Source organism: Medicago truncatula, chromosome 8 (genome assembly GCF_003473485.1).
Source record: "Medicago truncatula cultivar Jemalong A17 chromosome 8, MtrunA17r5.0-ANR, whole genome shotgun sequence".
Taxonomy (NCBI): domain Eukaryota; kingdom Viridiplantae; phylum Streptophyta; class Magnoliopsida; order Fabales; family Fabaceae; genus Medicago; species Medicago truncatula.
Window position 1 is genome coordinate 5802188 of NC_053049.1, and position 72089 is coordinate 5874276.

Here is a 72089-nt window from a genome sequence, read left to right on the forward strand (position 1 = left end):
TCTTTCTCTCTTTATTTTTGTCACATGATGAAGAACTTAATTCAGACACTTTTGATAAAGATAGAAACTAAATTAAAATATTAATAGAGTCAAAAACTATTTTGAAAGTGACATACAAAGACTGAGATTAATTTAATAGTTTACTCGATAATAAAGGTAACATTTAAGTTACTTTAGTCTCCATGGTGTTGTCTGTATACGGCTTTTGACTTTTATGTGGCTTTTGTCAGATAAATAGGGGTGTGAGGGGTGGGGGGAGGCAAATAGATACTTTTAGGTGACAAACGTACATGCATGCATGTCAATTAAATGAACATAAACGTACATTACATGGTATTTTATTGAACTTCAACAAACATCACTTAATTCAGTCAACAAAAAAAGAAACATTACTTCACGAAAAAAAAAATGACTTTATGAAATCTACACCCTCTAGAGAAATAAAATAAAATAAGATAATTAAATGCATATAACAAATAAAATAAAAGATCTACATACTCTTGACATAACTATGGCTGCCATCCTAAAGGAATACTAGGGTTTGTATTGTAATTAACTGTTTGGCTGCTTGATGATGGCAATGATAACCTGAGGGCATCAATGTAATTATCCAATTGGTTAGCTTCCATATTTTGACCTTGTGGATAAATAATACTAAGAGCTTCATGTTCCTTGGAATCAAATGAATCTAGGATGCAACAATCATGGTCCTCAAGGCTTTGATCATTGACTAATTGAGGCAAAATATTGGGTTCAGTTTCAACCAAGTGATGATCATGACATTGATCATATTGTTGTGCCATTGATGCAATTGGGTTGACTAAATTGTGATGTTGGGTAGTATCACTTGGATTTTCTTTATTTCTATTGATATGAAGAGCCACACACTCTAATGACCATGTATCTTCATCAGGGAAAGGATTAGATGGTATTTGATTCTCAATGTCAAGGAAATTGGGATTATAATGGTTATTGATCATGTCTACATTTGTATCAATTTGGTAAAAATTTCCTTGTAGATTTGGAGATGAGGTTGGAAGGTAGAACTGATCTTGATGATGATGATTGGAGTTTAGGATCACTTGTTCCTTGGAATCAGATGAATAATCTAGGATGCTACATGCATAATTTTCAAGGCTTTGATCATCGAGTAATTTAGGCACAATGGCTTCATGTTCAACCAAGTTATGATCATGATATTGATCATATTGCTGCATTAATGAACTTTGGTTGATTGATGTGTCACCAATATTAAATGGAGTGGTGCCACTTTTTGAAATTTGATTTTCCAATTGACTTGGATTGAGATCAAGAGCTACACAATCCAATGACCATGTATCTTCACAAGAGGAAGGATTAGATGGTAGTACTATTTCAGGTATAATTGGATTTTGATTGGGTAGGAATCTGGCATTGAAATGGTTATTGATGTCTACCATTGTACCAGTTTGGTGAAAACATTGCATATTTGGAGACGAGTTTGAAAGGTATAGGTGATCTTGATGGTGAGGATTGAAGTTTAGCATCACATTAGGGTTTGCATTTAAAGGAAAAAAAGTTTCCTTAAAACCATCACTGTAGGAGAGGTGAATATCATCATAAAATGGGGTGAAGGATGGAACAATATCATCAGAAAGGAGTTTTTTCTTTATGCTTGAATTCCAAAAGTTTTTCACCTCATTATCGGTTCTTCCTGGCAAGTACTTGGCAATTTGTGCCCATCTGTCCAAACAAGTTTAAACCTTGTTGAGGGAAAATGAATACACAACACCTTCCGTTTTAAAATAAGTGTCATTCTAGGTTTTCTTATACATATTAAAGATTAGAGAAATGTTATTCGAACAACCTGAAAACTTGTTGGACAACCAAAATATATAAAGAAGTTTAAGCATTGACACAAAAACCAAAACACTAGAGAGAAAATAAAAATATAATATGAGTATGAAATATAAAGCTGTCACAAATATCATTTCTCTAAAAATTATAGGAAAAAAAATTTAGGGTTCCAATTGAAAAAGAAAGACACTTATTTGAAAAAGAAAGATCCTTTTGAACTTTGAGAATAATAAATGGTAATGATTGACATGAAAATAACATTGGAGGAAAAGAAGAAGAGCTATTGTAATGGATATACCTATTGCCTAGAATGCTGTGTAGTTCTATAATGATTGCTACTTCTTCATAAGAGAAACTTCCACGTTTTAAATCAGGTCTTAGATAATTTATCCATCTTAATCTACAACTTTTTCCACATCTCTGCAGACCTAGACACATCATGATATAAATAAATGAACCATATAATAAGATATATTTTTTAGGGAACTATATACTTAATGAAATAGTAAAGTGCACTTAAAAAAAAAAGTAAAGTGGTTAAGAATTTTTTTAGTACCAGCAAGTTTTGGGACAGAACTCCAGCAGCAATCTTGTCCATAAGTTGTGATGTATTTGATGAGTTTTTCATCTTCTTCAGGTGACCATAGTCCTCTGTTGACCTTCTCCTTGCTACAGCAAGAGTGATGTGCCATGATTGATGTCTTGTTTTCTTTTCTCCTTAGTTTGATCAATAAGTCTCAAAATTACAAATATATATCTAATGGACAAAAAAGGTGAAACTCTATATTATATCTTTGGCTTTAGCTTTAGAATAGAACAGGTTGCATTAAATTATGAAATGAATGGATTGAGAAGAGTAACAGAAAAAAGGGTGATTTATAAGCAGATGAAACTGGGAGTACAGTGAGATGGTCGGAGAAAAAGCCATAGTTCAGTAAAGAGCTACCACATATTCTTCTTGTTTTTTTTTTTATTTTCTTATTCGTTTTTACATATGTTGGCATACTTTTATATTTAGTTAACCTAATAATGTTTATCTAGCTACCCCAATCAAGTTTATTTGCAAGAAAAATAAAATAAAAATCACTTAATTGATAAATTTATTCATCTTATTTTGACACTTTAACTTTTTTTTGTGTGTGGTAACTCTCTGGCAGCCAAGGGGAGGGAGACCCTGATAATTAATCTAAAGTTTGTTCGTGAGGTCAGTATAATCTGACAAAATATTGTTCCACCTATGGATCAAACTTCGGTTTCCCGAACAATTTATCTTTTGTCGGAGCACAATAAGCACTTGAGCCCAATTGCTTGATTTGACACTTCAATTTTTTTTAGAGACAACTTTATCAGTACCAAAAATGATCAAAACAAGACTTGAAAAAATATATGGACGATGAATTACTTACAAATAACTTTATTATTGATGGTTGGATTAGTCAAGTGTACCTAATCGTTTACCAAGTAATTAAGTGATAAGTAGAGTATCATATCCACATAGATTGTCGTTTCAACCAAACAATCCGCGTTACTTATTTGAGAACAAAATAAATAAAACAGATAATGGTTAAGAGTTTTGCAATTTAATATGTTTGCAACGGAGCAAAATTTACCTGTTTTGATTGCAGAATGTTAGCGGCGGTTAGGATTCTTCGAATCCCCTCTGTCTAGTTGTTGGAATTACTTAACAGTCAAGTCTTATTCATGTTATTAATCATTATCTTTCTAAGTGATGAGTTCGTGGGGTTTTACTACCTATCAACATTCAAGTTGCATTGCTGATCACACAGTGATCTTTACGTATGGGGCCTTATTCTCTCAAATATATAGGCTTATTTCCCTTCAACTGTCTATTTGCACCTGCTGATTACACTAAGGTTATACGCGCACTACGGTATAGGTTTATCAATCATATAGGACCCGGCCATCTATGAATCTTATGTTGGAACAAAATGTGTTTCACAATGAACCTTATTAAGTTTTGATGATAACAAGGTATTAAAAATTGTCAATTGGTTATTACTAATAATTGTTCAAGTGTACAGGACCAAAGGCTACTCAAGTTATTTCAATAGGTCTTGGAAGAACAATGGAAAGAAAAAGAAATTCTGAGCATCTGAAGAAAACTGCTCCTGAAGCTGAAGTGCTTCTGAAGTGATGACGTCATCAGAAGCAGAAGGTCATCAGAAGCAAAAGTTTTCATCAGAAGCAATATCTTCACCAGAAGCTACGTTTGATCCTTTAATCAAACTGAAGATTCAAAGTAGCTGATTCTCAATTCAGTCTTATCCAAGAAGAACGAAGAATTGAAAGGGAGGTATCAACGGATATATGGATAGCACTGAGCACTTGTCTCTCGTTAATAGAGTTGACAAAGTACAAGTGTACAACCACTACCTCCACTACTCTGTTTTCTGTCTACGCTACAAGACAAAACAACAGCCATGCCTGCAGAAGTTGTACGTTCAAGATGGGAATGAATTTGAAGCTTATTCTTCAAAGGACTACACCCAAATCAGGCAAAGGATTACTGGTGGATAATCAAAGGATTTCAAACGACTCTTTAGACGTGCTGATTATCTCAACGTCTCTTTCACGCCTCTATATAAAGGAGTGAAGACTTGAAGATTGTAGATAGAGATACATAAGTTCAAAAGCGCCAAAACTCTGTCAATTTGATTCTACAAAGCACACTGAATTTCTGCACTGATTTGATACATCTTAGAAATTCAAAGTCTAGAGTCTTTACTGTATTGTATTGTGAACACCACTGATTGTATATCAAGTGTTCAAGTCAAACTCAATTCTCTGTATTTTTGTTTGATTAGAAGTCTCTTGCCTGCGTGCTTGAGCATTAGAAGTCTCTTGCTTAGTGCTTGAGCATTGGAAGACTCTTGCGTGTGTGCTTGAGCATTTTTGTGAAGTCTCATACTTAGAAAGTATTGAGCAGTTGTAATCTTTGTGATTATAGTGAAATCTCCTTGGAAGTGCAAGGGGGACTGGACTACTTCCGTGTTGTGGAAGGAACCAGGATAACTGCTTGTGTCTTTGTCTTTCTTTTCTCTGCTCTGTTCTTTTCCGCTGCAATCTGACTCTGATCATTTCATCAGAAGCAATCAAACTGCTTCTGAAGTTTTATCAGAAGAAGTATTTTTTTAAGAGAAAAAGTATTTTTTAAGAGAAAAAGAAAACACAATTCAACCCCCCCTTCTTGTGTTTTTCACCTTCAATTGGTATCAGAGCTTGCTCTGTTATCACAGCACTTAACCGTGTTACAGTTCAAGATCTATTAGAAAAACATGTCTGGAGATGAGGAATCAGTTACTACAAAATACACAAGTGTCAAGCATGACTATGATACTGCTGACAAGAAAACAGACTCTGGAAAAGCTCCAAAGTTTAATGGAGATCCAGAAGAGTTTTCATGGTGGAAAACAAATATGTACAGCTTTATCATGGGATTGGATGAAGAGTTATGGGACATACTGGAAAATGGAGTTGATGATCTGGATTTAGATGAAGAAGGAGCTGCTATAGACAGAAGAATACATACTCCTGCTCAGAAGAAGCTTTATAAGAAACACCACAAGATAAGAGGAATCATTGTGGCTTCTATACCTCGCACCGAATACATGAAGATGAGTGACAAATCTACTGCTAAGGCTATGTTTGCTTCACTATGTGCAAACTTTGAAGGCAGCAAGAAGGTGAAAGAGGCTAAAGCTTTGATGCTAGTTCATCAGTATGAACTTTTCAGAATGAAGGATGATGAGAGTATAGAAGAAATGTACTCAAGATTTCAAACTTTAGTTTCTGGATTGCAAATACTGAAGAAAAGCTATGTTGCTTCTGATCATGTTAGTAAGATTTTGAGAAGCTTACCTTCAAGATGGAGACCCAAAGTAACTGCTATTGAGGAAGCTAAGGATCTAAATACTTTAAGTGTTGAAGATCTTGTTAGCTCACTCAAAGTGCATGAAATGAGTTTAAATGAGCATGAAACCTCTAAGAAGAGTAAATCCATTGCTCTACCATCTAAAGGAAAGACTTCAAAATCTTCCAAAGCCTACAAAGCTAGTGAATCTGAAGAAGAATCACCTGATGGAGATTCTGATGAAGATCAATCTGTAAAGATGGCTATGCTGTCCAACAAGCTTGAGTATCTGGCAAGGAAGCAGAAGAAATTTTTGAGCAAGAGAGGTAGCTACAAGAATTCCAAGAAAGAAGATCAGAAGGGATGCTTCAATTGTAAGAAGCCTGGTCATTTCATTGCTGATTGCCCTGATCTTCAGAAGGAGAAGTTTAAAGGCAAATCCAAGAAATCAAGCTTCAGCTCCAGTAAATTCAGAAAGCAAATCAAAAAGAGCTTGATGGCAACCTGGGAAGATTTGGATAGTGAATCTGGTTCTGATCAAGAAGAAGCTGATGATGATGCTAAGGCAGCCATGGGGTTAGTGGCAACAGTATCATCAGAAGCAGTATCAGAAGTTGAATCAGATTCAGAAGATGAAAATGAGGTATATTTCAAAATTCCTAGACAAGAACTTGTTGATTCTCTAAAAGAACTTTTATCACTGTTTGAACACAGAACCAATGAGTTGACAGATTTAAAAGAAAAATATGTTGATTTGATGAAACAACAAAAGACAACTCTATTGGAACTGAAAGCTTCTGAAGAAGAACTCAAAGGGTTTAACCTCATATCAACAACATATGAAGATAGACTCAAGATTCTTTATCAGAAGCTACAAGAAAAATGTGATAAAAGTTCAGGCAATAAACATGAGATTGCCTTGGATGATTTTATTATGGCTGGAATAGACAGAAGCAAAGTTGCTTCTATGATCTACAGCACATACAAGAACAAAGGCAAAGGGATTGGATATTCTGAGGAGAAATCCAAAGAATACAGTCTCAAGAGCTACTGTGATTGTATCAAGGATGGATTGAAATCCACCTTTGTGCCTGAAGGTACAAATGCTGTAACTGCTGTTCAGTCAGAACCTGAAGCTTCTGGTTCACAGGCTAAGATCACATCAAAGCCAGAAAACCTCAAGACCAAGGTTATGACAAAATCTGATCCTAAGAGTCAAAAGATTAAAATTCTGAAAAGATCAGAACCTGTTCATCAGAATCTGATTAAACCAGAATCTAAAATCCCAAAACAAAAGGATCAGAAGAATAAAGCAGTTACTGCTTCTGAGAAAACAATACCAAAAGGTGTGAAACCTAAAGTATTGAATGATCAGAAGCCTTTCAGCATTCACTCTAAGGTACAAGGGAGGAAAAGTAAAACCTCCAAAACTAACCCAAAAGGACCCATGAAGATATGGGTACCTAAATCTGAATTGGCTAAAAATGCAGGTGTGCCTAAGGGCAAGAGAGAAACAAAGGTCATGGTACCTAGACAGCGGATGTTCAAGGCACATGACTGGAGAGAAAGCTTTGTTCCTTACCCTTACAATGAAAGATGGAGGAGAAGTGAAGTTTGGTGGCAACCAAACTGGAAAGATCATTGGTACAGGTACTATTGGTAATTCCTCCATCTCAATTAATAATGTGTGGCTAGTAGATGGTCTGAAGCATAACCTATTGAGCATTAGTCAATTTTGTGACAATGGGTATGATGTAATGTTCAGTAAGACCAACTGCACACTAGTCAACAAGGATGACAAATCCATTACATTCAAGGGAAAGAGAGTTGAGAATGTCTATAAAATAAATTTCTCTGATCTGGCTGATCAGAAGGTTGTTTGCCTTCTGTCAATGAATGATAAAAAATGGGTATGGCATAAAAGGTTGGGACATGCTAATTGGAGATTAATTTCTAAAATTAGCAAGTTACAACTGGTCAAAGGATTGCCTAACATTGATTATCATTCAGATGCACTTTGTGGTGCATGTGAGAAGGGGAAAATTGTGAAAAGTTCTTTCAAATCTAAAGACATTGTATCAACCTCCAGACCCTTAGAATTACTCCATATTGATCCTTTTGGTCCAGTTAACACTGCATCTTTATATGGAAGTAAATATGGATTAGTCATTGTTGATGATTACAGCAGATGGACTTGGGTAAAATTCATTAAAAGTAAAGACTATGCATGTGAAGTGTTTAGCAGCTTCTGCACTCAAATACAATCTGAAAAAGAATTGAAAATTTTGAAAGTCAGAAGTGATCATGGTGGAGAATTTGAAAATGAGCCATTTGAACTTTTTTGTGAAAAACATGGGATTCTCCATGAATTTTCTTCTCCTAGAACTCCACAACAAAATGGGGTTGTAGAGAGAAAGAACAGAACCTTACAAGAAATGGCCAGAACCATGATCCATGAAAACAACTTAGCTAAACATTTCTGGGCAGAAGCAGTTAATACTTCATGTTATATTCAAAATAGGATCTATATCAGACCTATGTTGGAGAAAACAGCATATGAACTCTTTAAAGGAAGAAGACCCAATATCTCTTACTTTCATCAGTTTGGATGTACTTGTTACATCTTAAACACTAAAGACTATCTGAAGAAATTTGATGTCAAAGCTCAAAGAGGAATCTTTTTAGGTTACTCTGAAAGGTCAAAGGCGTACAGAGTGTATAATTCAGAAACACATTGTGTTGAAGAATCTATGCACGTAAAATTTGATGATAGAGAGCCTGGAAGTAAAACTCCAGAGCAAAGTGAAAGTAATGCAGGTACAACTGATTCTGAAGATGCATCAGAATCTGATCAACCTTCTGATTCTGAAAAGTATTCAGAAGTTAAATCTAGTCCAGAAGCTGAAATCACTCCAGAAGCTGAGTCTAATTCAGAAGCAGAACCTAGTCCAATAGTACAGAATGAAAGTGCTTCTGAGGATTTTCAAGATAACACTCAGCAGGTTATTCAACCTAAATTCAAGCACAAATCTTCACATCCTGAGGAGCTAATCATTGGAAGCAAAGATAGTCCTAGAAGAACAAGATCACATTTCAGACAAGAAGAGTCATTAATAGGATTGCTTTCAATAATTGAGCCTAAAACTGTTGAAGAAGCTCTCTCAGATGATGGATGGATATTAGCTATGCAAGAAGAGCTAAATCAATTCCAAAGGAATGATGTGTGGGATCTGGTACCCAAACCTTTTCAGAAGAACATTATTGGAACAAAATGGGTTTTCAGAAACAAGCTGAATGAACAAGGAGAAGTAACCAGAAACAAAGCCAGACTTGTTGCTCAAGGCTACAGTCAACAAGAAGGCATTGATTACACTGAAACATTTGCTCCAGTTGCAAGATTGGAAGCAATCAGGTTACTTCTATCCTACGCAATTAATCATGGCATAATATTATATCAAATGGATGTTAAAAGTGTTTTTCTTAATGGTGTCATTGAAGAAGAAGTGTATGTTAAACAACCTCCTGGGTTTGAGGATCTTAAGCATCCTGACCATGTTTATAAACTTAAGAAATCACTATATGGCTTGAAACAAGCTCCCAGAGCTTGGTATGATAGACTAAGTAATTTCTTAATTAAAAATGATTTTGAAAGAGGACAAGTTGACACAACACTCTTCAAAAGGACTCTTAAGAAAGATATTTTAATTGTGCAAATATATGTTGATGATATAATATTTGGTTCTACTAATGCATCTCTTTGCAAAGAATTTTCTAAGTTAATGCAGGATGAATTTGAAATGAGTATGATGGGAGAATTGAAGTTCTTTCTTGGAATTCAAATCAACCAAAGTAAAGAAGGAGTATATGTTCATCAAACAAAATATACAAAGGAGCTTCTGAAGAAGTTCAAGCTAGAAGATTGTAAAGTGATGAACACTCCAATGCATCCAACCTGCACCTTAAGCAAAGAAGATACTGGAACAGTAGTAGACCAGAAGCTATACAGAGGTATGATTGGTTCTCTGTTATACCTCACTGCATCTAGACCTGATATTTTATTCAGTGTATGCTTGTGTGCAAGATTTCAATCAGATCCTAGAGAATCTCATTTAACTGCAGTTAAGAGAATCTTCAGGTATCTGAAAGGAACAACTAATCTTGGACTCCTGTATAGGAAATCCCTAGATTATAAGTTGATTGGATTCTGTGATGCTGATTATGCTGGTGACAGGATTGAAAGAAAATCAACCAGTGGAAATTGTCAATTCCTGGGAGAGAATCTGATATCCTGGGCAAGCAAAAGACAAGCAACTATTGCTATGTCTACAGCAGAAGCAGAATACATTTCAGCTGCAAGTTGTTGCACACAACTACTTTGGATGAAACATCAGTTGGAAGACTATCAGATTAATGCTAACAGTATTCCCATCTATTGTGATAATACTGCTGCTATTTGTTTGTCAAAGAATCCAATTCTACATTCAAGAGCTAAGCATATTGAAATCAAACACCATTTTATCAGAGACTATGTTCAAAAAGGGATTTTAGATATACAATTCATTGATACTGAACATCAATGGGCTGATATATTTACAAAACCTTTATCTGTTGAAAGATTTGATTTTATTAAGAAAAATTTGAACATGCATTTTGTGTCTGATTGAAAAATTGCTTGCCTCTGAATAAGAAGTTTGGCTCTGAAGTCTATTCAGAAGCATCTGGTCCATCAGAAGCTCTTAACTGAGGTTCTGAGGAAAATGTGCTTCTGAAGATGACGTCAGCACTAAAACTTCAGAAGTGGTATTCTTTGCTTCTGAATAGCGTGGTTAGTGGGAACGTTGGCAGTTACTTTGTGTAACAGCTGTCCCATTACCCAAAAGGTAGTTTTCTGAAGAGTCTCTGACGTGGTCTATTTGTATTGGAGTATAACAAAAAGGGCAATGATGTTTTATTTGCTTTTTAACATACTAACACGCGCCCCCAATTTGTCATTAATGCTATGTTTGTTTGTCTCTTCTGAATTGCAAACGTTTTACTTAAAAACACTAAGTCAATTCACACACTACTCACTTCACAACAAACACTTTCTATTTTCTTCTCAACCCTCTGCGAAAGTAAGCGCATTCACTCTCCCTCTCAAAACACCGTAGAACCCTAAAACTCCTTCAAATCATGGAAAGCTCAAGTTCTGCTGGTGGTTCATCTTCAAATATGGAAATAGATACTCCGGCTTATGAGATTAAAGGAAGAACCATGTCTATTGAAGAATGGGAGTTAATCATTCAAGCAGAAAATCCAGTGGATTTCGCCTCCTTAACACACCATGGATGCGACTTAGTAAGGTTCTACAAGAAACAAAAGCTGATGAGTTACTTCAGTCTTCTCAATGGTCCAACGTATGAAGTGCTGGTCAGACAATTCTGGGTAAGGGCTTCAATCTTTGACATTGATGCTGCTAGACAGGAAGAAGCTCAACTGATTCTGGTTGATCCTACTCTGAAGGGAAAAACCAGAGAAGAAATGGGTCTACTCTCCTTCACTGGTACAGAGATAAGATCAAATGTCATGGGTATTCCTGTAACCATAAATGAGCAGGTTATTGCTCAAGCCATGGGAAGGGATACCTCTGGCAAGTACTTTGGAGAAGAGATTCCTAATCCAAGAACCAGCTCTTGGAAGGAAATTGTCAATGAAACCATTTATGGGTCTAAGGTTGCTCAACCTTACAGCACCTTGAGCATTGAGAAGAAGTTGCTGCTGAAGATTCAAAATGAGAACATCTTTCCCAAAGGTGGAGGAAGTGATCAACCTTCACTTGGACACAAGGTTTTTCTGCATCACACCATCACTCAAGAGACCACGATGACTGTTCCCAAGTACATGTTCAAGTACATGATCAAGGAACTAAAGAAGAGTCAGATGGAAAACAGAAAGTTTGTTCCTTATGGAAGGCTGCTTTCTGTAATCTTTCAAGAAGGAGGAATTCTAAGTGCCTTGAAGGATGTTGGCATTTATGATAACCAGAAGCTGGGAGCAGTCACTGGGAAGATAATCAATGCATCAACTCTTGTGAAGATGAAATTGATTCCAGCAAATGCTCACAAGAAACTAGAATCTGATATGCATGAATCTGATGCCATATCTGATCTAGTCACTCATCACATCCCTATCTGCAAGAAGGATCCCCTAGATGTGCAAAGGGCTTACATCTTGGACTTCTACAAAACTTACAAGAAGAAGATCAGCTTGAAAGATGTCCCTGAGGAGATGTATGGTGGTGATTTGCCTGTGGCCAAAGGCAGAAAGTCAAAGAAGAAGCAGATCACCAAGGAAGAATATCTTGCTGAGGATGCTACTGAGAAGGGTGCTCAGAAGCATCAGAAAGCTAAGAAGGAAAAATCAGCATTGTCCACTATTCAAGAGGAAGTGGAGAACTTGGTTGAAGTCCCAATCATCAGAAAAAGGACAAGGAGTGCTCAAGAAACAGCAGAACAGCTTACTTCTGAACAACCTGCTTCTGAACAAGCTGCATCTGAAGAACCTCAGAGTCCTAAAAAGAAAAGAGAAGCTGCTCTTCAAACCATCAAAAGGAAGAGATCTTCAAGAAATCTGAAGACAGCTGAAGGACGAAGGGAGGAAATGTTGGAAGAGCTGCAAGAAAACTGGGAAGAAGACTCAAGCCCCAAGAAGGCAAAAAGGACTATAAATTCTGAGACTATAGTCATGCCCAGTTTTGAAGCTTCTGAGGAACTAAAGCAATATGCTAGGGAGTATTCTGCATCCAAGATAGCAGAGAGGAAACGGATGAAGGAACTGTATGAGAAGCAAAGGGATGAGCATCTCAAGGCTGCAGGGTATGTGCCTACTCCTGACATTGCTGCTTTAGCATCTGAGTTAGAGCAAGAAACAGTTCAGTATGGAGCAACTCTGCTTTCACAAGCCTTGAAGAATAAGCAAGCTTCAAGAGCTACTTCATCAGAACCTGTTTCAAAAGCTCCAGAAGCAGTTCATCCAGAAGCTCAATCTTCAGGTAATTCATCCAAACCTGATATCTATACTCAGATTCCTTCTCTACCCTCTTCACCCTCTTCATCATCAACTGAATCAGATGATCAACCCCTTAGTCAACACATAGACAAACTTCTTAAAACCAAACCTACCAAACTAACAGAATTTGGAACACTTGACTATGAGCAAACTCAAATAGAATTTTCTAAGAATAGGATTAAACTTTGTGAGAAATTCAATTTGCCTGCTACTCATCCACTTTATCCAGAAATTCCAGAACCTGTTAGTGTACAACACCCTGAACCCAACCAAGAAACTAACCAAACAAACCCACAAAATGACCAAACTCCACAAAGAGCCTCTGAAGTGGTTTCAGAAGCAACTACTTCAGAAATCCCCCAACAACAAAAATCTTCAACCCTTCACAATCTAGAAAAACACTTAGGTGGTGAAATGCAACCTACACCTACAAAGGCCTCTAAGACAGTCCTTGGAAAGACTGTTTTAGAAAACCAACAAACAGAAACCATCCCTGAGCAAACTGTTCCTGAGCAAACTGTTCCTGAACAAACTGTTCCTGAACAAGCTGCTTCTGAACAAGTTGCTTCTGACCAACAACAAACAGCTTCTGACCATCAAACAACAGAACAACAACAACAACCAGAACCACAAATAATTGACCTAACCTCTTCTGACCAACAAACAGCCTCTGACTAACCCTCCACATCTCATACAACTCAATCTGAACCTTCAACCATCCCTGACTCTATCCTTGAATCTGAGTATATAGATGAACAGCTAATCAGGCTTAGTGATGAGATTCAGACACCGATTCTTCGCAGAACAGTTCCTGTACCTCCTATTCACTATCTTGATCAGTGGATGGATCTGAAGAAGAGTTTTGATGAGCTGATGGATCAGCTAAGCTCTAAGTGTGTCTCATCTCACTCTGCCATGCTGCAAAAGATGTTGGATGATATGCATGAAGCAGCTAAAGTGAAAGAGCTGAATTATGTGCCTCTGCTGGACATCACTCCTTTCTATCCAGAAGAAGAGTACATCACAAGGGCTGCAAGAATTCATGCTGGGTATAAAAGAAGAATGAGAGAAAAGGATGAGCTACTTAAGAAGAAGGATGAGCAAATTAAGTATCTTTTGGAACAGATGTACAAGCAAGCCCAATCTTAGTTGCACACCCATTTATTCTTTGCTTGTTTTAATCTTTGTTCTAAGTACTTTAGTTGCCTTGCATTTGTATCTTAACTTTTCTATATATATATATATATTATCATTGTTTCTGGATCTTGTGCTTTTCACCTTCAATATGTTTTACAAGCTTTAACTCTGATGATATTTACTGTTTTTAAATGTTGTTTGCTCTGATATACTGTATTTTTAAGAGTTATATGTTTATTGCTCTGATACTCTTTCTTTTGTTTTTATTCTTTTTGTTGATGACAAAAGGGGGAGCAAATGGATAGTATTTTAAGGCACTGAGCCCCACTATAACCTCTTCTAAATTTTTTTAAATACTTCTGATATTATTTATTTTTATGAGTATTTTATTGAAATTTAATTAATAAGAATAGAACTCAGGGGGAGCTTACAAACCTCACCTTAAAGATCTATTAGACTCAGGGGGAGCTTACAAACCTCTATCCCAGTGGTCAACTTATTAATTAGATCAACAACAATTGAACTTTTTAAATACTATTGTTTGTCATCATCAAAAAGGGGGAGATTGTTGGAACAAAATGTGTTTCACAATGAACCTTATTAAGTTCTGAGCATCTGAAGAAAACTGCTCCTGAAGCTGAAGTGCTTCTGAAGTGATGACGTCATCAGAAGCAGAAGGTTATCAGAAGCAAAAGTTTTCATCAGAAGCAATATCTTCACCAGAAGCTACGTTTGATCCTTTAATCAAACTGAAGATTCAAAGTAGCTGATTCTCAATTCAGTCTTATCCAAGAAGAACGAAGAATTGAAAGGGAGGTATCAACGAATATATGGATAGCACTGAGCACTTGTCTCTCGTTAATAGAGTTGACAAAGTACAAGTGTACAACCACTACCTCCACTACTCTGTTTTCTGTCTACGCTACAAGACAAAACAACAGCCATGCCTGCAGAAGTTGTACGTTCAAGATGGGAATGAATTTGAAGCTTATTCTTCAAAGGACAACACCCAAATCAGGCAAAGGATTACTGGTGGATAATCAAAGGATTTCAAACGACTCTTTAGACGTGCTGATTATCTCAACGTCTCTTTCACGCCTCTATATAAAGGAGTGAAGACTTGAAGATTGTAGATAGAGATACATAAGTTCAAAAGCGCCAAAACTCTGTCAATTTGATTCTACAAAGCACACTGAATTTCTGCACTGATTTGATACATCTTAGAAATTCAAAGTCTAGAGTCTTTATTGTATTGTATTGTGAACACCACTGATTGTATATCAAGTATTCAAGTCAAACTCAATTCTATGTATTTTTGTTTGATTAGAAGTCTCTTGCCTGCGTGCTTGAGCATTAGAAGTCTCTTGCTTAGTGCTTGAGCATTGGAAGACTCTTGCGTGTGTGCTTGAGCATTTTTGTGAAGTCTCATACTTAGAAAGTATTGAGCAGTTGTAATCTTTGTGATTATAGTGAAATCTCCTTGGAAGTGCAAGGGGGACTGGACTACTTCCGTGTTGTGGAAGGAACCAGGATAACTGCTTGTGTCTTTGTCTTTCTTTTCTCTGCTCTGTTCTTTTCCGCTGCAATCTGACTCTGATCATTTCATCAGAAGCACTCAAACTGCTTCTGAAGTTTTATCAGAAGAAGTATTTTTTAAGAGAAAAAGAAAACACAATTCAACCCCCCCCCCCCTTCTTGTGTTTTTCACCTTCATCTTAGAAGCACATAACACACACACACACACACACACACACACTCTCTCTCTCTCTCTCTCTCTCTCTCTCTCTCTCTCGGTAGTTCTACAAACGGGCAACCTTACCGAGGTGAAAGAAAAGCGGAGTTATTGGGCTAATTTATGTCGCGAAGTCACTTGTTTCCTTAATTACTAAATAGTTAGATATAAATTAATATTATGTATGTCGCCTCCCTATGTACTTACTTTCAAGGTTTGCTCGTTTTCGCCATTTTTCCGTAGTTACTAATTAATTACTTCATGATTAGACAGATATTCATCAATATTAGGTAATGTCACCTCCCTAAGTGCCTAAGTCTAGGTAATGCTTTAGAGGAGACAAATCTTACGCAACAACAGTAAAACTAGTAGCATAATAATAAATAACTAAATAAAGACTTTAAATTAAATAAAATATCCAACAACCAGAATAGAGGTTCATCTTAAAAATCTAGCCTAAAAAGATGTGGTTACTCATGGTAACTAAAGAAATGTTACAAAAGATATAAAACATACACTAGAAAAACCTTGAGTGAGGAGAGAGACTTTTCCCTTGAAGCTTCTAGTGCTTGCCTTCCTCTCGAACCGATTCGTTCTGAATGAAAAATTGTGAATGAGAACTGCAATATTTATTGGGAGAGTTTCCATCTGAACTTGGGGCTAAAATACCGGGTTTTCTTCACCAAAAAGTCACAAAACAATGCCTTGGCCCGCAAGGAATAGGCGTCAGGCACATGTGAGTGGTGGTTTGGGTGCTAGACACCTATATTCATGCGACAGGCACCCAATGTAGTGTTTCTGGGCGCCTGGCTCCCCACTTTGTGCACTGGGTGCATGTGAGTGCCATTAGATGCTGAAAACGAATGTTGTTTCGCCTTTTGGGTGTTTGCTTTTATGTAAGATGACTTGGAACTTGGGAACAAGAATTCTCCCTCTGTAACATGTTCTGAGGCCTCTTGAATCTTCATTCTTCATTTCCCCAAATTCTTCACAAATCTTCAGATGTCTTGCTTTGTCGATATGTATGATTTCTTCGTGAATTTCAACAAAACATCCTTAAATTGTTATGTTTCAGGAGGAATAGAATTACAGACTCAAATGTAGAAAATATTACAAATGTCCCGAAATCATAAACAATTGATCTAATATTCATCTATTCTGCTTGTAAAACCTACTAAAAATGACTAAAAACATGCTAAGAATAAGGTTAAAAAAACCTGTCATCAATTGTTCACATTGAAAAACGACATTGTTAGTTGGTATAGTACAACATCAATTATGGATGAATTTAACTATTTAAAGCATCGTCGAGCTCAACTTTCCTAAACAACTAGTTGTCAATTTTTAATTCATTTGTGATTCTTGAATTTGCATGTATAAGAAAAAATATTATCGTGATTTGATTTTGCTTATTAGTTAAGTTTAATATATTGTCTATGAGATATTTGCCTAGTAATAAAAGCTTGATTTTATGACTTTAAGGGATGAACTTCAAATCTCATATGAGACAATTTTAAAATAATCATTAGTGCCATACGAAATGAATAATATGTAGAGGGAATTCCAAAGCACAAACGAAAATTTAGTGCATGATTGTCTTATTTCATTTTAAATGATGAACAAACTTACAAGCAATTTCCTTTGATATATACTAAAACCATTGTCATATTAACGTCAATTATAAAGTTGCACCATTTTTTCTTGCTTTGAAAGGGATAGTTGGTAGTTAAAGTTCTAATCGAAAGAAGAAGATAAAAAAAAGTTGCTAGATGTTCTCCAGGGCATACGTAAGTATTTGAAAGGGATAGTTGCTAGTTAAAGTTCGAATAGATAGAAGAAGAGAGAAAAAAGTTGCTAGTTTATGTTCTCGAAGGCATACGTAGGTAGTCAGTCCTCTACCAGTACCACTTATCACTTTTGTTCACGAGAAATACTTGCTAGGGAACGAACCCAAATCCAAAAGATTTAGACACATTTACATATATTAATGTTTTGTTGTTGTTGGAAATATTAAGAGTAAAAAACCACCGTCTTGAAAGCAAATTTTCGGTGGACTTCGATGTAACCTAACATCTAGTTTTGCTTCTCAAAGTTTATACAATTGTGGGTGTGTTTGGTTTGTAAAACAGTAAGTACTGGACAGAACAGTACAACACAAGGCAGAACAGCACAGGATAAATTTTTTATGACATTGAGTAATTTTTTGTTTTATACGATTTTTGAGGAAATGCTATTTTGGTATTTTAGACAACTTGTACATGGGACAAAAAGTTGTGTTGTGGTTTGGTGAGGGACAAAAATATGAGTTTTTGTCATGTGATCTTGTCCCTTGCCTCCAGTTTATCCTGTACCTGAAACAGTTTTACAAATCAAACACTGAACAACTAGAGTTGTTCTATCATGTTCTTCATTTTTTAGCAAATCAAACGCACCATATATGTCTAAACTCATGCACTCGAGACCAAACATGACGAAGCTTCACAAACAATATCCAAAATAATTGAGAATAAAATAGAAAGCATGAACTTAATTTTTGACCACCCATTTGCCAATGCACGACAAAGGCATTTCCACATATGCTCATCTACTTGTATAAAGATACTGCACGTATCTTCTTCTATCCTTGTAAAAGGCTCTCTAAATATGTTTTATATCCGTTGAAGCCAATCACTCCACGTCTCCACCAATAAAATATAATTATTATCATACTACTAATGACCATAAAACTAAAGAAAATTAGCTGCTGGTGGTTATGTTTTATACCTTTAACATTAAGGTAATTAAACATAGAAATGAATTCCTTAAAAAAAAACATAGAAATTATCAAATCTGGTTATACATTTTAGAAGATAAATAATTGTAGGAGAGAAAGATAATTGATTGTCATCATATCCTACATTTTTTTCCTTGGTAATTCACTGAAATTAAACTCAGACACACAATTGTGAGGTTCCGGGTTCGAACCCGAAACTTTTTAGAAGATAAATAATTGTAGGAGAGAAAGATAATTAATTGTCCTTATATCCTACATTTTTATATCCTACATTTTTTTTTTTCTAATCTTAGATTAAGTGGTAATCCACTGAAATTAAACTCACACACACATCTGTGACTCTGTGAGGTCCCGGGTTCGAACCCGGATCACGACGTCCGGCCTTGCAATTTCGACATTTGTCAGCTGTGCTAGGACTTATAGACTTTTATCCTACATTTTTAAAGATAAAATAATTTAATGATGTTGAATGATGTGATTAATTTAATTATCATTTGGGTCATGCTAACCGGTTCTCTGGGGACACCGATTAGCATTTCCCTTATCATTTAAATTTCTTCATTGTCGTGTGTGTTCAAATAATTTTATTTGTATTTGTGTCTATACAAGAATATCTCTTTTTGTTCATATAGCAATATGCTATATAATATAAGATACATTTTTCAATATAATATTTTTTTATTTGTTAAAATTTATATGAATTCGTTCTGGAACCGTTAGAAGACCAATCATACGTTGACACGTGTCCTAACTCACATCTGCTTTAATGCATAACATCACATATGAAAGCACCCCCGCGTGGGGATCACCATACGCGTGTCCTCTAACGGTCCCTAATCACACACCGCAAAACCTGGAGGCGGTTATTCCCAATGCACACCTATATAAGGGTGATCTTGCTTCACCCTCAAGGTATGATTCACTTCTCACAACACTTTCTACACACTCTTTCTCAGTTTCATTACTGACTTGAGCTTTGGAGTACTAACGTGCATTCATGCACCTTTCGTCCCACCGCGGACTCATCACCGCCGTATCGAATCGAAAACTGTCACCGTCACACTGGAGCACTTTCTGCCACCCTGGTCACTCATATATCCTCATTGGACAGATCATAATTCTACCAAATTTACGTAAGGGTGTGTTTAATATGTTAAACACAAAATACATGAAAAACAATATAAGAGAGAATATCACATAACAAACTTTTACTATATTGATTAATTATTGGTCTTATACGATTTTTGATGGACAAAATACTATTTTGGTATTCTAGACAACTTGTACATGTGACAAAAAGTTGTGTCGTATTTTAGTGAGAGACACAAATTTCAATTTTTGTCATGTCTATTGCCTCCAATTTGTCTTCTCTCTGAAATAGTTTTAAACATTATATAATTGAAGTTCTCATGTCATGTCGTTCATTTTTTAGCAGATCAAACGCAGACTAAGACATATTTTATTTTAAGGGACGAATTCAACTGATAAGAGAATGTGTTGCTAACTCTCCTTGTGTATAAATCATGTATGCATAAGTGTATGTTTGGTTCCATGTCTAAAAAGTTCAGAATTGATTCTGAAGGTGTAAAATTGATGCTAACATGTTTGGTTGCTTTGAAGTAGAATTGATTCTACCTCCAAAAATGATTATACATAAATATAAGAATTGTAGTTGTTTTATTCCAATTTTGTTTTTTAGACACAATTTTATGGTTCAACTCACTTTTAAATAAATGTATTAAAACAAAAACAAAAAAACTTTTACATTTTAATCAACTCATTTTTAGTCTTAATCAATTTTACATAATCAAAATCAATAGTTATCTTCGAAAATTGTTGTTCGCACTTGAAAGAGAGCTAAAACACACCACAAAATGACCTAAATGTCCATCGACAGTTAACTGTTGCCGGTTTTATATCACTCGACAGTTAACTACCGTTGATGTTGAATTCCTTGGCAGTTAACTTCCGATACGCACTTATTAGAGCTGTCAAAACGGGCCGGCCCGTTTAGCCCGAATAAATATAGGGCTTGGGTCTAAAATATTGAGCCCGAATTTTAATAGGGCTTTTTAGCTCGGCCCTTAAAAGCCTGGTATCCATTAGGGCTAGCCCGAATGGGCCGCGGGTAGCCCGTTAGCCCGCATAACAAAAAAAATTCTATAAATTATATATATTTTTCAAATAATTATTTACTTAGTTGATTATCAAAGTAAAAAACAAAAGTGAAAATTCAATAAATTAACACAAATATAAATGTAATATAAAATTATATTTATTCATTTCGTTATTTATAGTTTTAAAGATCGAATATATAAATATCTATAACCATAACATATCTAATTTATTTAAAATCATTTTCCTCGTCGTTTTAGTTTACGACGTTTGTACGAAAATGTTTACAATTTACTTTTGTGCTAGACATTATTTAAACATATTAAAAATATTATTTATAAAAAAAATTATAGCAGTGTTTTATAGTACTTTTTTAAAATAAAAAATATATAATTTTTAATACGGGCCGGCCCATTTAGCCCGCGGCCCGTGTAGGGCCAGGCTCGGATAGTATATTTCAAGCCCGTTTTATCAACCGGGCTTTTTGACCCGGCCCGCTAAAGCCCGAAGCCCGCTAGGGCCGGCCCGTTTAGGTACACGTGGCTCAGAGCCAATGACAAGGTGACACGTGTCTAGGAGTTAACTTTGTTTTTAAACTCTAACGGAAACCTAACAGAAGGGTCCAAAACGAAGCTAAAAAAAAAACTTAACTTATCGAACAATCTTTTTTTTAGTTAAGGGACCAAAGCGATGCCAATTCAATACTTAAGGGACCAAAAGAGCATTTAAGTCTATTATGTATCCATGGTAAATAATAAGTTGATGAGTTCCTGTGGAGCCTTAGTACGGGATCTCCACCTAATTGACGGAAAGCAATGCAATAAAAGTATGCAATTTGTTTTTTCAGAGGCAAAATGAGAGCTACTAAAAGTATGACTTTTCCTTTAAAAAAAAAAGTATGACTTTTCTTTTGTTTGAAAAAAATAAAGGCATGGTTTAACTTCCTGTTTAGGGATACATATTCTATATAAATTTTTCTAAAAAAGATAATTAAGATTTCTCAGAAAAAAGAATAATAATTCTTTCAAAGATAATTTTTTTTGTTTGTAACTTTTTTTTTTTTTGGTCAGGATTTTTGTTTGTAACTTTAATCTGTATCTGTATCATTACTATATAATTTTAAAAATACAAATAAATAAGTTAGGAGTCCCCTATATTCCATTTCATTGACAACCAAAACAGATTTAGAAAAGTGTCGGAACGAAGCTAAGAGCGAGATAGTCCTAGATCATGGATGTTGAGAATAAGATACAAGTCTCTGTTGATTTAGACGGTCGTAGACCTGGCCAGTTTGCCCTTGAGTTCTGAGCAGGTTGGTCGGGTCTTTCCCTATTGTTTTGTTCCTATCACATGAAAGACGCACAAAATGATGTATGTTTCACGTATAGAAGATTTGTTGATAGTGTCTTTTTATTGGTAGAAAACTTGATCACCTTTTCTGAGTATTGAATAAAAAAGAAAAATAATAGGTCTTCAAAGTAAAAATGTCACATCTACATTCAATTTCAAAATTTGATATACATATGTTACTGATGTTGATAGTGTCTGTCTCAGTATTTATATATCTCCAAATCTTTTCATGATCAAATACTAGCTGCCAATATACTAGATGCTAAGCAAGCATGGGATTGGGAGGCAAGGCAAAAGTCAAAACATGGGATGCCACGTGTACAAAGAAACTACCATTTCACATGATCACACGAGCTTTTAGCTAAGCAACAACATTAATGGGACAATATTTGTTGGCCATGATCATGGCTGATATGATCTAGACTCTGACATTTTGTCTATTGTAACTCTATCTGGGTCATTTATAAGAAAAAGTGGGTCATTTTTTAGAGCCATTATCCAAATCTTAGACAAACTTTTAACTTTGAAAACAAATTTGATACGTTTGGTGGGGCAACACAGTCAAAAGGATTACATTAATATTGAAAATTTTAGTTTGTTCAATCACGGCTACAATTCATGAATTTTTTTTTTCTGACCCCTTTATTAAAAAAAATATTCAGATCCGACCCCCTTTGAAAAAAAAATACCGAAATGATCCACTTTTGTAATTTTTTTTTTTTTTGTCTTTTAGCGCGTTCCCGCCATCTGAAATGGCGGGACTGGCCGCCGGTCTGACATCCGTCGCGTCATGACGGCAGGTGGTTTTTTTTTTAATATTTTTTTGTCGTTCCCGCCGTTTGATCTGGCGGGACTGATTTTTTTATTTTTTTTTTCGTTTTTTCTTTTTTACATTAAATAATGATGATAATAATAATGATAAATAATAATAATGATAAATATTTAATAAAAAACTACTTTCTCCGCAGAAATCAATTACGCCAATGTAAACTATGACCTCCCGTAGCACATAATTTATCTTTTTTGTTCCGTACGGGTCGTTGGTGTTGCTCTTCCTCTTCCTCTTCCTCTTCCACATCCTCGTCAAGAATTTCAGCATCATCGTTAGTTTCCATAGCGACTTCATTTTGCACTTGTGAAGCTGAGTTGGTCCAGATTTCATTAACGAAGTCATCGTCATTAAACCCTGCTGCCAGATTTTCTATGGTATTTGTTTGTGAATTTGGCCATTGAAGTGCATAGCTTGTTTGGGGATAGTTGACAAAGTGTGGAGGGGTTGGTAGGTTGAACGAGGAGTATTGTGATTGGTCTGGATAACTGATTTGTGTGGTGTATTGAGTTGGATTGTAGTCATCAAATGAATAGTTTGATGTTCGAGAGCTTTCTCCATGACGACTTTGTTGAGAATAGCTTGGATATGGGATTGGGGTGTTATGTAAGATTTGGTTTGTGGGTTGTGGCGGTGATTGGTAAGTTTGGTTGTAGTTGTAGTTGGTGGATGGGTTAAATGTTTGGTCAAAGTTAGTGGGTGGAGGTGTCATGAATTGGTTATAGGGTGGAGGTGTATTTGACCACATATTTTCATCTGGCACCGTATAAGTTTGTGGGACTGCAGGATAGTCACGCGGCAATCCTGGTAAAATTGATGCACATGCTTGCCTTGGGTTTGACAATAATACTTGTCTAGAAAGCCACAGATAATCTCCGAAAAATTCCCAATACCATGCAAAATATTGACGATTTGGATAAACCTCATGGTTATACCGAACGCTGTGAAGTGCTAATTGATGACGTTGGTTCCAGTTTTGGACTTGACGATGATGCTTATCTCCCCACGAGCCTTTAATTCTATCTTTTGACAAATTAATTTTGTGGAAATCTTTCAAATTTTCTGGTAAGGAAGGTGGGTGTTGCGGTAAGCCAAATTGAAGCCTTACTCTGTCTGTCTGATGTCTCTCGACAATCTGAAAACAGATGAGATATGTGTTTGCAGACCATATTTGGCTTTCTTCTTCGTTGCTGTAATTGAAGTTGACATAAGGCCTCCAGGAGAACTGTTTAAAAAGAATGAATATTAGTCTTCAATTGTTGACTAAAAAGCAATGACTAAAAGAAAGTGTAATACCTGATCATATGCCATGGTGTCGATTTTTAAACGCGTACATACGAGATTATGCCGAGGATTTTCCACGAATTTATTACCATGTTCTAGCCATCTAGTTAATTTTGAAAATGTTATAATTAGTAAAGTCTGGATAAATTTATGTAAAAATTAATAAAAAAAATAACATTTATTTTACTTACATATTTGCCAACGGAAGTTGTGCATGAGCTTGTGGTGGTATCCTTGGCACGGGAGCTAAGCATGACATTCTTGACCACGCCCATGCTTGCAAGAGAATTGTGCACCCAGGCATTTCGGTATTGCCATATATTGCACCGTCACACAAGGATCTATATAGCGTGGCCAAACAAGCTGAACCCCAACTATACTGTCCAACCTCCTCAGGTGATTTATCCAACAATTGCAAAAACGACAAATGTACAAGATTACCACTATTATTAGGCATTATTCGAGAGCCTATCAAGTATATGACATAGGCTCTAAACATATGATGAGGGTCGACGATGGGGCCACATGACAAGCAACATCGTTGAGTCGTGGAACTCTGTGTTTAAGGGAACACGCAACCTACCTGTTACACCTATAGTTCAATCAACCTACTATAGGCTGACATGTCTCTTTGCTGATAGGGCTCAAAAAGCGTTTGCAAGGGTAGGTTCCGGAGATTTGTTCAGTGAATATTGCCAAAATGCGATTCAGGATGACATTGTTAAGTCCAACACCCATCATGTCGAACAGTTTGACTGAGAAAGGTATACCTTCTCAGTCCGTGAGACCGTCAACTACAGGGAGGGAAGGCCAATGGGAACTTTCAAAGTGGACCTACGAGCGGGGTGGTGTGATTGTGGGAAATTTCAAGCATTACATTTGCCATGTTCTCATGTCATAGCCGCGTGTTCTTCATTTCGCCATGACTACACAACCCTTATTCCACCTGTGTTCAAAAACGAGAGAGTTTACTCCATCTACAACACAACCTTCAAAGTAGTCCACGACAAGAGTTATTGGCTTCCATACGACGGTCCCGTGCTTTGCCATAATCCAAACATGCGAAGACTAAAGAAAGGTCGACCCAATAGTACCCGCATAAGGACAGAAATGGACGAGGAGGTGCTCGAGAGGACTCCGACACCGAGACGGTGTGGGTTGTGTCGGCATACCGGTCATATTAGGAGAAATTGTCCGAGTTTAAATAATCGGTAGTTAATAACGTTTATGTATTATGTGTTCAAATAAATTAATATATTTTTATCTATCATTATTATTTGTTGTGTTTTATTTAATGTAAAAAAATGCTATTTGTTCAAAAAAAAAATGTAAATCAATGCTGCCAAAAAAATAAAATAAAATAATCAGTCCCGCCAGATCAAACGGCGGGAACGACAAAAAAAAAAAAAAAAAAAAGCAGCGCCCAGTTGACGCGGCGGCTGTCAGACCGGCGGCCAGTCCCGCCATTTCAGATGGCGGGAACGCGCTAAACGACAAAAAAAAAAAAAAAAAAAAGTGGGTCATTTTGGGATTTTTTTTTTTTCCAAAGGGGGTCATAGCTGGAATTTTTTTGGCAAAAAGGGTCAGAAAAAAAATAATTCACAATTGATGTATGCACTTATGCTCTGGTGCACATTTCAATAGTATGAATCAATTATTACTGCGAAATGTCAGCCATGGTGACTTCTCATATATGAGAATTGTTAGTTGACAAATTTCATAAGGTTGAGGCACATGAGTAAAATATGTTTTTGCCTCCTTGACAGTTAATTGCTGAGGAATTCAAAAACCGGCTGCAATCAACTGCCGAGAAAAACCTCGGTAGTTAACTGCCGAGAATTATGTTTCATCTGCCACTGCTCCCCCTACACACTATTTTCATCATCAACTTCCATACCATTCCATCCAATCCTCAAATCCAATATTTTTTTCATCAAATCTTGATCCAAAATCATTCAAGCATCAAGCATAGGAGGTATCAACACACTTTTGACGTAAAAAAACAGGTATTGAGCATTTTAATCCGTTCATTTTTTGGTTTTGTTATGGGTATCTACGTCAGTTACGTAGAACTCTGTCATGGGAATCCTCGGCAGTTAGAAAACCTCTGTAGTAAGGTACCGAGGAATACTTGTGAAAAATTTTCACAACGAAAAAATGGCAGCTACTGCCGTTTTTTCAAAAAAAAAGTTCTTCTGTTTTTTTTTTATTTTAAAGATGTTTTTGCATTAGTTAGTTCTTAATTCATATTTTTGTGTTATTTAATTATAGTAATGGTAGAGAACACGGAAGATGTTCCGGGAGAGACAAAACCAAATTTTGTCGAATTTTCTGGAGTTGTCAAACCGCCTAAGGTTGAAGCGAAACCAAACATTAATGGAGCTTCAAAATATGTTGACTCTGTTGTCCTCCCACTTCAAGCCCACAAAGTTGACACTGCTATGTTTTTTTTCAGACGACATTAAGTTAAAAGATAGAGAAGAATTGCTTGAGTGGGCACGTCGCTGATAAACTTTTACCAAGTGTACTAAAAATATCGAAGTAATAAAATAAATTCGTATCCACGAGGACTGTGTTAATCTCAACTTAGCAATAAAGTTAATATCTAGGATGTGTAAATTTTATAAGTGTCTGTGGCAGTAGGTTTGTGTGCTAAAAAAATAAATAAAAGTTGTTGAAAGATGATTTGAGAAGAATGATTAAGCCGATGAATCCGCTATTGCTTTATATGAGTAGTTTACCTCCCTTTATTACTAATTACTATTCAACCTTTACGACAAATTAATTAAGTAGTTTTGATCAATCTCTTGACTCAAAATCCTTTCCTAAGTTATAACCTTTTAATCTCTTAAACCGATTAAATAATCGCGGAAGCGATGTCAAAACGTTAATTTATATGTCATGATTCTCAATTTCCTATCTCTAGGTTCCTATGTTGAATCAAACAGGATTCCTATTTCAGAATTAAAAGCTAGAGTTAGTAGTCATTCAATTCCTAATATCAATTCATGTAATTGAAGCTATGATTAATAATCATACAAGCAATTATATGAAAGCAATAAACACAAGTAATTCTGAATAAAGACTGAATAACATTATTAATAAAGAAAGTATCAACTATATATATTAATCATGGCTCAATCAAAGGGAATTAGCTAAACATGAATAAAGAAACAAACATAGTAAAAAAATAAACCGATAGAGTTCCGTCGTTGCCGATGTTGCTCTTCAATCTAATTCAATGGATGTTGTTGCTCTCTATTTCCATGTGCTTCTCCTTCTCTCGTGATGCGTGCGGCTCCTTTTCTTTATTTTCCAAATTGTGATTCCTGTATGCCGAGAACGTGCTTCTGGTAAAGTGTGTGGCTTCCACATATATAGCCTCTTGAAAACTAATTTCCTCCCAATTTTCTTCTTCAGCGTGTTCCAATTCTCTTAGGTCAACACACAATGGGTCAAAGGCCCATCATTATTTTCTTCTATTAGCACTCGACACCAAATCACGTTTTGTTGTGAGTAATAATAATCAATTCTTCCTTATTTGACTCAATAAATCAAAAACAAAATTTTATTTAAAATGACTCTAAATTAAATACTAAACTAATAAAAATAGACTAAAACTTAATTAAAAAGACTTTAAAAATGTGATATGACGGACTGTCATCACAAACCCAAACTTGAACCATTCCTTGTCCTCAAGGAATTTACTTGTAAAATTGACAAGCAACAGTAAAATAACAATTTCCTAACTAAGTAGTAGTATCCAAAAGTTCATCTTCCTCTAGCCAATGATGAGCTAGTTTGACTTTCATGCATCCACCATTCACAACTCCACACAACAATATGATAAAGGTTCACACTCAATCAACGTGTAGGTCTACATATTACCATACGCTTGAAAAGTTTCTAAACGTCAATCAAAATCAATATCATTACACACTTTGAGGTCTTTCAGGGTTATGACGGGGTTTAGGTTAAGGTGAGATAATATTTGGATAAGTAGGCTACACAAAATTTGAGTTAGGCATTCCTACGGAAATTAAAGAATGGATTCAATTCCTCATTCACCCCTTGAAATAACAATTTGTAAAGGTACTAGAGAATATTTGTAACTTTTTGGGACAATCGAGTTTAAAATTACTCAGATTTTTCATTGTTTGTCCCTTGATTTTTTTTTTTTTTTATACACCATTTTGAGTTTGAGTGTATATTTTTCATGATTTGTTCTTTGTTCTCTAGTACCTCCACCCCAAACTTAGTTGGTTGCAAATTTCAATAGCAACCCCAAACTTATTGTTTAGCAACACCCTACATAGCCTAACTCAAATATAATATTTTTGGGTCAAATCCTAAAAGTCCTAGGCTCAATATGTAGCTTGTCACCGAACAAAAAGATCTAAATCTACCGGCTCAAATTGGCTTTCAAAAAGGATAAATTCAATCAAAATCAGGGTAGGCTTGAAAAGGCTCACAGGACCAAGCACTTTTGCCTCAGTGTGTATATGATAAAGATCAATCAACAGTAAAGAAACAATGCAAGTTCTATAAATGTAGTTGCACGGAACACTCTATATAATTAAATTGAAAAAAAAATAAAATTTGGCTATGAACCTTACGGTGTTGATTTCTGAGAGTTGAGACTACCTATCACACATGCCGTACACTTCGCCTTTGAAATACAAGTCACTACCTCCTTAAGATATTTTGGAATACCACTTGAACAAGCAATTGTTACTAAACTGAAAAAAATCAACTAACAAACAAATTCGTCAATAATAAACAAGTTCAGATTCAATTACATAACAGGGGGTACAACTGAGTTATCCAAATAAAAAAAACACAGCAATTAAAAGTTTAACTGACACAACTGACATCTGACAAATACGAGTGATTGAAAAAGAACTGATGTGGACTTTGAATTTTTTTTTCTTTTTCAAATCGTGCTACGATAGATTATCAATTGTGCCACGAAATTTCCAGTGGCAAACTTGTTTCTTCGTTTGTTAGATCGTGCCACGTTAAATAAATTTTGTGCTACGTTCGTAGCAGACATTGGAAATATATTTTTTTTTTATATGTAAAATAAAATGCAATAAAAAAATAAAAACAATATCTGAGTGGATCTAAGATCCGATGGGTTGCCTCCCACCAAGCGCTTTCTTTTACGTCATTGAGCTTGACGCTTCAACCACTTTTAGGGTGGCAAAAATGATAGAAGGAATATATCACCCTTCTTCTTCCTCTTGTTTGGTAGGAATTCCATGAACTTAGCACAAAGAATCAGATACTCCCATGCACTCACTTTTGATCTTTTGGAATTTAAGCTCTCCCACCTTAGAGAAGGATGTTCATCCATTTGCACATGAGTTATTTCCTTAACCTCCTTTGGTTCAGATTTCGAACAAATATCACCACTCCTCACTTTGGGATTTTCTTCCACCACAACCTTGTGACATTCTGTCTCCATCTTAACCAACTTAACCAACTTCCTTTGAGACTCATGTGCCTTCTCAACAAGATCACCACACTGAACATCAAACTTATCAAATGAAACTTGATTTGACACCAAGAAATCATCTAAAATATTTTGAAGTTGAGTATTGTAATCGATGTTGATCACCTCTTTCTTCTCTTCACAATTACTACTTGGTTGATCCACCTCATAACTGTCACACCTCTAATTTAATAGCGAGATTTTACTGTCCAAACATTTTATCTTCAAAGATATCATATATTTTTCATACTGCAATGATCAAATCTCTTTTGTGTCATAGAGGCGTAACCAGTCTATCATAGTTGCAAAACTTGGATAAACTTTTTAGTAGAACCGTATAATGAGAAGAAAACGAAGAGCATAAATATTTGTTTTTTTTTTAATATATATATATATATACAAAAAAAAAATATATATGACAGAAATCCTAAACAAAAACAAAATTGCCAAGTTGAAATGATTCAACAGTCCCCGGCAGCAGCGCCAAATACTTGATAAACTTTTACCAAGTGTACTTAAAATATCGAAGTAATAAAATAAGTTCGTATCCACAAGGACTGTGTTAATCTCAACTTAGCAATAAAGTTAATATCTAGGATGTGTAAATTTTATAAGTGCCTGAGGCAGTAGGTTTGTCTGCTAAAAAAATAAATAAAAGTTGTTGAAAGATGATTTGAGAAGGATGATTAAGCCGATGAATCCGCTATTGCTTTATATGAGTAGTTTACCTCCCTTTATTACTAATTACTATTCAATCTTTACGACAAATTAACTAAGTAGTTTTGATCAATCTCTTGACTCAAAACCCTTTCCTAAGTTATAACCTTTTAATCTCTTAAACCGATTGAATAATCGCGGAAGCGATGTCAAAATGTTAATTTATATGTCATGATTCTTAATTTAATTTCCTATCTCTAGGTTCCTATGTTGAATCAAACAGGATTACTATTTCAGGATTAAAAGCTAGGGTTAGTAGTCATTCAATTCCTAATATCAAGAAGCTATGATTAATAATCATACAAGCAATTATATGAAAGCAATGAACACAACTAATTCTGAATAAAGACTGAATAACATTATTAATAAAGAAAGTATCAACTATATATATTAATCATGGCTCAATCAAAGGGAATTAGCTAGACATCAATAAAGAAACAAACAACATAATAAAGAAAATAAACCGATAGAGTTCCGTCGTTGCCGATGTTGCTCTTCAATCTAATTTAATCGATGTTGTTGCTCTCTATTTCCATGTGCTTCTCCCTTCTCTCGTGATGCGTGCGGCTCCTTTTCTTTATTTTCCAAATTGTGATTCCTGTATGCCGAGAACGTGCTTCTGGTAAAGTGTGTGGCTTCCACATATATAGCCTCTTGAAAACTAATTTCCTCCCAATTTTCTTCTTCAGCGTGTTCCAATTCTCTTAGGTCAAGACACAATGGGTCAAAGGCCCATCATTATTTTCTTCTATTAGCATTCGACATCAAATCACGTTTTGTTGTGAGTAATAATAATCAATTCTTCCTTATTTGACTCAATAAATCAAAAACGAAATTTTATTTAAAATGACTCTAAATTAAATACTAAATTAATAAAAATAGACTAAAACTTAATTAAAAAGACTTTAAAAATGTGATATGACGGATTGTCATCACAACTCCAAACTTGAACCATTCCTTGTCCTGGAATTTACTTGTAAAATTGACAATCAACAGTAAAATAACAATTTCCTAACCAAGTAGTAGTATCCAAAAGTTCATCTTTCTCTAGCCAATGATGAGCTAGTTTGACTTTCATGCATCCACCATTCACAACTCCACACAACAACATGATAAGGGTTCACACTCAATCAACGTGCAGGTCTATATATTACCATACGCTTGAAGGATTAAGTAGGAAGGCATGGTATACGGGAGTTGTGAAGTAGATATAATAGTCACAAGGAAGGGGGATTTGAATTGTGACCCTTTTAAAATTAAACCTACAACTTAAAATTAATTATCAAGTTGTAAACTTGAAATGGTTAAGTTAAGGAAATGACTTCAGAACGTTAAGAAGTGTTAGTGTAATAACAGTTTAAATAAATAAATGTTTTTGTGTGTTGTGTATAGTACTGTAAGTAAAAGTATAAGGAAAGAAGAAAGAAACACAGAAATTTATAGTGGTTCACTCAACGTAGGCTAATCCATTCCTCACAATCTTGTGAGAATTTCCACTATGATGCTTGAGATACCCTCTCAACTCCTGCGCCTTACAATCTTGTTCACCTGAACAATTACAACAACTATATTCTGTAAGCCTCAACAGGCTTAGCACTTTCTTGCTAAATCCCACTTAGACTTTTACACTTTTCTGCTCAAACTAACACTTTAGTACCCCCTAAAGTTAGATGAGACTTTTCTCTTTACAATGATCTGGAAGTTTGAAAGAATTAAGACAAGAAGAATAATAATAATATTAATGAGGAGGAAGACTACCTTTGAAAAGATAAGAGAGAAGATTGATTCACACTCTTAGAGATTTTAATAATCTTTAGAGTTGATTTGTGAGATCAATTTGCTATTAAGCTTTTAAACACTTTTAGTAAGTTGTTTTTGTATGCTCGTAAGATGTGCTTCATTGTTGAGCCTTCTTCTCCTTTAATAGAGTTTCTTGAACTCTTGTAGCCGTTGTAGTGTGACCAATAGTCTTGTGCCACGTATCATGGGCCCACCAACTTTTACTTGAAAGTTTGGATCAACATTCTGAATTTCAGAATGTTTCTAGGTTGCAACAATGTAGATCAAAATGTTGTTCTGTTCATCTTAACATTATACATGGGTTCATAAAACATGAGTGTAAGATGTGTTCCTGGGTTTATTTAATGCGTGTCAGATGAATTTATGGGCATTGTTCATGAGTAGTGTCATTTGCACACACTTCAGAATGTTGGTTGACAATGCCTTTCCAGATTTGCCTTGGAATGTGTGCAGGAGAAAGGAAAGTGAATCTACATCTTCACGCCCATGCTACGAGGGATTTCTGTGGTCAATGTGATGAGTCAATAATTATCTATTTTAATATAATATTTAAGTCCGTTTTATTTAAATTTGAGTTTATTTTATTTAAGTTTATTTCCTTTTTAGAACTCTTTTACTACAATTGCAAGTTATTATATTTCAGGAACAAATATTCTAAAGATTGAGTCTTGGAGCAAAAGAAAGGAGAATTGGAGCTGATTCGTGCCAAAAATATGAAAGATCTTATACAAAAATATCTGGTACAAGGATTGAGGACAAAAATATGAATATCTCATACAAAAATATCGTGTGCAAAGAATTTGAAGATCTTTTACAATAATATAAAAGTGGCGTGCCCAATTATATCCTTTTGTGCTTTTGCTTAGATTTTAAGCTACTCTATTTTAGTTTTCTTGTGGAACATTCTAGTGATGTAATTGCTTAGATTCTAAGTCGAATGTAAACTATAAATAGAGTAACTAGCCATCACAAATAATCATATTTTGTTCTCTGAAATAATAAGTGACAATTGTTTCTTTGAATAAAAGTTCACCTTTATTTTATGTTCTTCTTCTTCTTCTTCTTCTCTTCTATGTCTACAATGAACGTTAGTGAGTAGACTCCTCTTGTCTTGGGATTGTTGGATAAGTCTAAATGACATAATCCTAATCAAACCAAGCTTTAAACCTTAATCTTATGTAACCCTAATTTCTAATCTAAATTCACCGTTTTAACATGAATTAACCATTATCAAACTGTGGAAACGAAAGTGGAGGGTTTGATAATTGTTAATCCATCATCTCAAATATCAATTCATAAAACGAAAGTGGAGCTTTGATATTCGAACAAGTGAATTTTGACAAAGATTGTAAAGGCAACGAAATAGTCTTTACAATCTTTGAGACATATAGTTTCGAACTTCAAGGATTCTAATTGTGATCAAGTCAGCGAAATAGACTTGGTTGTAACCTAGAACCAAAATCTAATAGTAATCAAGTCAGCGAAATAGGCTTGGCTGCTAGAGGAACAAAAGAGAAACTGTCTTTAGAAGTTAGGTATAACATAAGGTTATAAGTTTAATACTTTGGTTTGTGAAGGACTTGTCAATTAGATGAACCAACAATCCCAAGGCTCTTTTTATTTTATTATTATTATTATTTTCTTTTAATTAAAAATCCAAATTTTTTAACCTTTGAAACTTTCATCTAATCATTATTAAAAATTAATTGAATTCATAACTCCCTGTTATAACGATACTCTATTTTTACTACTTCGATAGAACCGTGCACTTGCGGTTTTATCCCATCACTTTGCGTCATGTTAGTTTTTATATTCATATTAAGATTCCATCTTGTATCTCTACTATTATCATGAATGAAATGCAATAAGTTTTTACTTATCAGAAGAAAAAAAAAAAGAAATATTATAATATTTAAATTTAAAGTTTATTTTAAAATCATACACATGACAAATGTTTGACTAAAATTATGTAGCTTAATTTCAGTTGTATGAGTTAAACATTATGTTAGGTCAATTTAATTAAACAAACATATTATCCATTCCATATATTATGAGTACTTAACATTAGGGGTATTTTTTTTTTTTGAAAGAAACATCAGAGGTATTTTGCCTAGTTCTCTAATATAACTTTTTCCATTTAGAAAAAGGAAATATTAATTAAAAAAAGTATATCTTCGATTGCAAAATAGTATTCTTAGTTATTCTTATAGATTGGTGCAATGCTTCAACAAACAAGTAAATAACTTAAATCATAGAGTATATGCATGCTGGCCTCTAGGTCACATTTAAGAACTGCCTTTGGAGAAAATAAAGGAGTGAACTATCAATTTGGTTATTTCTTTGTAAATTATTCTCAAATTAGTCTCTGATTCTATTAATATTTTAAAATAGTCTTAATTTGAACCGGGTAAAGGAAGTGGACGAGATTGTGGAGGAGGTCAAAGTCTTATCTTGGCAATGAAGTTTATCAAGGTTGAGGAACGCCTCGTGTCTCTGCTATGAGTGATGTTGGAACGCCCTAAAGGAGTGTATAAGGAGAGGGTAACTTATGTGATCTTTGTTCTTGAGGATGGTGGTTTTTGTAGTGGCTTTGTTTTCTACTTGCTGCTGCATTTTTGTTTTTCTGCTGCCCGTGTTGCCTTCTTTGCGCTAGGTTGTGAAGGTGAAAAACACAAGAAGGGGGGCGGTTGAATTGTGTTTTCTTTTTCTCTTAAAAATACTTCTTCTGATAAAACTTCAGAAGCAGTTTGATTGCTTCTGATGAAATGATCAGAGTCAGATTGCAGCGGAAAAGAACAGAGCAGAGAAAAGAAAGACAAAGACACAAGCAGTTATCCTGGTTCCTTCCACAACACGGAAGTAGTCCAGTCCCCCTTGCACTTCCAAGGAGATTTCACTATAATCACAAAGATTACAACTGCTCAATACTTTCTAAGTATGAGACTTCACAAAAAAATTGCTCAAGCACACACGCAAGAGTCTTCCAATGCTCAAGCACTAAGCAAGAGACTTCTAATGCTCAAGCACGCAGGCAAGAGACTTCTAATCAAACAAAAATACAGAGAATTGAGTTTGAATTGAACACTTGATATACAATCAGTGGTGTTCACAATACAATACAGAAAAGACTCTAGACTTTGAATTTCTAAGATGTATCAAATCAGTGCAGAAATTCAGTGTGCTTTGTAGAATCAAATTGACAGAGTTTTGGCGCTTTTGAACTTATGTATATCCATGTCTACAATCTTCAAGTCTTCACTCCTTTATATAGAGGCGTGAAAGAGACGTTGAGATAATCAGCACGTCTAAAGAGTCGTTTGAAATCCTTTGATTATCCACCAGTGATCCTTTGCCTGATTTGGGTGTAGTCCTTTGAAGAATAAGCTTCAAATTCATTCCCATCTTGAGTGTACAAATTCTGCAGGCATGGCTGTTGTTTTGTCTTGTAGCGTAGACAGAAAACAGAGTAGTGGAGGTAGTGGTTGTACGCTTGTACTTTGTCAACTCTATTGACGAGAGACAAGTGCTCAGTGCTATCCATATATCCGTTGATACCTCCCTTTCAATTCTTCGTTCTTCTTTGATAGGACTGAATTGAGAATCAGCTACTTTGAATCTTCAGTTTGATTAAAGGATCAAACGTAGCTTCTGGTGAAGATATTGCTTCTGATGAAAACTTTTGCTTCTGATGACCTTCTGCTTCTGATGACGTCATCTCTTCAGAAGCACTTTAGCTTCAGGAGCAGTTTTCTTCAGATGCTCAGAATTTCTTTTTCTTTCCATTGTTCTTCCAAGACCTATTGAAATAACTTGAGTAGCCTTTGGTCCTGTACACTTGAACAATTATTAGTAATAACCAATTGACAATTTTTAATACCTTGTTATCATCAAAACTTAATAAGGTTCATTGTGAAACACATTTTGTTCCAACAATCTCCCCCTTTTTGATGATGACAAACAATAGTATTTAAAATGTTCAATTGTTGTTGATCTAATTAATAAGTTGACCACTGGGATAGAGGTTTGTAAGCTCCCCCTGAGTCTAATAGATCTTTAAGGTGAGGTTTGTAAGCTCCCCCTAAGTTCTATTCTTATTAATTAAATTTCAATAAAATACTCATAAAAATCAAATCAGAAGTATTTAAAAGAAATTTAGAAGAGGTTATAGTGGGGCTCAGTGCCTTAAAAATACTATACATTTACTCCCCCTTTTGTCATCAACAAAAAGAATAAAAACAAAAGAAAGAGTAGCAGAGCATATAAACATATAAACCTTAAAAAAAATTCAGAGCAAAACATATTGAAGGTGAAAAAGCACAAGATGCAGAAACAATGATAATATATATAAAGAAAGGTTAAGATACAAAGTCAAGGCTACTAAGAACAAAAGTAAAAAACAAGCTAGTGTTGGGTGTGCAACTAAGGTTGGGCTTGCTTATACAACTGTTCTAAGAGATACTTGATCTGATCATCTTTCTTCTGAAGTAGCTCATCCTTTTCCCTTAATTTCCTTTTATGCCCAGCATGAATTCTTGCAGCTCTTGTGATGTACTCTTCTTCTGGATAGTAAGGAGTGATGTCCAGCAGAGGCACAAAATTCAACTCTTTCTCCTTAGCTGCTTCATGCATATCATCCAATAGCTTCTTCAGCATAGCAGAGTGAGATGACACACATTTAGTTCTGAGCTGACTCATCAGATCAACAAAGCTCTTCTCCAGATCCATCCACTGATCATAATAGTGAATAGGAGGTACAGGAACTGTTCTGCGAAGAATCAGTGCCTGAATCTCATCACTAAGTCTGATCAGCTGTTCCTCTATATACTCAGTCTCAAGGATACTGTCAGGGATGGGTGAGGTTTGAGTTTGAGTTGAATTTGATGTGGAAGGTTGGTCAGAGGCTAAATCTATTATTGGTGGTTCTGGTTGTTGTTCTGGTTCTGTTGTTTGGTCAGAAGTTGTTTGTAGGTCAGGAGCAACTTGTTCAGAAGCATCTTGTTCAGGAACAGTTTGCTCAGGAACAGTTTGCTCAGGGATGGTTTCTGTTTGTTGGTTTTCTAACACAGTCTTTTCAGGGACTGTCTTAGAGGCCTTTGTGGGTGTTGGTTGCATTTCACCACCTAGATGTTTTTCTAAGTTGTGAAGGGTTGAGTTTTCTTGTTGTTGAGGGGTTTCTGAAGTAGTTTCAGAGCTTCTGAAACTACTTCAGAGGCTTTTTGTGGAGTTTGGTTATTTGGTGAGTTTGTTTGGGTAGGTTCAGGTTGTTGTATACTAACAGGTTCTGGAATATCTGGATATAGTGGATGAGTAGTAGGCAAATTGAATTTCTCACACAGTTTAATCCTATTTTTGGAAAATTCTATTTGAGTGCTCTCATAGTCAAGTGTTCCAAATTCTGTTAGTTTGGTAGGTTTGGTTTTTAGAAGTTTGTTTATGTGTTGGCTAAGGGGTTGGTCATCTGATTCTGTGGATGATGAAGAGGGTGAAGAGGGTAGAGATGGAATCTGAGTATAGATGTCAGGTTTGGATGAATTACCTGAAGATTGAGCTTCTGGATGAACTGCTTCTGGAGCTTTTGAAACAGGTTCTGATGAAGTTGCTCCTGAAGCTTGCTTATTCTTCAAGGCTTGAGAAAGCAGAGTTGCTCCATACTGAACAGTTTCTAACTCAGACGCTAAAGTAGCAATGTCAGGAGTAGGCACATACCCTGCAGCCTTGAGACGCTCATCCCTTTCTTTCTCAAACACTTCCTTCAACCTTTTCTTCTCTGCTATCTTGGATGCAGAGTACTCCTTAGCATACTGCTTTATTTCTTCAGTCATTTCAAAACTGGGCATGACTATAGGCTCTGAAGTTATAGTCCTTTTTGCCTTCTTGGGGCTTGAGTCTTCATCCCAGTTTTCTTCCAATTCTTCCAACATTTCTGCCCTTCGTCCTTCAGCTGTCTTCAGATTCCTTGAAGATCTCTTCCTTTTGATGGTCTTAAGAGCAGCTTCTCTTTTCTTCTTGGGACTTAGAGGCTCTTCAGAAGCAGCTTGCTCAGAACCTGTTTGTTCAGAAGCAGGCTGTTCTGCTGTTTCTTGAGCATTCCTTGTCCTTTTTGTGATAAGAGGGACATCATCCAAATCCTCCACTTCCTCAAGAATGGTGGACATAGCAGATTTTTCCTTCTTGGCTTTCTTATGCTTCTGAGCACCCTCCTCAGTAGCATCTTCAGCAAGGTATTCTTCCTTGGTGATCTGCTTCTTCTTAGATTTTCTGCCTTTGGCCACAGGCAGATCACCACCATACATTTCTTCAAGGACATCTTTCAAGCTGATCTTCTTGTTGTAGGTTTTGTAGAAGTCCAAGATGTAGGCCCTTTGTACATCCAGGGGATCTTTCTTGCAGATGGGGATGTGATGAGTGACTAGATCAGATATGACATCAGATTCATGCATATCTGTATCTAGTTTCTTGCAAGTTGAAATCAGCCTCATCTTGACCAGAGTTGCCCCATTGATTATTTTTCCTGTGACTGCTCCCAGCTTCTGATTATCATAAATGCCCACGTCTTTCAGGGCACTTAGGAGTCCTCCTTCTTGAAAGATTATGGAGAGCAGCCTTCCATAGGGAACGTACTTCCTGTTCTCCATCTGACTCTTCTTGAGTTCCTTGATCATGTATTTAAACATATACTTGGGAACGTTCATTGTTGTTTCCTGAGAGATGGTGTGATGCAGAAAGACTTTGTGACCAAGTGAAGGTTGATCATTTCCTCCACCTTTGGGAAAGATGTTCTCATTCTGGATCTTCAGCAGCATTTTCTTTTCCATGCTTAAGGTGCTGTAAGGTTTAGCATCCTTTGATCCGTAAATAGTGTTGTTTACAATTTCCTTCCAAGGACTTGATCTGGGGTTAGGAATTTCTTCTCCATCGTATGTCCCAGCAGCATCCCTTCTCATGGCTTGAGCAATCACATGCTCATTGATTGTTACAGGAATGCTCATGACGTTTGATCTAATCTCAGTCCCAGTGAAGGCGAGTAGACCCATTTCTTCTCTGGTTTTTCCCTCCAAAGAAGGATCAATCAGAATCATCTGAGCTTCTTCCTGTTTAGCAGCAACTTTGTCAAAAACTGAAGCTCTTACCCAGAATTGTCTGACCAGCACTTCGTAAGTAGGACCATTGAGAAGACTGAAGTAACTCATCAGCTTCTGCTTCTTGTAGAACTTTACCAAGTCGCACCCATGGTGAGTTAGAGAAGCGAAATCCACTGGATTTTCCGCTTGAATGATTAACTCCCATTCCTCAATAGACATAGTTCTTCCTTTGATCTCATATGCTGGAGTATCTATATCCATATTTGATGAAGAACCACCAGCAGAACTTGAAGATGCCATTGATTTGAAGTAGTTTTAGGGTTCTAAGGTGTTTTGAGAGGTTGAGTGAATGCGCTTACTTTCGCAGAGGGTTGAGAAGAAAATAGAAAGTGTTTGTTGTGAAGTGAGAAGTGTGTGAATTGACTTAGTGTTTTTATTAAAACGTTTGCAATTCAGAAGGGACAAACAAACACAACATTAATGACAAATTGGGGGCGCGTGTAAGTATGTTAAAAAGCAAATAAAACATCATTGCCCTTTTTGTTATACTCCAATACAAATAGACCACGTCAGAGACTCTTCAGAAAACTACCTTTTGGGTAATGGGACAGCTGTTACATAAAGTAACTACCAACGTTCCCACTAACCATGCTATTCAGAAGCAAAGAATAACACTTCTGAAGTTTTAGTGCTGACGTCATCTTCAGAAGCACATTTTCCTCAAAACCTCAGTTAAGAGCTTCTGATGAACCAAATGCTTCTGAATAAACTTCAGAACCAAACTTCTTATTCAGAGGCAAGCAATTTTTCAATCAGACACAAAATGCATGTTCAAATTTTTCTTAATAAAATCAAATCTTTCAACAGATAAAGGTTTTGTAAATATATCAGCCCATTGATGTTCAGTATCAACGAATTGTATATCTAAAATCCCTTTTTGAACATAGTCTCTGATAAAATGGTGTTTGATTTCAATATGCTTGGCTCTTGAATGTAGAATTGGATTCTTTGACAAACAAATAGCAGCAGTATTATTACAATAAATGGGAATACTGTTAGCATTAATCTGATAGTCTTCCAACTGATGTTTCATCCAAAGTAGTTGTGTGCAACAACTTGCAGCTGAAATGTATTCTGCTTCTGCTGTAGACATAGCAATAGTTGCTTGTCTTTTGCTTGCCCAGGATATCAGATTCTCTCCCAGGAATTGACAATTTCCACTGGTTGATTTTCTTTCAATCCTATCACCAGCATAATCAGCATCACAGAATCCAATCAACTTATAATCTAGGGATTTCCTATACAGGAGTCCAAGATTAGTTGTTCCTTTCAGATACCTGAAGATTCTCTTAACTGCAGTTAAATGAGATTCTCTAGGATCTGATTGAAATCTTGCACACAAGCATACACTGAATAAAATATCAGGTCTAGATGCAGTGAGGTATAACAGAGAACCAATCATACCTCTGTATAGCTTCTGGTCTACTACTGTTCCAGTATCTTCTTTGCTTAAGGTGCAGGTTGGATGCATTGGAGTGTTCATCACTTTACAATCTTCTAGCTTGAACTTCTTCAGAAGCTCCTTTGTATATTTTGTTTGATGAACATATACTCCTTCTTTACTTTGGTTGATTTGAATTCCAAGAAAGAATTTCAATTCTCCCATCATACTCATTTCAAATTCATCCTGCATTAACTTAGAAAATTCTTTGCAAAGAGATGCATTAGTAGAACCAAATATTATATCATCAACATATATTTGCACAATCAAAATATCTTTCTTAAGAGTCCTTCTGAAGAGTGTTGTGTCAACTTGTCCTCTTTCAAAATCATTTTTAATTAAGAAATTACTTAGTCTATCATACCAAGCTCTGGGAGCTTGTTTCAAGCCATATAGTGATTTCTTAAGTTTATAAACATGGTCAGGATGCTTAAGATCCTCAAACCCAGGAGGTTGTTTAACATACACTTCTTCTTCAATGACACCATTAAGAAAGGCACTTTTGACATCCATTTGATATAATATTATTCCATGATTAATTGCGTAGGATAGAAGTAACCTGATTGCTTCCAATCTTGCAACTGGAGCAAATGTTTCAGTGTAATCAATGCCTTCTTGTTGACTGTAGCCTTGAGCAACAAGTCTGGCTTTGTTTCTGGTTACTTCTCCTTGTTCATTCAGCTTGTTTCTGAATACCCATTTTGTTCCAATAATGTTCTTCTGAAAGGGTTTGGGTACCAGATCCCACACATCATTCCTTTGGAATTGATTTAGCTCTTCTTGCATAGCTAATATCCATCCATCATCTGAGAGAGCTTCTTCAACAGTTTTAGGCTCAATTATTGAAAGCAGTCCTATTAATGACTCTTCTTGTCTAAAATGTGATCTTGTTCTTCTAGGACTATCTTTGCTTCCAATGATTAGCTCCTCAGGATGTGAAGATTTGTGCTTGAATTTAGGTTGAATAACCTGCTGAGTGTTATCTTGAAAGTCCTCAGAAGCACTTTCATTCTGTGCTTTTGGGCTAGGTTCTGCTTCTGAATTAGACTCAGCTTCTTGAGTGATTTCAGCTTCTGGACTAGATTCAACTTCTGTATACTTTTCAGAATCAGACGGTTGATCAAATTCTGATGCATCTTCAGAATCAGTTGTACCTGCATTACTTTCACTTTGCTCTGAAGTTTTACTTCCAGGCTCTCTATCATCAAATTTTACATGCATAGATTCTTCAACACATTGTGTTTCTGAATTATACACTCTGTATGCCTTTGACCTTTCAGAGTAACCTAAAAAGATTCCTCTTTGAGCCTTGGCATCAAATTTCTTCAGATAGTCTTTAGTGTTTAAGATGTAACAAGTACATCCAAACTGATGAAAGTAAGAGATATTGGGTCTTCTTCCTTTAAAGAGTTCATATGCTGTTTTCTCCAACATAGGTCTGATATAGATCCTATTTTGAATATAACATGAAGTATTGACTGCTTCTGCCCAAAAATGTTTAGCTAAGTTGTTTTCATGGATCATGGTTCTGGCCATTTCTTGTAAGGTTCTGTTCTTTCTCTCTACAACCCCATTTTGTTGTGGAGTTCTAGGAGAAGAAAACTCATGGAGAATCCCATGTTTTTCACAAAAAAGTTCAAATGGCTCATTTTCAAATTCTCCACCATGATCACTTCTGACTTTCAAAATTTTCAATTCTTTTTCAGATTGTATTTGAGTGCAGAAGCTGCTAAACACTTCACATGCATAGTCTTTACTTTTAATGAATTTTACCCAAGTCCATCTGCTGTAATCATCAACAATGACTAATCCATATTTACTTCCATATAAAGATGCAGTGTTAACTGGACCAAAAAGATCAATATGGAGTAATTCTAAGGGTCTGGAGGTTGATACAATGTCTTTAGATTTGAAAGAACTTTTCACAATTTTCCCTTTCTGACATGCACCACAAAGTGCATCTGAATGATAATCAATGTTAGGCAATCCTTTGACCAGTTGTAACTTGCTAATTTTAGAAATTAATCTCCAATTAGCATGTCCCAACCTTTTATGCCATACCCATTTTTTATCATTCATTGACAGAAGGCAAACTACCTTCTGATCAGCCAGATCAGAGAAATTTATTTTATAGACATTCTCAACTCTCTTTCCCTTGAATGTAATGGATTTGTCATCCTTGTTGACTAGTGTGCAGTTGGTCTTACTGAACGTTACATCATACCCATTGTCACAAAATTGACTAATGCTCAATAGGTTATGCTTCAGACCATCTACTAGCCACACATTATTAATTGAGATGGAGGAATTACCAATAGTACCTGTACCAATGATCTTTCCAGTTTGGTTGCCACCAAACTTCACTTCTCCTCCATCTTTCATTGTAAGGGTAAGGAACAAAGCTTTCTCTCCAGTCATGTGCCTTGAACATCCGCTGTCTAGGTACCATGACCTTTGTTTCTCTCTTGCCCTTAAGCACACCTGCATTTTTGGCCAATTCAGATTTAGGTACCTGTTATCATGGTTTTTGGGTGCCAAGCCATTAATTGGACTTGAACCTTTTGACCGTTGATATCTCTCTTTTTTCTTGGGAAGGGTAAAAGGAGAAAAACCCTTGAGTTTCCGAATTCGGGGGTCGGTTTTACTACGGGAAGGTGTTAGGCACCCGGAGTAACTATAGTCCTCTATAGGAGCCGTTTTCCTAAGTTAATTTCTACGCTTATTTTTACTTACTTTTTGAAAATGGGAGGTTTATTTAGTTAAGAATGGGGGAGAGAAGAAGTAGAATTGGATTTCATTTCGGCTTGGATGAGTTTTGACTCATTGCCTACGTACCCTTTTAAGGGATCAAAACCGTTCGTAGTTCTTGCTAAAAAGACTTGTTTTTGTTTTAATTGTTTGATTTTAAGTTTTTGAAAAAAAAGGTTTTGAAGAAGGAGATTGGGAGGCTTCATGAGCATTAGATTTAGCAAAAAAAAGCGAGGTTTGGTTAGTGATTGGAAAGGAAGTCTAAATGATTAAGATGGATTGAATTTTTCTTAAGAAAAAAAGAAAGGAAAAAAATGAAGTGTTGACTTCATATTTATTATGAAAATTTTTGAAGTGAAGTTCAATTGTTTTTTTTTTGGAAAAAGGATGGATTTTCTCTAAGGGTTTAAAACCTAAACGCTTGTCTAACCATACAATCCTATGCATACATCTAAGGTGAGTGTGTGCGTGTCGGTGCGCCATAGTGTCCATAGTCCATATTACAAAAATTGCCTAAATACATTCTATGGCCCCTTTGCCAAGCTACAAACCAATGATAACAAATTACATTACCAAATGAATTAAAACTTGTAAAAAAAATAAATGCTAAGCTAAAGAAAGTGGAGAGAGTGGTGGAATGCTATGAAAGGTATGGCACATGAGATGAAATGGTTAGTAATCATAAAGCACACAATAGTAGGAAGTAATCAAAAGGAAATGCATAAAAATGGCAAAGAAAAGGTAATAAAGTGGCAATGAACCTAAAAACTTTGATGTGATACCTAAAGGTGCTTGCAACCCATAATCATCACATCATGGCAATTTTGCAAGAAATTTGGTTTCAAGCCATGACATGAAATTAATGGAAACATATGCAAGCAAGGTATCACACCAAATTCATAGAGAAATTTGACACTTTATTCTCTAAAGCAAACATTTGTTGCTTGTAAAACAAGAAATCCATAAAATCATATTCAAAACAGCAAAAAGAAGCACATGTCCAGAGGCATATTCATCATAAGATATGGTATCATTTATTCATAACACATATCAAAGTATCAAGAACAAAAACATAGCAAAAAGTATACCAAAAGTGTAAAAACACATGGAAATTTGTTCATGCCATTTTGATATTTTTTACATGCAGGAAAACACCATAAAAATGCCAAAAATGTACCAAGAAACAACTAGGATTTTTTTAGAAATTTTGTAAACAAGAATGAGCAGGCCACAGGTGCAAATAGCAAAGAAAATGGTGCAAGCAGCAAAAGAAGCAAAAAAACGTACAACAGAAGGCCCAGCCCAAAACCAGAGGAAACGGATCTCACAGGGATACTCAGGGACCGTTGGATTGATCCAAGGTCCCAAACCCTAGATCTAAGGGCTCACAACGCAGGGGATTGGACCGGTCTTGAACCGGTCCGGTCTAGCGCCCTATATAAAACCCTAACGCGCCGGTTTTTTCATTTGTCACACACCTTTCTCTCTCTAACTCTTCTCTCTTCTCTCATCTCTCTCTAAACCCTCACCGCCGGTGAGGATGAAGCCACGGCGGAGACCTTGAAGGTCCGCCGGAAGCTTCATCTTCTCCGGCGCGCCTAAACCACTCCGGTGACCTAATTTTCCAGAACTTCAAAGTTTCTACATCAAACGATTCGCCTTCTTACCCTAAACACGAATCCGGCATTTGTTTTTTTGAAAACGGCTTGGAACGACGTAGATCTTGAAAAAGCTTTTACGGTTTTGAAATGATTTTTGATTTTTTTGAATGAGATCATTTAGATCTTTAAAGATCTACATCGTTTCGTCGTTTGATTACTTTTTGACGCCTGTTTTCGCTTTCAAAACGTTGATCCTTACGGATCTAGATTTTGATGTTTACGGTTATGGTTTTCTTTGAATTCTGGAACCTTTGGATCTGTTTTGCTTGCGTGATTTTTAGGTTTAACAGTGATATTGCTTTTGAAAAAGAGTATGAGTTTTACCTAAGGTTTTGGTTGAAACCTTTAATGGAGGAAAACCTTTGGGAAAAACTTGAATGTTCTTGACGGTTTTGATGATTTTGCTTGCTTTTGGACCGAAAATAAATCGGTTTACCGGTTCATCTTCATCTTCTCTGATTCTTTCTCTGCTTCTCTGTGATTACGTGCTTGAGCTTGCTTCAACGTTTTTTGAATCTGCGTGAAAAATCCCTATGATCAGTGCTTGAGCTTGCTTCAATGTGAGCTCGCACTTTGAATTGTAGGGGAAATCTTCAATCCGGTGATGAAGATTCACACGAATCTCTGAGGATTGATGTGAAAATCAATGAATTTGTGTATGAATTTGGTTCTGGAAATCTTAGGGTTCTTGTGTTCTTGGTGATTTCTCTGTGATTTTCTTGGTTTGATCTAACTGACAAGAAAGAGAAAAATTGAATCTGTTTTGGTGAAGTGGCGTGTAATCAATGGCTTTGATTCTGACTCAATGCTTATATAGTTGACATGTGTACACTTGAGCCAATGAAAATGTGACACCTGGATTTGTATGGACATGGCACGGCCTGGACCTGAAAAATGAACTTTGGACTTTTCTGCAAAAAATAAAACTTCAAGGACTAAACTGCAATTTGACAAAAAAGACTGAAATGAAAATTAAAAAAGGGTGGACTGAACTGCAATTTTGGAACTCTTTGAGGACAAAAATGCAAAAATAATAAAAACACTAAAAATTAAAATAAAATTGGTAATTTGACCAAACGTAAAGCGAAACACAAATAAAATTGACAAAACGGACTAAAACGAACCAATGGCCTAAATGAGGTACTTCAAAGTAACCTCCCCATGCCAAAATTTCGTGTGAAATGACCAAAATGCCCCTAGGGCTAAAAATGACCTAAACAGATTCAAATTGACTTGACGCTGACTCAGACGCAAATTTGAAATGAATTTTAACAAAGTTTACTGATGAAATGTTTAAAAATAATCTGAAAAGACTCAGAGACAGTCACAAGGATGAAAATGGGTCCCACTGCAGGAAATGACCAAAATACCCTTCTGTATGACTTTTGCAAATTTTGAAATAAACTGTAGAAAAAGCAATGTAATGATTCAGAGACACTTTTGAATGACTTATAAGACAAGTAAAGACATTTTGAAAGGTTTTATGCAAGAAAAACATAGGTAAAATTGTGATTAAAAATACTGCGAGGCAGAGACAAATTGAACCGTGCAGTTGAAATTTGATAATTAACAAAGTTTGAAATGAAATTGGGCCCAGTATTTTTAGGTCCAAAAACAGGGTATAACAGCTGCCCCTATTTAAGTTTCTTTGTCTGGAGAGTCAAGAGACGGAGTCTTTGGCTTGACAGGACGAAGATACTTAAATATTAGCATTTGCACTGTGTTTGGACGTAAAAATACGCCTACCCATATTCAAATAATATGCATGCCATGCATCATTTGGATTATGGATGCAAGACCTCATGGGGATTGGAATTAACAAAATATGTCGTATCCATTGCGGGATTGGTAGACATTGACAAAGATAGTGAATAGCAGAGTAACGGGAAACTAGAAACAAGTTGGACAGGTACAAGCTGTTCTTGGATTCGAACTAGCCACTTAACCGGGGATGAAACAAACAGACAACTGCGAGTTGTTCTTATGGATTCGAACTGGTCACTTCACAGGGGATAGAGGTTACTGGACAAACATGAGTTGTTCTTATGGATTCGAACTGGTAACTCACTTGGGTATATTGGAAAGTGCGAGTTGTTCTTATGGATTTGAACTGGTGACCCGACTGGGAAAAAGAGAAAATTGGCAAGTACGAGTTGTTCTTACGGATTCGAACTGGTGACTCGACTGAAAACATGTAAAATTGGCAGGTACGAGTTGTTCTTAAGGATTCGAACTGGTTACTCGACTGAAAGCAAGGCAAATAGACAGGTGCGAGCTTGTTCTTGGATGCGAACTGGTTACTCCACCGGAGACAAATACAAAATAGACAGGCGCAAGCTGCTCTTGGATCGAGCTAGCCACTTGAGCGAACAGAAACAGATAGACGGGTACAAGCTGTTCTTGGACTTGAACTAGCCACTTGACCCAAAATCATAGACACATAGACAGGTACGAGCTGTTCTTGGATTCGAACTGGTAACTCGACCGGGGTCATGGAAAAGTAGATAGGTACGAGTTGTTCTTGGATTCGAACTGGTCACTCGACCGAAAGCAAAGGCAAATAAACAGGTGTGAGCTTGTTCTTGGATGCGAACTGGTTACTCCACCGGACAGAAACAGATAGACAGGTACAAGCTGCTCTTGGATTGAGCTAGTCACTTGACCAAACGGAAACATATTGACAAGTACAAGCTGCTCTTGGATTGAGCTGGGCACTCGACCGATAACATAAGCAAATTGATAGGTACAAGCTGTTCTTGGACTTGAACTAGCCACTTGACCAAACAGAAACATATTCACTGGGGATTAGTTTGTTTGACAAAATATAGATTGAGATTGACTTGACGTCGATTTGAATTGAAAGGTAAAAATTGACTGATATTATTGGCTCACAAGGTTTTGACAGAGAACCTGACATGAGTATTGAATTGAGACTGATGTTGACATTGGAAATGCAATATGCATGGATGATATAACAATTTCATTAAATGCATGGGCACGTAATATGCATGATTATGCATGTATGAATGCTTGTAATGCATGACTGTTGGCATTTTGTAGGCACGACTTCACGGGGAAGACAAGACATCAGAGTATTGGGCACGTAGTGGCTCGTGCCATATTACACATTCTTGGAAATCCTCTTTGGAGATGACGTCGTTGGGAGACGTGTCGGAACCATAGCTGAGGGCAGGTAGCTATGCATCTTGCTGGGGATAGAATCTTGGAAGACCCGACCGGGGAAAACGCCGTTGTGCTGGGCATTTCAGCGCTGGGTATGTTGTAGACATTGCATCTGTGGTCAATGCTTTTGCATGTTATATTCTCATTTTCATTCATCATTTTTTTCATCCCATTTTTGCCTGGATCGCCCTTTCGGGTTTTCGATCCACCGGGGAAATAAGTTCTTTTCAACGCCCCATTTTTGCCTGAACTGCCCTTTCGGGTTGTCAATCCAGCGGGGTGCTCATTTTTGCCTAAGCCGCCCTTTCGGGTTTTCGACTTAGCGAGCCTTTTCATTTTCATGCATTTTCATTCTGTTTTTTCATTCTTGCCATTGACCACAGACTATCCTGGAGGAGAACCTGCTTGTAGCATATATTGAAATAGACATTCACATACCCTCGCTCATGCATGTTTCATTTGATTGTACCCTGTTGCTCGGGTTTGCTTTTCAAAATAGACAAAAGGTTTTCAATTTTCAAAATGTTTGTTTCAAGCATTGTCATTATCAAAATAGAAAGAAAATGTTTTTGTATATAGCTTTGAAAGTAACAAGAAAACAGAGTTTCAAACAAAAGCACAGTCTCAAATTGATGTATAAGAGTGGTGGTCAGCCGAAGGCATGACTCCACGGATTCACAAAGCTTGGAAAATGGTAATTTTATTGGTTGGTGGTACATTGAACACAGCAATCATTACATTTCCTGGGAACTTTGAATCCACAAGTACAGAAGCTTTTTGATGAAGACGGTCATTAACAGCTGCAGATGCCCCCCAAGGGGGACGGTGGTTAGCCAGATATAGTTACTTGCCTTTTGTTTCAATCTCATTTTTGCATGAACCGCCCTTCCGGGTTTTCGGCTCATCGAGACGCTCATTCTTGCCTGAGTTGTTTACAATCTCAGCGAGCTTTTCATATATATTTTTTTGTCCCTTATTTTTGCCTGGACCGCCCTTTCGGGTTTTCGATCCACCGGGAAGCGCATTTTTGCCTAGGCCGCCCTTTCGGGTTTTCGACCTACCACGCTGTTCTTTTCATATTTCTAGGCAAAGTATTTCTTGACTATATCGGCATTCACTGGATTTGGAAGTTCTACACCATCCATGTGTGTAAGGATTAAAGCACCACCGGAGAAGGCCTTCTTGACAACATAAGGACCTTCATAGTTAGGCGTCCACTTGCCCCTTGGGTCGGGTTGCTGGCTTATCCTCCTTTTCAATACAAGTTCCCCTACCTTGAATTCTCGGGGATGGACTTTCTTATCAAAAGCAGTCTTCATTCTTACTTGATATGACTGTCCACGAGCCATGGCATCCATACGTTTTTCCTCAATCAAATTCAACTGATCATACCGGCTCTGGCACCATTCAGCCTCTGATAACTTTGCTTCCATGATCACACGGAGAGATGGGATCTCCACTTCCAAAGGAAGAACTGCTTCCATACCATATACAAGAGAGAAAGGGGTTGCCCCGGTTGAACTGCGCACGGTAGTACGGTATCCATGCAGAGCATAGGGTAACATCTCATGCCAGTCCTTGTAAGTGGTTACCATCTTCTGGACAATTCTCTTGATATTCTTGTTGGCGGCCTCAACTGCACCATTCATCTGAGGTCTATAGGGAGAAGAGTTATGGTGCTCAATTTTGAATTCTTCACAAAGAGCTTGCACCACATTGTTGTTCAGGTTAGTACCATTGTCGGTAATAATCTTGCTGGGAACACCATATCGACAGATGATGTTGTTCTTGATGAACTTAGCTACCACTTGCTTGGTCACATTGGTATAAGATGCTGCTTCAACCCACTTGGTGAAGTAGTCAATTGCCACTAAGATGAAACGATGACCATTTGAAGCCTTTGGTTCAATTCTTCCAATCATGTCGATACCCCACATTGAGAACGGCCATGGGGATGACATAACGTTGAGAGCGTGCGGAGGCACATGAATCTTATCAGCATAGATTTGACATTTGTGGCATTTCCTGGCGTATTGGTAGCAATCATGCTCCATGGCCATCCAGTAGTAACCTGCCCGTAGCAACTTTCTTGACATAGTATGCCCTGTAGCATGGGTCCCGAAGGTACCGTCATGTACATCATGCATTAACTGCTCTGCTTCGTGTTCATCAACACATCTTAGCAATACCATGTCATAGTTCCTCTTGTACAGAATATCTCCATCTAACAGGAATCTACCGGCCAATCTTCTCAGGGTCTTCTTATCTTGTTTGGAAGCACCCGGCGGATACTCACGGCTCAGCAAGAACTGCTTGATGTCATAGTACCAAGGTCTATAGTCAACCCCATTTTCACCAGCCTGATCGATCACATCCCCAATAGCAAACACATGCGAAGGTCTTTCAAGGCGTTGCACTTTGATTAATGGCACATCATTCCAATGGTTTACTCGAAACATGGAAGATAGAGTAGCAAGAGCATCAGCCATTTGGTTCTCATCACGAGGAATATGGTGCAGCTCAACCTTTGTAAAATATGTCAGAAGACGTCTCGCATAATCACGATAAGGAATCAAATTAGCATGGTGTGTCTCCCATTCACCCTTTATCTGATTGATGACGAGCGCAGAATCTCCATAGATGTCGAGGTGCTTGATTCTCATGTCAATTGCTTCCTCGATCCCGAAGATGCATGCTTCATACTCAGCCATGTTGTTGGTACATTCGAACAGAATTCGAGCGGTGAAAGGAATGTGATGCCCCTGCGGGGATACAATGACTGCCCCAATTCCCTTACCATAAGCATTGACAGCACCATCAAAGACTAAACCCCACTTGCTATTGGGATCTGGACCTTCATTAATCAACGGTTCTTCACAGTCTTTGGATTTCAAATACATGATCTCTTCATCAGGGAAGTCGAATTCAATTGGTTGATAGTCATCAAGAGGTTGATAAGCAAGGTGATCGGCGAGAATGCTACCTTTGATTGCCTTTTGAGTTTTGAACACAATATCATATTCAGACAAAAGCATCTGCCAGCGTGCAATCTTTCCAGTAACAGCAGCTTTCTCAAAGATATACTTGATCGGATCCATTCTGGATATCAACCAAGTTGTATGATTCACCAAATAATGACGCAGGCGTTTGGCAGCCCAAGCTAGAGCACAACAAGTCTTCTCAAGCATTGTATACCGAGTTTCACAATCGGTGAACTTCTTGCTTAGATAGTAGATAGCGTGCTCTTTCTTTCCAGTTTCATCTTGTTGACCAAGCACGCATCCCATGGATTCATCAAACACTGCCAAATACATAATCAAAGGCCTTCCTTCCACGGGTGGGACAAGGATAGGTGGTTCCAGCAGGTAATTCTTGATGCTATCAAAAGCTTCTTGGCATTCATCATTCCATACAACAGGCTGGTTCTTTCTAAGTAGCTTGAAGATCGGCCCGCAGGTTGCAGTCATATGAGATATGAATCGGGAGATGTAATTCAAACGTCCCAAGAAACCTCTGACTTGCTTCTCTGTCTGTGGAGCTGGCATTTCTCGGATGGCCCGGACTTTATCAGGATCGACTTCAATGCCCTTTTGGCTGACAATGAAGCCTAATAACTTTCCGGACCTGACACCGAATGTACATTTGTTGGGATTCAATCGCAGCTTGTATTTTCTCAACCTTTCAAACATCTTTGTTAAATATTCAACATGCTGCTCCTCATCTGCTGACTTCACAATCATGTCATCCACATATACCTCAACTTCTTTGTGAATCATGTCATGAAACAAAGTAGTCATTCCCCTTTGGTAGGTAGCACCAGCATTGATTAGGCCGAACGGCATCACTTTGTAGCAGAAGGTACCCCATGGAGTGATAAAAGATGTCTTTTCTCTATCTTCAGGAGACATCTTGATTTGATTATAACCGGAAAAACCGTCCATGAAGGAGAACACCTTAGATTGAGCAGTATTATCAACAAGCACATCAATATGAGGTAATGGAAAGTTGTCTTTTGGACTGGCTTTGTTCAAGTCCCTGAAGTCAACACACATCCGGACCTTACCATCCTTCTTTGGCACAGGCACAATATTGGCAACCCATTCGGGATACTCAACTGTCATGAGGAAACCCGCATCAATCTGCTTTTGAACTTCATTCTTGATCTTGAGAGCCATATCAGGATGAGTCCTTCTCAATTTCTGCCTGACGGGAGGACATTCAGGCTTGGTAGGGATCCGATGCTCCACAATCATAGGGTCTAGACCTGGCATATCTTCATAGGACCATGCAAAAATATCCGGATATTCCCGGAGGAGTCGGATGATCTTCTGTTTAACCCCTTCCTCTAGAGTAGCACCAATCTTGATTTCTCGCTTGTTTTCCTCGGTACCTATGTTAATAAGCTCAATCTCTTCCTGGTGAGGCTGAATGGCTTTCCTTTCTTGCTCAAGTAACCGAGTAATCTCATACGGTATATCATCACCTTCCTCATCTTCGGCTTCATACACAGGGAACTCAAAATTTGGAGGAACCGTAGGATTACTGTGTTCAACGGGTTTATTATGGTTCAACCTGCATATAATGATTGGATGATTTTAGAAAGAGTTTTTTTTTTTTTTTTTTCATGCAGATTTTTGAAATTAATAAGAAAATACAGACGTTTTGGTTTTTTCTGGCATTACCATTGTTTCCAAGGGAAAAAGCACTAAAAGAGTAGTCGTGGGAGAAACGACAAAGTTTTATTAATCAACGGCAATGCCGAAACAAACATGCCCTTACAGAAAATATCACTCTCGCTTTGGGCAGAGCGAGAGGACTGTTATTTTGAAAACAAAGCATTAAAGCAACAAGACACATTACTCAGAAACATGCATGATTGATGGAATGTCAATGGCATCCCAATCTGTCGCAATGCCTCCTGGTGTAACAAATACAGGCCTGAGACCAGATCCAGTGGCTTCTTCAGAGATAGCATTAACAAACCCTGCACTGTGGAAGACTCCCGAGGAAACCCTTGATGACGGGGAGAACCCGAGACCTTCTTTACGCTTGTTCTCACAGAGCTGTATCACCTTGCCCCAGCCGGCAGTCTGACCTTCTTGAATGGCTCTCCGAGCATCCTTCAATGAAGCCATAGCAGCCCCAGCTTCCTTAGACTCTGCACCTTCAATGGTCAAACCTTGGAAAGCGGTCCCTTCAGCAGACCCTGCTTCAATACAAGAAAAAGAAGACAACTGGCTGACTAAGTATGCTTCTTCACCATGGATTGTAACGAGCTTTCCATTCTTCACAAATTTCAACTTCTGATGTAAGGTGGAAGTAACCGCACCTGCATCGTGTATCCACGGTCTTCCCAGCAGGCAACTGTAGGATGCATTAATGTCCATCACTTGGAAGGTAACCAAGAAATTCTCAGGGCCAATGGTTATCGGCAAGTCTATCTCTCCCAGCACATTCTTTCGAGATCCATCAAAAGCTTTGACCAAGAAAGTACTTCTCCTCAACGGGGTCCCACGGTAGCTCAACTGATCTAGAGTCGTCTTGGGCATTACATTGAGAGAGGAACCGGTATCCACCAACACATTTGATATCATGTCTGATTTACAATTTACCGAGATGTGCAAAGCCAGATTGTGACTCTTTCCCGCTTCCGGCAACTCTTCTTCACTGAACCAGAGGTTGTTACAAGCAGTAATGTTTCCCACTATGCCACCAAACCGATCTACCGTAACTTCGTGGTCAACATATGCCTGCTCCAGCACTTTCAACAAGGTATTCCTGTGAGCCTCGGAGCTCAAGAGCAATGACAATACAGATATCTTTGAAGGAGTCTGCAGCAATTGATCAACGATCTTGTAGTCGCTCCTCTTTATTATTCTCAGAATCTCATCTAAATTCGAATCCTCTATAGATTTGCCTGGCTGATTCATATCTGTAGCAATGGGTGAAACAACGGTTGGAGTTGCTTCTTCAACTTGTGGAGCGATTGGCGTAGCTACCTTCTTCTGAAATAACGGCGGACGGACTTTCCCGCTTCTTAGCGCTGCAGAAGTCCCTTCGGCAATGTTACTTACTGTGGCAAAGGAGGCTAGAGGCACCTCTACTCCATTTTCTATCATAGTAGCATTGTACTTGTATGGAACAGCCTTATCCGAAACATAAGGAATTGGTCCTGGCAACCTTATCACCAAAGGCTCAGCATTCTTCTTCAAAGGTGTACTCTTGACAGGCGGATCGTGAAAAACCGGCACAATCACGCAAACATCACTGACAGTCAGAAGATTATCATTCATCAAGCTTTGGATGTCTTCTTGAACAGTATAACAACCCAAAGGATCACGGAGACATCCCAGACACTTGGCATGATCATGATTGAACAGAGAAGCTTTGCACAGCTTGATGTGTAGAGGTACCAGAGGAGTTGCGACGTTGCGGACATCAAGTCTCGGAGCTTCTTCACACACCTCGATCATATTCACAGCGGCATGATTTGGAAGAGGATTGTCGAGGACGTGTAGGACATTATTCTCAAAAGTCAGCTTTCCCTGATCAATGAGCTTCTTCACGATATACTTCAAAGCATAACACCCCTCGACATCATGACCTAAGGCACCTTGATGAAAGTCACATTTAAGATCAGACCTGAACCTTGGAGGCAACGGATCAGGTGGTGGCTTGCCCTGTCTAGTTGTACAATGACCTCTCTGGAGTAAGGTTGGAAGAAGTTCTGCATACAACATTGGTATAGGAGGAAAAGTAGGCCTAGCTTGCTGATTTTGTTGTTGTTGTTGAACCGGCAACTGTTGTTTCATCTGTTGGGCAATTGCATTGACGGGTACTTGAGGCTGGCCCGGTGGCAAAGGGTACTGATGATAAAACGGTGGGAAGAACGGATGCTGAGAATATGGCATATATGGGTATGACGGAGGCATTTGGGCAGCATTGATAGGAGCAACAGTAGCCATGGATTGACCGGCTCCGGCAGACACCATCCCTACTTCCGTTTCTTTCTTCTTGTGGTGTCCGTTACCATACCTCTTTGATGCATTCACAGAGGATTCAGCTTTCTCGAACACAATGATTCCTTCTCTGACGGCTTCTTCCAGACGAGTTCCCATGGTGACCATCTCCGAGAAGTTATTCGGGGCAGCAATGATCATTCTCTCAACATAATCCTTTTTCAAGGTCTTTAGGAATGTCTGGGTCATTTCTTCTTCATCAAGAGCGGGAGTAATGCGGGCAGCTGCCCCCCTCCATCTCTGTGCGTATTCACGGAAGCTTTCCTCCTTCTTCTGGGAGAGAGATTTGAGGAATTCCCTGTTCGGCTTCAATCTGGTGTTAAACCCATAGTGGCTTTTGAAAGCAGCGGCTAATTCATCAAAGGTATGGATGTCATTTTTGCTCAAACTAGTATACCACTCTGCAGCATCTTCCATCAAGCTATCTTGGAAGCAGTGAATCATGAGAGAATCATTGTCTTTGTAATTACCCATCTTTCGGACATACTTGATGATGTGGTTCTGGGGACAAGTCAGCCCATTGTATCGGTCGAAATCCGGAATCTTGAACTTTTTAGGAACATCCACTTTTGACACTAAGCAAAGGTCTTGAGTTTTGACAGAGTCTGCACTCCCTCGATTGGCCTGGATTTCGTGACGGAGTTCTTTAGCAAGTTCCTCCATCATCTCTTCCATAGTCTTGGTTACGGGGATGCTTCTGCGCTGTGTGTTGATGTTAATACCTTGAGGCAGAGTGTGGACCAGAGGCTCAGTGACGGCTACTGTTGTTTGTGGCAAAGTAGCAATGACGGAGGCGGCATTTGTTGCCGGGATCAAAACATTGTTAGCAGTGCCCGAGGTACTTGCTGTAGCGACGGGAGTGAAGAACGGTGGAAGCCCATACGGAAACCCCACTGGCATAGTAAAGCGATTGTCTGCAGAAGTGGTAGGGAGCACGCTTGTAGTTACTGGTGCAGCTGTGGTTGTAGGGATAGCTGTAGCTGATTGCTCTTGAGCAGCTAGTAGAGCAGTCATGACGTCATTAGCTTTAGCCAATTCCTCCTTTAGAGAGGCTACCTCGGTGCGAAGCTGAGCGTTCTCTTCTTCCATAGCCCTTTTCTTTCTTCTGTATTCTCTGGTTCGATCAATTCTATCTGGTTCGTAAACTCTCTGAGCACGAGCCACCTTTCACACTGCGGCAGAGGAACCAGGAGATAGTGAGCACTTGGAAGCCTTTGTGACCAATGCATGATGCATATGATGCATGATATGCAAATGCGAATGCAAAAGACTTATTTTTTTATCGAAGGATTTTAAAACAAATTAGAAATCTTGCAAATAAACAAAATTACACAACATTTTCAACAAGGTAAACAAATAGAGCTCTCAAGCATAGGAAGTAGTCGGAAGATCATCGGACTCAGAATCTGAATCACAGTATCTGTCAAAGAAGTCTCGTCGTCCTCGGGCTCTCTTGGAATCCCTCATAAGCAGCTCGTCTTTCTCTTCTAGTTCCCTCCGGGCCTTAGCTAGCTCTTTCTTCAACATCAGATTCTCATGAGTCTTCTGCTCATCTCTACCATCCAAAGTCATGATTAGATTCTCGGCTTGATTGTACCGAGCTTTCCACACTTGCTTCTCACGACTCTCCATAGCTAGATGCTCCTGATACATATCCTGAGTCGCGGGGAGTAGAGGTAGAGGCATAGATGGAGTAGACGAAGACACGTATCTCATAGCTGGATAAGGCATACCAATCTCCTCAGCTCGATCTATCACCCACTGAGTATAAGCCTCATGAGCGACACCGGATCTCACACCTAGATGCTTCACACTCTTCCTTCGGACCTTAGACCAAGCATCCATGAAAGCTTTCCTTTGTCCGGTAGGAGCATTCGCGTAGAAGAAGAACTCTGGAGATGTAGCAAGATTAATGGGCTTCGATTTCATAGGGAAACCGAACTGTCTCATAGCAAGCTCGGGGTTGTAGTTGATTCCTCCACGGGTACCAAGAAGAGGTACATTGAGAAAGTCTCCACAACCCATGATGATTTCCTTGGCTTGAGCGGCGGGAGTGATCCAGACCACCTCATTAGGAGTGAGAGCCATAATCCGCTGCGAGTAGGACCAGTTTTCCGAGTTATCATGGAAGGAACTCGGAAGGTGCGAAATAAACCACCTATACAGAAGAGATGTGCAGCAAAGAATATACCCACGGCCCTTGAGAGTCCTGTCATGAATGGCGTGGTAGGTATCTGCTAGCAAAGTAGGAACCGGGTTCTTGGAATGAAAGATCTCGATAGCATTCATGTCCACAAAGTTGTCGAGGTTCGGAAAGAGGATGAGCCCGTAGATGAGCAAAGCAAGAATAGCCTCGAGTGTATCCTGACGAGTAGTACCGAGATTAGCCTGATCAAGAAGATACTTTGAAGTGAACCCCCGGATGTGAGACTTGGTAATAAGATGGTTGGAGACGTCGGAAGTCTTGAGGTAGAGATCCTTAGCGATAACCAGAGGAGTAAGAGAAGTCCCGGGACCGGTGAAAGGCGTCTTTTCGGCTATAGGTAAACCCACTAGATTGGAGTAAGCCTCGAGAGTAGGAACCAACTGGAAGTCCGGGAAAGTGAAGCAGCGGAAGCTCGGATCATAAAATTGCACCAGAGTGTGCACTAGCTTCTCGTCCACATCGGTTCGGAGCAAAGTAAGCAATCCCCCATACCGGAGTCGGAACCCTGTTTGACTCTTGACCTTGAGTGCCAACTCTCTCAAACTAACCAAACCCACTTCCTTGAACTTGTAGCACTTAGTCTTCTTCATACCTGTGATTATTTACAAAAATTCTCATTTGTTTAAACCCTTCGATGAATGCATGAAAAATGTTTATGCATGAATGCATGTATGCATGATTGTGTTGTTTAATTACAATGTGGGTTGAGGTTCAAAGTAACGGGGCCACGGATGGACACGGCGTCCGGTGAACTAAGGCTTTGGATAGTAGTAACCAAGGTTCTAACACAGTTCCCAAACTGCAACCTCTCTCACATATATCATGGTAGTACAGGACGACACCCGTTCCATGATTATTTGTGAGAAGGTCTAGTTTGAGTGTAGTATCGCGTGACGACTAAAGTTTGAGACAACACTCAATTTAGCCACCGCACTACGTCCTAAAAAGGCTAGGATGGGTTTGGTAACTACGGTTCATAGCTTCGTCGAACAATTGAAAGTGAAGTGCCTAAGCATGACAACACACGCCGACAATATCACCTTCAAAATGCCTCAGCTATGTGAGATTGATCGCATAATCCAATACACGAGGCAACCCCCGGATCGAATTGTCGATTATATCTCTACCTAAACATAAGTTCACTCAGCCCGGGTATAGGACTTTTGATATTCTCACCCCACACGTCAAATGAAAATAAACAAGTATTCACATATGTAAGCAATAAAACAAAGCGTAAATATAAACTAAGGAAAACTAGGCGCGACCCGCTAAAAAGAATCCCCAGTGAAGTCGCCATTTCTGTTATCATGGTTTTTGGGTGCCAAGCCATTAATTGGACTTGAACCTTTTGACCGTTGATATCTCTCTTTTTTCTTGGGAAGGGTAAAAGGAGAAAAACCCTTGAGTTTCCGAATTCGGGGGTCGGTTTTACTACGGGAAGGTGTTAGGCACCCGGAGTAACTATAGTCCTCTATAGGAGCCGTTTTCCTAAGTTAATTTCTACGCTTATTTTTACTTACTTTTTGAAAATGGGAGGTTTATTTAGTTAAGAATGGGGGAGAGAAGAAGTAGAATTGGATTTCATTTCGGCTTGGATGAGTTTTGACTCATTGCCTACGTACCCTTTTAAGGGATCAAAACCGTTCGTAGTTCTTGCTAAAAAGACTTGTTTTTGTTTTAATTGTTTGATTTTAAGTTTTTGAAAAAAAAGGTTTTGAAGAAGGAGATTGGGAGGCTTCATGAGCATTAGATTTAGCAAAAAAAAGCGAGGTTTGGTTAGTGATTGGAAAGGAAGTCTAAATGATTAAGATGGATTGAATTTTTCTTAAGAAAAAAAGAAAGGAAAAAAATGAAGTGTTGACTTCATATTTATTATGAAAATTTTTGAAGTGAAGTTCAATTGTTTTTTTTTTGGAAAAAGGATGGATTTTCTCTAAGGGTTTAAAACCTAAACGCTTGTCTAACCATACAATCCTATGCATACATCTAAGGTGAGTGTGTGCGTGTCGGTGCGCCATAGTGTCCATAGTCCATATTACAAAAATTGCCTAAATACATTCTATGGCCCCTTTGCCAAGCTACAAACCAATGATAACAAATTACATTACCAAATGAATTAAAACTTGTAAAAAAAATAAATGCTAAGCTAAAGAAAGTGGAGAGAGTGGTGGAATGCTATGAAAGGTATGGCACATGAGATGAAATGGTTAGTAATCATAAAGCACACAATAGTAGGAAGTAATCAAAAGGAAATGCATAAAAATGGCAAAGAAAAGGTAATAAAGTGGCAATGAACCTAAAAACTTTGATGTGATACCTAAAGGTGCTTGCAACCCATAATCATCACATCATGGCAATTTTGCAAGAAATTTGGTTTCAAGCCATGACATGAAATTAATGGAAACATATGCAAGCAAGGTATCACACCAAATTCATAGAGAAATTTGACACTTTATTCTCTAAAGCAAACATTTGTTGCTTGTAAAACAAGAAATCCATAAAATCATATTCAAAACAGCAAAAAGAAGCACATGTCCAGAGGCATATTCATCATAAGATATGGTATCATTTATTCATAACACATATCAAAGTATCAAGAACAAAAACATAGCAAAAAGTATACCAAAAGTGTAAAAACACATGGAAATTTGTTCATGCCATTTTGATATTTTTTACATGCAGGAAAACACCATAAAAATGCCAAAAATGTACCAAGAAACAACTAGGATTTTTTTAGAAATTTTGTAAACAAGAATGAGCAGGCCACAGGTGCAAATAGCAAAGAAAATGGTGCAAGCAGCAAAAGAAGCAAAAAAACGTACAACAGAAGGCCCAGCCCAAAACCAGAGGAAACGGATCTCACAGGGATACTCAGGGACCGTTGGATTGATCCAAGGTCCCAAACCCTAGATCTAAGGGCTCACAACGCAGGGGATTGGACCGGTCTTGAACCGGTCCGGTCTAGCGCCCTATATAAAACCCTAACGCGCCGGTTTTTTCATTTGTCACACACCTTTCTCTCTCTAACTCTTCTCTCTTCTCTCATCTCTCTCTAAACCCTCACCGCCGGTGAGGATGAAGCCACGGCGGAGACCTTGAAGGTCCGCCGGAAGCTTCATCTTCTCCGGCGCGCCTAAACCACTCCGGTGACCTAATTTTCCAGAACTTCAAAGTTTCTACATCAAACGATTCGCCTTCTTACCCTAAACACGAATCCGGCATTTGTTTTTTTGAAAACGGCTTGGAACGACGTAGATCTTGAAAAAGCTTTTACGGTTTTGAAATGATTTTTGATTTTTTTGAATGAGATCATTTAGATCTTTAAAGATCTACATCGTTTCGTCGTTTGATTACTTTTTGACGCCTGTTTTCGCTTTCAAAACGTTGATCCTTACGGATCTAGATTTTGATGTTTACGGTTATGGTTTTCTTTGAATTCTGGAACCTTTGGATCTGTTTTGCTTGCGTGATTTTTAGGTTTAACAGTGATATTGCTTTTGAAAAAGAGTATGAGTTTTACCTAAGGTTTTGGTTGAAACCTTTAATGGAGGAAAACCTTTGGGAAAAACTTGAATGTTCTTGACGGTTTTGATGATTTTGCTTGCTTTTGGACCGAAAATAAATCGGTTTACCGGTTCATCTTCATCTTCTCTGATTCTTTCTCTGCTTCTCTGTGATTACGTGCTTGAGCTTGCTTCAACGTTTTTTGAATCTGCGTGAAAAATCCCTATGATCAGTGCTTGAGCTTGCTTCAATGTGAGCTCGCACTTTGAATTGTAGGGGAAATCTTCAATCCGGTGATGAAGATTCACACGAATCTCTGAGGATTGATGTGAAAATCAATGAATTTGTGTATGAATTTGGTTCTGGAAATCTTAGGGTTCTTGTGTTCTTGGTGATTTCTCTGTGATTTTCTTGGTTTGATCTAACTGACAAGAAAGAGAAAAATTGAATCTGTTTTGGTGAAGTGGCGTGTAATCAATGGCTTTGATTCTGACTCAATGCTTATATAGTTGACATGTGTACACTTGAGCCAATGAAAATGTGACACCTGGATTTGTATGGACATGGCACGGCCTGGACCTGAAAAATGAACTTTGGACTTTTCTGCAAAAAATAAAACTTCAAGGACTAAACTGCAATTTGACAAAAAAGACTGAAATGAAAATTAAAAAAGGGTGGACTGAACTGCAATTTTGGAACTCTTTGAGGACAAAAATGCAAAAATAATAAAAACACTAAAAATTAAAATAAAATTGGTAATTTGACCAAACGTAAAGCGAAACACAAATAAAATTGACAAAACGGACTAAAACGAACCAATGGCCTAAATGAGGTACTTCAAAGTAACCTCCCCATGCCAAAATTTCGTGTGAAATGACCAAAATGCCCCTAGGGCTAAAAATGACCTAAACAGATTCAAATTGACTTGACGCTGACTCAGACGCAAATTTGAAATGAATTTTAACAAAGTTTACTGATGAAATGTTTAAAAATAATCTGAAAAGACTCAGAGACAGTCACAAGGATGAAAATGGGTCCCACTGCAGGAAATGACCAAAATACCCTTCTGTATGACTTTTGCAAATTTTGAAATAAACTGTAGAAAAAGCAATGTAATGATTCAGAGACACTTTTGAATGACTTATAAGACAAGTAAAGACATTTTGAAAGGTTTTATGCAAGAAAAACATAGGTAAAATTGTGATTAAAAATACTGCGAGGCAGAGACAAATTGAACCGTGCAGTTGAAATTTGATAATTGACAAAGTTTGAAATGAAATTGGGCCCAGTATTTTTAGGTCCAAAAACAGGGTATAACAGTACCCATATCTTCATGGGTCCTTTTGGGTTAGTTTTGGAGGTTTTACTTTTCCTCCCTTGTACCTTAGGGTGAATGCTGAGTGGCTTCTGATCATTCAATACTTTAGGTTTGACACCTTTTGGTATTGTTTTCTCAGAAGCAGTAGCTGCTTTGTTCTTCTGATCCTTTTGTTTTGGGATTTTAGATTCTGGTTTAATCAGATTCTGATGAACAGGTTCTGATCTTTTCAGAATTTTAATCTTTTGACTCTTAGGATCAGATTTTGTCATTACCTTGATCTTAAGGTTTTCTGGCTTTGATGTGATCTTAGCCTGTGAACCAGAAGCTTCAGGTTTTGACTGAACAGCAGTTACAGCATTTGTACCTTCAGGCACAAAGGTGGATTTCAATCCATCCTTGATACAATCACAGTAGCTCTTGAGACTGTATTCTTTGGATTTCTCCTCAGAATATCCAATCCTTTTGCCTTTGTTCTTGTATGTGCTGTAGATCATAGAAGCAACTTTGCTTCTGTCTATTCCAGCCATAATAAAATCATCCAAGGCAATCTCATGTTTATTGCCTGAACCTTTATCACATTTTTCTTGTAGCTTCTGACAAAGACTCTTGAGTCTATCTTCATATGTTGTTGATATGAGGTTAAACCCTTTGAGTTCTTCTTCAGAAGCTTTCAGTTCCAATAGAGTTGACTTTTGTTGTTTCATCAAATCAACATATTTTTCTTTTAAATCTGTCAACTCATTGGTTCTGTGTTCAAACAGTGATAAAAGTTCTTTTAGAGAATCAACAAGTTCTTGTCTAGGGATTTTGGAATATACCTCATTTTCATCTTCTGAATCTGATTCAGCTTCTGATACTGCTTCTGATGATATTGTTGCCACTAACCCCACGGCTGCCTTAGCATCATCATCAGCTTCTTCTTTATCAGAACCAGATTCACTATCCAAATCTTCCCAGGTCGCCATCAAGCTCTTTTTGATTTGCTTTCTGAATTTACTGGAGTTGAAGCTTGATTTCTTGGATTTGCCTTTAAACTTCTCCTTCTGAAGATCAGGGCAATCAGCAATGAAATGACCAGGCTTCTTACAATTGAAGCATCCCTTCTGATCTTCTTTCTTGGAGTTCTTGTAACTACCTCTCTTGCTCAAAAATTTCTTCTGCTTCCTTGCCAGATACTCAAGCTTGTTGGACAGCATAGCCATCTTTACAGATTGATCTTCATCAGAATCTCCATCAGGTGATTCTTCTTCAGATTCACTGGCTTTGTAGGCTTTGGAAGATTTTGAGGTCTTTCCTTTAGATGGTAAAGCAATGGATTTACTCTTCTTAGAGGTTTCATGCTCATTTAAACTCATTTCATGCACTTTGAGTGAGCTAACAAGATCTTCAACACTTAAAGTATTTAGATCCTTAGCTTCCTCAATAGCAGTTACTTTGGGTCTCCATCTTGAAGGTAAGCTTCTCAAAATCTTACTAACATGATCAGAAGCAACATAGCTTTTCTTCAGTATTTGCAATCCAGAAACTAAAGTTTGAAATCTTGAGTACATTTCTTCTATACTCTCATCATCCTTCATTCTGAAAAGTTCATACTGATGAACTAGCATCAAAGCTTTAGCCTCTTTTACTTTCTTGCTGCCTTCAAAGTTTGCACATAGAGAAGCAAACATAGCCTTCGCAGTAGATTTGTCACTCATTTTCATGTATTCGGTGCGAGGTATAGAAGCCACAATGATTCCTCTTATCTTGTGGTGTTTCTTATAAAGCTTCTTCTGAGCAGGAGTATGTATTCTTCTGTCTATAGCAGCTCCTTCTTCATCCAAATCCAGATCATCAACTCCATCTTCCAGTATGTCCCATAACTCTTCATCCAATCCCATGATAAAGCTGTACATATTAGTTTTCCACCATGAAAACTCTTCTGGATCTCCATTAAACTTTGGAGCTTTTCCAGAGTCTGTTTTCTTGTCAGCAGTATCATAGTCATGCTTGACACTTGTGTATTTTGTAGTAACTGATTCCTCATCTCCAGACATGTTTTTCTAATAGATCTTGAACTGTAACACGGTTAAGTGCTGTGATAACAGAGCAAGCTCTGATACCAATTGAAGGTGAAAAACACAAGAAGGGGGGGGGGTTGAATTGTGTTTTCTTTTTCTCTTAAAAATACTTCTTCTGATAAAACTTCAGAAGCAGTTTGATTGCTTCTGATGAAATGATCAGAGTCAGATTGCAGCGGAAAAGAACAAAGCAGAGAAAAGAAAGACAAAGACACAAGCAGTTATCCTGGTTCCTTCCACAACACGGAAGTAGTCCAGTCCCCCTTGCACTTCCAAGGAGATTTCACTATAATCACAAAGATTACAACTGCTCAATACTTTCTAAGTATGAGACTTCACAAAAAAATTGCTCAAGCACACACGCAAGAGTCTTCCAATGCTCAAGCACTAAGCAAGAGACTTCTAATGCTCAAGCACGCAGGCAAGAGACTTCTAATCAAACAAAAATACAGAGAATTGAGTTTGAATTGAACACTTGATATACAATCAGTGGTGTTCACAATACAATACAGAAAAGACTCTAGACTTTGAATTTCTAAGATGTATCAAATCAGTGCAGAAATTCAGTGTGCTTTGTAGAATCAAATTGACAGAGTTTTGGCGCTTTTGAACTTATGTATATCTATGTCTACAATCTTCAAGTCTTCACTCCTTTATATAGAGGCGTGAAAGAGACGTTGAGATAATCAGCACGTCTAAAGAGTCGTTTGAAATCCTTTGATTATCCACCAGTGATCCTTTGCCTGATTTGGGTGTAGTCCTTTGAAGAATAAGCTTCAAATTCATTCCCATCTTGAGTGTACAAATTCTGCAGGCATGGCTGTTGTTTTGTCTTGTAGCGTAGACAGAAAACAGAGTAGTGGAGGTAGTGGTTGTACGCTTGTACTTTGTCAACTCTATTGACGAGAGACAAGTGCTCAGTGCTATCCATATATCCGTTGATACCTCCCTTTCAATTCTTCGTTCTTCTTTGATAGGACTGAATTGAGAATCAGCTACTTTGAATCTTCAGTTTGATTAAAGGATCAAACGTAGCTTCTGGTGAAGATATTGCTTCTGATGAAAACTTTTGCTTCTGATGACCTTCTGCTTCTGATGACGTCATCTCTTCAGAAGCACTTTAGCTTCAGGAGCAGTTTTCTTCAGATGCTCAGAATTTCTTTTTCTTTCCATTGTTCTTCCAAGACCTATTGAAATAACTTGAGTAGCCTTTGGTCCTGTACACTTGAACAATTATTAGTAATAACCAATTGACAATTTTTAATACCTTGTTATCATCAAAACTTAATAAGGTTCATTGTGAAACACATTTTGTTCCAACAGGTTGTTGTTTAAGCGGTTTGGCCTTGATTCGCTTTTTTGTATTGTTCCCCATCTCTTTTACTTTTACTGCACTTCTGCTGCGGGGGGGCTTTGATAAATAAATATTGCTTTTTCAAAAAAAAAAAAAAATGTCTGTCTTTGTTTAAAGTTTTTCAATTAGGTCATTGTCTCTATGTTTTTGTCACGTAATGAGGGACTTAATTGAGAAATTTCTAATAAAGATATGAACTATGTTGAAATATTGTCGAAAGTTTCTCAATTAGATCTCTCTCTCTCTTTATTTTTGTCACATGATGAAGAACTTAATTCAGACACTTTTGATAAAGATAGAAACTAAATTAAAATATTAATAGAGTCAAAAACTATTTTGAGAGTGACGACATAGACTAATTTAATGGTTTACGCGATAATAAAGGTAACATTTAAGTTACTTTAGTCTCCATGGTGTTGTCTGTATACGGCTTTTGACTTTTATGTGGCTTTTGTCAGATAAATAGGGGTGTGGGGGGTGGGGGGAGGCAAATAGATAATTTTAGGTGACAAACGTACATGCATACATGTAAATTAAATGAACCTAAACGTACATTACATAGTATTTTATTGAACTTCAACAAACATCACTTAATTCAGTCAACAAAAAAAGAAACATTACTTCATGAAAAAAAAAAATTACTTTATGAAATCTACACCCTCTAGAGAAATAAAATAAAATTAGATAATTAAATGCATATAACAAATAAAATAAAAGATCTACATACTCTTGACATAACTATGGCTGCCATCCTAAAGGAATACTAGGGTTTGTATTGTAATTAACTGTTTGGCTGCTTGATGATGGCAATGATAACCTGAGGGCATCAATGTAATTATCCAATTGGTTAGATTCCATATTTTGACCTTGTGGATAAATAATACTAAGAGCTTCATGTTCCTTGGAATCAAATGAATCTAGGATGCAACAATCATGGTCCTCAAGGCTTTGATCATTGACTAATTGAGGCAAAATATTGGGTTCAGTTTCAACCAAGTGATGATCATGACATTGATCATATTGTTGTGCCATTGATGCAATTGGGTTGACTAAATTGTGATGTTGGGTAGTATCACTTGGATTTTCTTTATTTCTATTGATATGAAGAGCCACACACTCTAATGACCATGTATCTTCATCAGGGAAAGGATTAGATGGTATTTGATTCTCAATGTCAAGGAAATTGGGATTATAATGGTTATTGATCATGTCTACATTTGTATCAATTTGGTAAAAATTTCCTTGTAGATTTGGAGATGAGGTTGGAAGGTAGAACTGATCTTGATGATGATGATTGGAGTTTAGGATCAATTGTTCCTTGGAATCAGATGAATAATCTAGGATGCTACATGCATAATTTTCAAGGCTTTGATCATTGAGTAATTTAGGCACAATGGCTTCATGTTCAACCAAGTTATGATCATGATATTGATCATATTGCTGCATTAATGAACTTTGGTTGATTGATGTGTCACCAATATTAAATGGAGTGGTGCCAATTTTTGAAATTTGATTTTCCAATTGACTTGGATTGAGATCAAGAGCTACACAATCCAATGACCATGTATCTTCACAAGAGGAAGGATTAGATGGTAGTACTATTTCAGGTATAATTGGATTTTGATTGGGTAGGAATCTGGCATTGAAATGGTTATTGATGTCTACCATTGTACCAGTTTGGTGAAAACATTGCATATTTGGAGACGAGTTTGAAAGGTATAGGTGATCTTGATGGTGAGGATTGAAGTTTAGCATCACATTAGGGTTTGCATTTAAAGGAAAAAAACTTTCCTTAAAACCAGCACTGTAGGGGAGGTGAATATCATAAAATGGGGTGAAGGATGGAACAATATCATCAGAAAGGAGTTTTTTCTTTATGCTTGAATTCCAAAAGTTTTTCACCTCATTATCCGTTCTTCCTGGCAAGTGCTTGGTAATTTGTGCCCATCTGTCCAAACAAGTTTAAACCTTGTTGAGGGAAAATGAATACACAACACCTTCCGTTTTAAAGATTAGAACAAGTGTCATTCTAGGTTTTCTTATACATATTAAAGATTAAAGAAATGTTATTCGAACAACCTGACAACTTATTGGACAATCAAAATATACAAAGAAGTTTAAGCATTGACACAAAAACCAACGCAGTAGAGAGAAAGTAAAAATATAATATGAATATGAGATATAAAGCTATCACAAAAGTTATCAAAAAATGGTTGTTCAAATATCATTTCTCTAAAAATTAGAGAAAAACAAATTTAGGGTTCTAATTGAATAAGAAAGACACTTATTTGAAAAAGAAAGATCCTTTTGAACTTTGAGAATAATAAATGGTAATGATTGACATGAAAATAACATTGGAGGAAAAGAAGAAGAGCAATTGTAATGGATATACCTATTGCCTAGAATGCTGTGTAGTTCTATAATGATTGCTACTTCTTCATAAGAGAAACTTCCACGTTTCAAATCAGGTCTTAGATAATTTATCCATCTTAATCTACAACTTTTTCCACATCTCTGCAGACCTAGACATATCATGATATAAATAAATGAACCATATAATAAGATATATTTTTTAGGGAACTATATACTTAATGAAATAGTAAAGTGCACTTAAAAAAAAAAGTAAAGTGGTTAAGAATTTTTTTAGTACCAGCAAGTTTTGGGACAGAACTCCAGCAGCAATCTTGTCCAAAAGTTGTGATGTATTTGATGAGTTTTTCATCTTCTTCAGGTGACCATAGTCCTCTGTTGACCTTCTCCTTGCTACAGCATGAGTGATGTGCCATGATTGATGTCTTGTTTTCTTTTCTCCTTAGTTTGATCAATAAGTCTCAAAATTACAAATATATATCTAATGGACAAAAAAGGTGAAACTCTATATTATATCTTTGGCTTTAGCTTTAGAATAGAACAGGTTGCATTAAATTATGAAATGAATGGATTGAGAAGAGTAACAGAAAAAAGGGTGATTTATAAGCAGATGAAACTGTGATTACACTGAGGTGGTCGGAGAAAAAGCCATAGTTCAGTAAAGAGCTACCACATATTCTTCTTGTTTTTTTTTCTTTTCTTTTTTTCTTATTCGTTTTTACATATGTTGGCATACTTTTATATTTAGTTAACCTAATAATGTTTATCTAGCTACCCCAATCAAGTTTATTTGCAAGAAAAATAAAATAAAAATCACTTAATTGATAAATTTATTCTTCTTATTTTGACACTTTAACTTTTTTTGTGTGTGTGGTAACTCTCTCGTAGCCAAGGGGAGGGAGACCCTGATAATTAATCTAAAGTTTGTCCGTGAGATCAGTATAATCTGACAAAATATTGTTCCACCTATAGATCGAACTTCGGTTTCCCGAACAATTTATCTTTTGGCGGAGCACAGTAAGCACTGAGCCCAATTGCTTGATTTGACACTTCAAATTTTTTTAGAGACAACTTTATCAGTAACAAAAATGATCAAAACAAGACTCGAAAAACTATATGGACGATGAATTTCTTACAAATAACTTTATTGTTGATGGTCGGATTAGTCAAGTGTACCTAATCGTTTACCAAGTAATAAAGTGATAAGTAGAGTATCGTATCCACATAGATTGTCGTTTCAACCAAACAATCCGTGTTACTTATTTGAGAACAAAATAAATAAAAGAGATAATGGTTAAGAGTTTTGCAATTTAATATGTTTGCAACGGAGCAAAATTTACCTGTTTTAATTGCAGAATAATGTTAGCGGCGGTTAGGATTCTTCGAATCCCCTCTGTCTAGTTGTTGGAATTACTTAACAGTCAAGTCTTATTCATGTTATTAATCGTTATCTATCTAAGTGATGAGTTCGTGGAGTTTTACTACCTATCAACTGTCAAGTTGCATTGCTGATCACACGGTGATCTTTACGTATGGGGCCTTACTCTCTCAAAGATATAGGCTTATTCCCCTTCAACTGGCTATTTGCACCTGCTGATTACACTAAGGTTATACGTGTAACACCCTATTTCTATTAAAGCGATAAAACACGCGAATAATACATATATTCAAGAAATAGACACTACGTCATCTTACAAAATCCAAAACAACATGCATGTATAAAAAAATCTCAACAGTCGCAGCGGATATAAACCATATACTTCAACCATACATGTCATGATATCAAAAGTACATCAACATAAAAGTTCTCCAAGTTCCGACAAATGGGTAAATATCCAACATGAATAAATCCAAAACAGATAATCTAGATAATCATATACAGACACCTAGATCAGAGCCTATCCTAGACTGTACGAAACCGATACCGAAGATAGCTCCCGATATTCCACCAAGCATCAAGTAACTCACCGAAGCAACTATCCCTGCACGTCATCTACCCATCCATACAGACAGGTAGGCAGTCAAAACCACTGGGGTAAGCATTACATCAATCATAATCAATAAAACAGATTTGAGCATATATGAGTTAAATCAATTACAAGCACTTAACATAAACGGATAATCCAATATGTACATTTACATAACATTCCAAAATAATACGGTCAAGTATTCACCAAGCACACTTATCATCAACAAACATCATTCACAAACTTCAACAATTATCATTCACATGCAACAAATCAATTTATGTTAATTATGCAATGCTTCTACCTGGTTCGCTTAAGCGAACAAGTTCCAGTAGCTACCAGTAATGCACGCTTACTGATCGCTTACCGGTTCGCTTAAGCGACCGGGTCCCAGAACTTGCTATGCTAGTTTGTAACGCCCTCTTTGAATTATTTGATTTATTTAATTATTTAATTGAGTCTAAAATTTATTAAGAAGAGTTTAAAATATATTTATTTGATTATGTGATTTATTAAGTGGCTTATGTTGTTATTTAATAAATTAAGATTTGAAAATAGAAATAAGATTGAGTTGAGAGTTTGTTATGAGATTTTAGAGAGTTTTGGGGGAGAAAGAGAAATAAGATAAAATAGAAAAAAGGGTTATAAATAGGAGAAGCCTAATTTAGAAAAAAAAAACATAACGTAGGATCAATTTTGGAGAAAAGGGAGAAAAAGCCGAGAGGAGGGAGAAGACCTAGGAGTGCTGCGATTTTCATCTATAAGGTAAGGGTGGGACTAACATTCAATAATCTTGAGTCTATGATTCTGAAAATCGTATTTAACATGTTGTAGGTTTAGTTTTTGAGAATTTGGGAATTAGGGTTACAAGTGATTATTTGATGATTTTCTAAAATAATGTTTTGGGTCAAGTTTTATATGGTTTTGAGTCTTTTTTTATGTATATAAATGTTTAGACAAACTTTGGGATCAAATTTGGGCATAGGGAAGTTAAAATTGGGATTTTAGGGTGAAAAGTGTGTTTTTTCCCGAGTTGCTCTCTGACAGCATGTCCTGTTTCATGTTCTTGCGTCTTTTTCACACGTTTCTGTTTTGAATTAGCCTTTGGTATAAACATGAAAGTTGTAGATCATTGTGTTAGCTTTACAGTGGCGTCGGTTTGACTTGAAAATGAATTTTGGTTTATGAGTTATGGTCAAATTACTGCACGTAGGTCACAGTGAATTTTTATGAATTTCAGCACAACTTTGTCCGAATTTGAAATGAAAAATGTATTGATTGGTACAGAATTGGTCTTAGGTGTAAACACGAAAGTTGTAGGTATAAATGTTAGCTTTCTAGTGCCGTTGGTTTGACTTCAAAAGGATTTATAGAACTTGAGTTATAGTCAAATTACTGCACGTAGGTCACAGTGAATAATTGAATATGATTGATGAATTAGTATATGAATGTATATGTTGTGAATACGATATTGTCCATGATTGATGAAGTGTTATATGTATATATGATGTTTTAAGATGTTGATTATTATTTGATGTTGTTATACTGTGATGTAATTGTATATGCATTACTTGAATTATATGTGAATAATTGAGACGTTGTTGACTTGCATTTGATATTATTATGTCATGCTGTTTTTGTATACTGTTATGTTGCTGTTGTTATTTAACTAAGCTGCATGAGTCGGTCTAAGTTGATTAAGATGATGAAGTTCCAAATTATTGGATTATATAAGAGGTTGTCGATTTAAGATATTACGAGGTCGAGTCCATGCATTAGCATTTCATTGTTGGGGGCTTGATGCCCTGGAGCCTTTGCTCAATTAAGTTGAGGGCTTGATGCCCTGGGAGCCTTTTTACGCTCAAATAAAGTTGAGGGCTTGATGCCTTGGGAGCCTATTTACGCTCAAAGATTGGTACCACATGCATGATTAGAAGATTAAGTTGCATAGTCAAGAGGTTAAGTTGTCAAGTTATCAAGTTGTCGAGTTGTTAAGTAGTTAAATCATGAAATTGTTTAAAGCTGTGATTCTTTATATGAACTATTAAAGAAGTGAATTATGATATATTATTATCTATGATGAATATTATGATGATTACATGATGTTGTCTATGAGTTGTTAAATATG

General features: G+C 37.0%; 2 protein-coding genes across 2 annotated transcripts; both read right to left on the reverse strand.

The window, feature by feature from the left end:
• Nucleotides 1-509: 509 nt before the first annotated feature.
• LOC25500478 (transcription factor MYB102) lies at nucleotides 510-2528 on the reverse strand. Its single transcript, XM_013588901.2, has 3 exons — nucleotides 2393-2528; nucleotides 2135-2264; nucleotides 510-1722 (listed from the first exon to the last, which is right to left on the reverse strand). Exons 1-3 carry the CDS (start codon nucleotides 2526-2528, stop codon nucleotides 510-512), a joined length of 1479 nt encoding a protein of 492 aa, XP_013444355.2.
• A 20304-nt stretch (nucleotides 2529-22832) lies between these two features.
• LOC112418402 (uncharacterized) lies at nucleotides 22833-24906 on the reverse strand. The gene is made up of 3 exons (XM_039828988.1): nucleotides 24166-24906; nucleotides 23987-24077; nucleotides 22833-23915 (listed from the first exon to the last, which is right to left on the reverse strand). Exons 1-3 carry the CDS (start codon nucleotides 24471-24473, stop codon nucleotides 22833-22835), a joined length of 1482 nt encoding a protein of 493 aa, XP_039684922.1. The 5' UTR covers nucleotides 24474-24906.
• Between the last annotated feature and the right edge of the window lie 47183 nt (nucleotides 24907-72089).

Excerpts from the sequence above, each read along its gene's own strand:
- LOC112418402 (XM_039828988.1), bottom strand. The coding sequence starts at position 24,473 with ATGTTTAGAGCCTATGTCATATACTTGATAGGCTCTCGAATAATGCCT. Across the intron at positions 24,078-24,165 it reads CAACTTCCGTTGGCAAATAT|ATGGCTAGAACATGGTAATA; the intron begins GTAAGTAAAATA and ends AAAATTAACTAG. Across the intron at positions 23,916-23,986 it reads ACACCATGGCATATGATCAG|TTCTCCTGGAGGCCTTATGT; the intron begins GTATTACACTTT and ends CTTTTTAAACAG.
- LOC25500478 (XM_013588901.2), bottom strand. The coding sequence starts at position 2,528 with ATGGCACATCACTCTTGCTGTAGCAAGGAGAAGGTCAACAGAGGACTA. Across the intron at positions 2,265-2,392 it reads TTCTGTCCCAAAACTTGCTG|GTCTGCAGAGATGTGGAAAA; the intron begins GTACTAAAAAAA and ends TGATGTGTCTAG. Across the intron at positions 1,723-2,134 it reads CACAGCATTCTAGGCAATAG|ATGGGCACAAATTGCCAAGT; the intron begins GTATATCCATTA and ends TTGTTTGGACAG.